Below are 72,089 nucleotides of genomic sequence, written 5' to 3' on the forward strand. Positions count from 1 at the left end.
CATTTCAGTGTAGAAATTCAGATGCAGATTCAGTTTTATTGTTGCATCTTGTCATATTCACAGACAAAAATAGCTAAATTCTTGGGTCTTGCCCCCTCGACCGACAGCATGTCAATAAAATACACAATAGAATACGAAAAAACACACAATAAAAACCAGCATAATAGTGATTTAAGAAAAGGTTACAGTGCTGAGAGTGGTGATATAAAAAGTGCAACAGTAGAATAAAATGTACGTAAAGTACTTAAAAATACTTTTTTATATTAATAATATTAAATACATAAAAACACACAGTAAAATCATTATTGTTAGATAGTGTTTATAAGTCTGATGGCTTGATGGTAGTATGAGTCCTTGAGCCTGCTGGACCTGGCTCTGAGGCTACGGTAACGCCTCCCGGAAGGCACCAGTTGAAACAAGCTGTTGTTGGGATGGTTGGGGTCTTTTTTTTTTTTATCCACTTTTTCTCCTCTTTTTCTATTTTTCTCCCATCCCAATTCCATTGTGCCAATTTTCCCCTCCCCTGTCTTGAACATTGCTCGCATATGCCCCCCACTGGACGGTTGTAGGGAGGATAGAAGCCTTGCATCACGTGTCCCCTCCGATACACGAGGAGGCAGCCTGTCACATCTTTTCACCTGCCAGCGCGGACTCTCATTGGCGAGGTGTAACGTGTGGGAGGCTCACTCTACCCCCGCCATTTCCTGTCTCTGCTGTGCAGGTGTCCCCAACTGACCTGTAGAGTCACGGACTGGGACCATAATTCCTACCGGGAATTTGACTCAGGCAGGCCAGGCCCATGCCCATACAAACTCCTGGTGGTCCCGATGGTCAGTCCGCTAGTGGTCGCTGTCCACAACGTCTAGATTACCACCCATCGACTTCCACCCGCTAACTCTGCCAATTGAGTTAGTATGACGACTGGCTCAAGCCGGAGGCAACGCCAACAGCCGGAGTCGAACCCGGTGTCTCTTGCGTTGGTGATGAGTGCAATGTACGCTGCGCCACCCAGCCGCTGGATGGCTGGGGTCTTTTATAATCCTCCGGGCCTTGCTGATGCACCGGCTGTTGTAAATGTCCTGTATACAGGGGAGCTCACAGCCGCAGATTTTCTGAGCTGTCTTAACCCTCGAGGCACCTTAGTCGCAGAACTGATCAAATGGTTTAGGGTTAGGGTTTTCTTCACGTGTGTTTGTGGATAGCGTTGGCTAGATTTTATGTATATGCCAAAAAAGTAGCTCAGTATCACATCTTGGACTCACATTACAATAATCCATGTTTTTTTTCTTTTTTTTTAAACAATCACTATTAAGCGCTTGAACAACAAGTGTCACACCTTTCACCCTAGTCGCAGAACTGGACAGGTTAGGGTTAGGGGGTTGGGTTAGAGTTAGGGTTAGGGTAACCCTAGGGTAATCCTAACCCCCTAACCATAATCCCCTAACCCTAACCCCAACCCTAACCCTAATTTAAGAAATGGTTAAAATCCAGAAAATTCATAAATATTCTATATGTATGGTGAGGACTGAAGTTAATAATGATATTCATGAAAGAAAATTGGAACAATACATGAAAAAGATATGTTTGACTGAGATCGCTGTTTTTTAAAGGTTGACTCAAGGGTTAACAAATCTGTATTGCTCTGCGGCTGTGAGCAGTGCAGTTCCCGTACCAGGCTGTGATGCAGCCGGTAAGGACACTCTCGTGGTGCCCCTGTAGAATGCACGCAGGATGCTAAGCCCCATGCCAAACTTTTTTAGTCTTCTTCTCAGGTGGAAGAGGCGTTGTTGGGCCTTCTTCACCACCTGATCTGCATGGGTGTCCCATTTCAGGTCCTCTGTAATGTTGACTCCGAGGAACCTGCACTGGCCCACTCTCTCCACAGCAGCACCTCCAATTGTGATGGGGGTGTGGTGTGGGAAACATGTAATAACTTACTCAGTCGAATGGATCCGGTTAATACGATCAATACATACAAAATAGTCAGAGATATGGCTGAAAAGCTCCCGTCCAGGCTACTAGCTACGAGACCCCGAAGTAAGAGAGAGAATGAGGGAGAGAGGGGCTCCTTTATAGTCAGGAGGGGGGAGGGCACACCATAAACTGTAGATTTGGGGGAAGGGAGGGGTTGAACATTTGGGGGGAAGGGTGAAAAGACCTCAACTGAGGGAGAGGACAGTCTATTAATCCTCCACAGTGGCCAACTCCGTCTTCCTCCCCCCCCTGAAGTCCACCACCAGCTCTTGTTTTTGCAATGTTGAGCGAGAGGTTGTTATCCTCGCTCCACCGTGCCAGGTTGTTGACCTCCCTCCTGTACACTGACTCGTCCCCATCTGTGATCAAGCCCACCACAGTTGTATCGTCGGCAACCTTGACCACCAGGTTAGAGTGGTGTATAGACACGCAGTCGTGTGTATACAGGGAGTACAGGAGGGGGCTCAGGACACAGCCCTGGGGAGCTCCAGTGCTCAGGGTCAGAGGAGCAGAGGTGATGGAGCCCATCCTCACTACCTGTCGCCGCTCAGACAGGAAGTCCAGGATGAGGGTGCACAGCTCAGGGGTGAAGCCTAGGTTGGTGAGTTTGATGACCAGTTTGGAGGGGATTATTGTATTAAATGCCGAACTGTAGTCGACAAACAGCAATCTGGCGGCATATGTATTTTTATTTTCTAGGTGAGTGAGGGTGCTATGGAGTACTGTGGATATGGCATCATCATGCTGGTCTAGTGTGGGGGGTATGATGGCACACATTTTGTTTTTTATATGCCTCTCGAAGCACTTGCTCACTATGGGGGTGAGGGCAATAGGGCGCCAGTCATTTAGGCATGTTACCTTGCCTTTTTTTGGAGACAGGCACAATCGTGGAGGACTTAAAGCAGGAGGGGAATAAACAGAGGGAGAATGAGAGGTTCAATATGTGTGAACACACCCACCAACTGTGCTGCGCATGTTCTGATCACCAGGCCAGGGATCCCATCCGGACCAGCTGCCTTCCTGATGTTGACCTGGCTGAACATCATGCACACTTCATGCTCAGTGATGGTCAGATCACTGGATATGATGGAGTTGGCGGGGCTGTAGGGAGGAGGTTAGTTCTGGAGGGTTGAGGTTGGTGGACTCAAACCGGGCATAGAAATTATTCAGCTCGTCTGACAGGGAGGCTGAGACATTGGCTGCACAGCTAGGTCTAGCCTTGAAGTCCGATATGGCGCCGTAAAAGCGCAAGCAAATAAGTCTTGTTTGTATTCAAAGCGCCTCATCTCAGCAGGACATGTCAGGATAAGACTGAGCATTAAGAAATCTAATCTGTGAGAAATCCATTCAGAAGCTTCCTGCTTGGTGTGTGTGTGTGTGTGTGTGTGTGTGTGTGTGTGTGTGTGTGTGTGTGTCTGCGTGCGTGCGTGTGCGTGCATGTGTGTGCGTGCGTGCATGCATGCGCGCGTGTGTGTGTGTGCATGCGTGCATGTGTGTATATGTGCATGCATGTCCATTGTATTGAACTCTTAAAATGAGAGACTCTTTTTAGCACAGAAACCAAAGATATGTCACTTTTTGCAGGATCACACTGTAAATAGTAAATGGACTGCATTTGTATCAAGTCAAGTCAAGTCAAGTGTTCCTTTATTAATCCCCTTGTGGAAATGCAGGTGTCATAGCAGTATGGGGGGGGGGGGGGGCAGGACAAAAGATAATAATAGAAATGGTAGTAATAATAATAGAGTAGAACATAATAATAATAATAATGATAATAATAATAGTAAAATGGCAGTATCTCCTATCGATAATAATAATAATAATAGGATACACTATACAAAGTAGTAGAACATGCTATAGCGTAATACCATATAATTATCTACAGTATTAGCATATCATACTGTGAAAGCCTATCACACCATCTGACATTCATGTTGTGTACTCAATACTCAGTTACTTTCCACCCCAGTTTAGCTGACAGGAAATGGAAAGTGTGTGTGTGGGTGGGTGGGTGGGTGGGTGGGTGGGTGGGGGGCAGGTGGAACAGGTGGCGTCGTAGAGCAGACAGAAGGAGCTGTAATCAGCCCACGTGTTCAAACCTCAGGAGGAAGTGTGATCTGCAGGCTAGGAGTGTTGACAAATCTGAATCTGAACAACTGATGTTTTTTCTAGTTTCATAGAAAGAAAACCTGACTTACTCGTTTCCCAGGTATGTGAACAATCACAATGCCTAATTTTTTTTCTTTTTGGAGTAGAGTCTGCATTGCTATTAATGGGTATATTCTAAATTGTAGACCCCTAGCCCTATTTAATACCAATGCTATTGTTGATTGGTAGTAATTTCACACAATCCATACTGTGCTTCATACTGGATACCCGCAGCTCTGGCTAGTTTGCCACAAACCTATGTACAATAGGGCCACCTGTCACACGCTGTCACTGCCTGGCTTCTCTCTCTCTCTCTCTCTCTCTCTCTCTCTCTCTCTCTCTCTCTCTCTCTCTCTCTCTCTCTCTCTTTCTCTCTTTCTCTCTCTCTCTCTCTCTCTCTCTCTCTCTCTCCCTCCCTCTCTCTCTCCCTCTCTCTCTCCCTCTCTCTCTCTCTCTCTCTCTCTCTCTCTCTCTCTCTCTCTCTCTCTCTCTCTCTCTCTCTCTCTCTCTCTCTCTCTCTCTCTCTCTCTCTCTCTCTCTCTCTCTCTCTCTCTCTCTCTCTCCTCTCTCTCTCTCTCTCTTACCAGGTATGGAGTTCAGGTGTGCTGGAGTCATGGGAGCAGCTGATTGACGTCTGTGGGCCGATTACGTCAACTATATACTTTCCTCAGTCAGTCGTTGTTTATTGTGCGCTCGTGGGTGATCTATTCCGTGTTCTTTAACCCGTGCCTAACCCTGTGTTCTCCTCCTTTCCTGCAGTCTGATAACCTGGCTCTTCACCCTGATCTCGTGCTTGGATACCGTGTTCTGACCTCCACCTGTCTGACCATTCTCCTTGCCTTTTCCCGGAACGTATGAGGACCTGAAACCGTGTTTAGGTGCACTTATGAGCATGTTTAAGTGCTTTTACAGTGAGCATCCAGTATGAAGCTCAGCATGGACTATGCTGAGAAAGGACTCTACCCTCAACATCATTGATAAGTAGGAAAAAGGGCTAAGTATCCAAAATTCTGAACTATGAATAATCAGGTCCTCGTTTGCCAGCCTCCTGTTGTCACCATGACAGCACTGCATTTGCCCACCAGCTAGGCTACCATGGTAGAGACAGTGCTTAAAGGGTAAGTTCAGAATTGTTGACATCCAAACCCATTTCCTACTCCCTGATGCTGTGTTTGATCGATAAAAGTCCTCTCTCAGCTCAATCGATGTTGTCCTTCTTACTGGGCCACCAGCTCCAGTGAGTTATCACAAAACTAACTAACTAACTAACTAACCAGTAACTAACCATATTGGCTATACAACTGGTAATAATATGGGTGTTTATATCTTAATTTTGAAATGAAAACTAACTATTGCCTATTTTCTTTCTAAGTGCCAGGAAGAACAGCTGTGTTAGAGTGATATGAAAATGGCCTTGTTGCAGTTACGTGACCATTCAAAAATGATTCCTCCTCTTCGCCAAATAAACTAAAAGGTTCCTCCTCTTCAAAATCCAATATGTTAATCCAAATAGTTACTGTCTTTCTTGGCACCCGCTCTCTTTATTTCATATAGATGGTTCTCCTTGCAGGCACTTGGGAAGAAAATAATCCCAGCACAAAATAAAGGATTCGATGATTCAAAATGATGATATAAACACACAGATTAGCTCCAATAGCCTTCTGTATACTTTTGGTGCACTTTGGTATGGCCAGACCGCGGCCCCACTACTTCACATTACAAACTAGTAGTAGTCCAGTATGAAGGACAGCATGGATTGAGCTGAGAGGGACACCATCAGAAATAAGGGCTGGGTGTCAGAAATTCGGAATTTACAATTGAATCTGTTACCAGGCTACTTTTGCACAGGAAGTCCAAGTGGGGATTTCCAGGGCCAGGGTCAAGATATCATGATTCTGTTATTTGTAAGTAGCCTTTTAGTGCGCTATAGGTTTATATTGTTGTGTAGTGTGTGCAATTGTAGATTGTGTAGATTGTAGATGATGGTCCAGTGTCGCAGCTGAGGAAGCAATCGCGAACACACACACACACACACACACACACCAACCAACCAACCAACCAACCAACCAACCTAATAACCTATGAAATCATCTGCAGAAAATGATCTTGTGAATTTAGTTTTTGGAAAAACATACAAATTTGTAACGTTTGGGCTTTTGCTCTCACTTGGGAGCAAAAGCCCTGGCGTCACCCTGGAGTATTTCACCATTTCCTCTCTTCTAAATTGTCCTGATTGCTCTACGCCTGCTGTGTGTAGTTTACTCTCCTTCATAATGTTCCTCTGGTATGCTATTCGTTGTCAGTTCTTCTCTGATCACAGACGTGAGTACTCTACCTGAAAGCATTTGTTATCACTCATGTCGGGAGCATAATTGTGATACCAAGGTTGGTGTCGTGCTTTGTCCATTTAGTATTCATTTATTCATTAAAGTATTTATCGTGTGGATGTTTGCCCTGCAAACATTTCTCAGTTTGAGTTAGAACTGCTTCCTCGTTGTTGGAGACTATTGTCTCCTCTTTCCTTTCCCTATTTCAAAGTATTTGTTTTGTCATGTTATGCTTCATGTTCACAATAAAGAGACTGTTTAATTGTGAAAGAACAACTATCGCATTCCGCCTCCTCTGTTCAACTCTGCAATTGGGTCCAACACACCTACCCCATCGTAACACAAATGAGTGGATTCCCCCCACCCCCCAAGAGAATAAGTGATTTAGCATACCATGAATGCATACATGTTCAGTATGTGAGAATCAAATCACTAAGGTTATCTCTGTAGTGGAAGTCATGCATGTGTGACAGAGCGTGAACATGCAGTAACAATACTTCTGTTTGGGAAAACCACAAGTGATCACGAGTAGGAGTGATTATGAAATCTGTCAGGCCACTGGTGTTGTGGTGACAACAATACACTCCCATTGTTTCTGGGTGATGTGTGTGCAGTATGGAAGCTGGGGAGGACCACAGCCATGCTTTATTGGGACTGACAGTATGTTGGTAACATATATCCTCATCTGGCTGTTTTTTTGGTGTCTTGAGGGAAATTTGTGCAATATATATTTTTGTTTGAATATTTCACACAAAGTCTGGGTTTTTGAAATGGGGCCTTACTTGACTTGGTATTAAACTGGAATAATTATTTGATTATAATCTCCTAGAAACTCACGTTTTAATGATACAAATTTTTTATAGAATAAAATAAAAAAGAGAATAATAATATCAGATTTATATAGCGCTTTTCCGAATGCTCAAAGACAATTTACAAAACAAACAATACAATTTGAGTAGAGAGAAAATAAAGAGAGAGAGAGGAAGGAGTTCATGGGTTGAAAGCAAGGGTAAAAATGTGGGTTTTGAGGGCTTTTTTTAATTTTTTAATTTAATGATAAGAGTGTCTGCATGACGGATATGGTTGGGAAGGGTGTTCCAGAGGGTGGAGGCAGCTGCAGCGAAGGCCCTGTCGCCCCAGGTCTGGAGCTTAGTTCTGATGGGTTGGAGGAGGTTAGCATCTGTGGACCTGAGGCAGCGGGTAGGAGTGTGGTGGAGAAGGAGGTCAGAGAGGTAGGAGGGGGCCAGGTTGTTGAGGGCTTTGAAGGTGATGAGTATAATTTTGAACTGAATCCTGTACATGATGGGGAGGCAGTGGAGATCGTGGAGGATGGGGGTAGCTACAGCTGTATAGCCTACCGTGTCTGTGTGATTTATACTGTAGCTGCGTAAGGCACTCCAATAATTCGTTTTGTTGTGGTTGTGGAATAATAGATCAAGAACATATCTTCTCTGATCACTAAGAACAGTGGAGAACTATAAACATAAATAAATCAAGGCCTTGCATGTTGATCTTGTGGTGGGACAGCAGAGGCATGGGTTCTGTTACAGCATGCTGTTCCCAATGGCTTACTGCCAGGGAGCTGTCTCTCTCTCTGTCTCCACTCCCCACCCGCCCCTCTCTCTCTTTCTCCACTCCCCCCCTCTCTCTTTCTCCACTCCCCCCCCCTCTCTCTCACACACACACACACACACATGCACACATGCACACACGCACACACACACACACACACACACACACACACACACACACACACACACACACACACACACACACACACACACACACACACACACACACACACACACACACACACACACACACACACACACACACACACACACACACACACACACACATGAATTCCTGAGGTTGCTTCTCAGGATATGGATAGAGAAAATTATTTGCGCTTTTAAATCTCAGAAACCAGATCATTAATTTATTGCACAATAATAATTTAAATAAAATTTTAAATGTTTAGTAATGTAGTAATAATTATGTAACTGTGCTAGTTCTGTGTCACACATGTGTGTTTTGGCCCACGTTGTTGACTTTCCTGCTTCCTGTTAAGACCGCCTTTCATACTTGCATCCTGTCACTGATGTAGACATGCAAAAACAACACTGAATAGAAGACGAGCTTGAAGTTAAAATTGCATATAGAAAATAATAGAATAGAATGAAGCAGAATAAAGCTAAATTGACAGGTATGTTGTGTTTGGATTACTGTAAACTACATAGGGCTATGCCACGTGTGAATATAGGCTAATCAGAGTTTGAATATGGTGCATTAGTTATAAGCTGCCATATAAAACCTACAGTCACACTTTGGCTTTTCCATGTCTCTCCTCTGGTTGCACAGATAGGCTTATCGTCCCCATAACACAATGGCTATAATGATATAATGAAGAGATAATGACATCCAGACATTAGTTATGTGTTGACGGTTGATAGAGGCCTGAATGGCCTGAAGATAAGTTTTGACAGTTGGTAGGCAGGCAAGTTCACAGCCAATATTGTAAGAATGAGTTGTGAACTAATATGTGAATGGAGTAAAGTAGTTTATTGATCTTGTAGTAAATGAGCTGATTATGTTCTCAAAGGAAGAAGAATAGGTCACGGGAAAATAGCTTCAACTCAGGGTATATTTCAAAATGACTTGCTTTTCACTTTCTGATTGACTCAGAGGCTGTCATATGACTCATATCCAGCTTCCTGTGGAGAAAGGCTATCATTAGCATGTAGGGTTCATATTACATCCCAGATCTCATATGGCATATATTCCACCACCTTGCCATGCTGCAGCCTTCCTTCAAGAGAAATGGTTAATGGCCAGGATCTATTGGTTATTATAAAATGATAGTGGCCTAGGCCTCGTCTCTCTTTCAAATGTCTGGACCTACTGAAAACCCTGTTACTTGACTTTATTATGGTTAATCCACACCTATGATAGTCACAATGATGCAGAGGGGTGGACTTGAGAAACATGATTTGGACTCGAGTCACAAATTTGATGACTTCAGACTCGACTCGACAAAATCATAAAAGACTTGCAACTCGACTTTGATTTTAACACTCAGACTTGTCCAAATACTTCCTAAAGGTGAATGAATGAATGAATGAAAACTTTATTTAACAGATTGCAGAATGGGTACAATACAGTACGGCTCAATACATACAATTGTTAAGGGGATGCAGACCTGAGAAAGACGTTTGTCTTGTTTCCATCAGGGTCCCCCATTTTCAATTCATATAGACATTTATGACATACACAACATACATGACATTTATGGTATAGGGACATATAGGTATTTAGTACTGATACATTTGTGACATAAACGGTATTCAAATATACAGTACTGTTACCCATAGATCCTGACAGAGTATATATGATGGGGAGGGGACTGTACATTAGGAGGGGGTGGGTGGGTGGGAGAGAAATATACATACGGCGGGGAGGGATTATATACATGCGGTGGGGAGGAGACTGTCTATTAGGAGGTGGTGGGGGTTTTGGGCATTTACGGTGGCCAGTTTCGAATTGCAGCCTCCCGTAGGTGCTCTTTAAGAGCGGTTTTGAATGTGGGTAGTGATTCACATTCCTTTACAGCTTTGGGTAGGGCGTTCCACATTGTTGTGGCATAATTGCGAAACGTGTTTAGTCCCTTGTTTGAGCCGAATCTGGGTTTTACATGATTTGTTGAGCTTCCTCTGGTGTAGTGGTTGTGGTATTCACTGACCTTTGGGAAGTATTTTGACATGTACATGGGTACCCCGGTCGTATAGTGTATCTTGTAGACCAGGCCCATTGCAAGTTGCTGTACTCTGTCGTCTACTCTAAGCCATCCTAGGTTGTCAAAGTGGGCAGGGGTGAGGTGGGTTCTGGGGTTCAGGTCAAGTAGTAGTCTGACCAGTTTGTTTTGTGATGTTTGTAATTTTGTTTTAAGCGCCTTTGAGGTGCTTTGGTACCATGAGGTGCACGCATAGTCGTAGTACCCTTGAATGAGTGCTCCTGCCAGAGTCTTCAGGGTATTCTTGTTTACCAGAGAGGAGATCCGGTACAAGAATCTAGTTTGTTGGTTGACTTTTTTTATTACATTGGATGCCATTTTGTCACAGGAAAGATTTGCCTCTAGGATGGAACCCAGGTAGGTAATTTCGTCTTTCCTTGTGACAATATTGTCACCCACTGTAACTGAGAAGCCGTCGGTCTTGCTGAGTTTGTTATTTGAACCGAAGAGAATGGACTCTGTTTTGCCCATGTGTAATGATAGTTTGTTATCAGCGAGCCATATGCAGATTTTGCCTAGTTCCGTGCTGAGGGTTTTTTCAACCTGCAACTTGTTCTTGTCAGAGACCAGTGTGGTCAGTGAAGTCCACGACCACAACACCAGAGGGAGTTCCACAAATCACATTCAACCCAGATTCGGCTCAAACAAGGGACTAAACACGTTTCACAACTATGCCACAATAATGTGGAACGCCCTACCCACAGCTGTAAAGGAATGTGAATCCCTACCCTCCTTCAAAACCGCTCTCAAAGAGCACCTACGGGTGGCTGCAATTAGAAACTGGTCCCGGTAAATGTTAAACCCCCCCACACTCCTCTAATGTACATTTTCTTCGCCTTCTGATTTCTATTTTTACGATGTTCTCTCTTTCTTATATTTGTATGTCTCTAAATGTCTTGATGAATTGAAAAAGGATGCCATAAAAAGTGAGAATCAACTTAATTTCCTTGATCACAGTATACCTCTCACTTGTTTTCGTCATTTTGACAAACCCTGGTCCTTTTTTCCCCACCTATTGGAAAAATTGGCTGTGTTTTCCTAATTTTGTTCGTTAAACTGCATGTGGGGTGAGGGGTAAAATTAAATTTTTATGTTAACATACAAGGACGATTATATGTTTTGTTAATAGCCTAATATTAAGAGCCACAGTGCTAACACTAAATGGCCAAATGTCATTGACCTGAAATGCAATGCTAACGGTTCCAGTCTAATTTTGGCTAGCGAGGCTAATTTTGGCTAGCGAGTCAATCAAGTTACGCGAGCAGAGAAAGAAGTTGTGTGTCATTGCAGAATCATCTAAATGTTATATACTACTAACTATAGATGGGTTTCTTGTCCAAGTCAGACTCAGTGTGTGTGTGCATCAAGGAAGCAAAAATGAACGTAAATCCTGGTCAGGACAATGGGACAGACATGGTTTCTCCATAGAGTCCCGCTGTACTTTTTTAGCACAGCAGCTTGCACAGGTAGGGGGAAACTCAGTCATGTGATTCAGCGGGTATTGCTGATTGGCTCGAACACGATATGTTTACAAACAAGACATTTGTCTATCTGTTGGCTTTAACATTTTTAAATGGCATTACATTTAGTAAATAATGCATTATGACTTGTTTAGGACTCAAAACCCAAAGTTCCAGACTTGTAACTTGCTTGAGACATGCCTGTCTTGACTTGGGACTTGAGTGTAAAAGACTTGGGACTTGCAAAACAGAGTCCATTCTCTTCGGTTCAAATAAAAAACTCAGCAAGACCGACGGCTTCTCTGTCACAGTGGGTGACAATATTGTCACAAGGAAAGATGAAATTACATACCTAGGTTCCATCCTAGAGGCAAATCTTTCCTGTGACAAAATGGCATCCAATGTAATCAAAAAAGTCAACCAACGAACTAGATTCTTGTATACCCTGAAGACTCTGGCAGGAGCACTCATTCAAGGGTACTACGACTATGCTTGCACCTCATGGTACCAAAGCACCTCAAAGGCGCTAAAAACAAAATTAGAAACATCACAAAACAAACTGGTCAGACTACTGCTTGACCTTACTCCTAAAACCCACCTCACCCCTGCCCACTTTACATTTACATTTACATTTAGTCATTTAGCTGACACTTTTATCCAAAGCGACTTACAAGTTCTGTACAACAAGCCATCAGGAAGGGCACAACTCTATCAGCTGAGTAACAATGTTTATCAAAGTGTTGAGTGCTACAGTGTAGGTTAGTTTATTAGGACAAGTGCATGACAGTATGGTTAGTTAGGGTTAGATTTTAATTTAAATTTTTTTAATTCAGATAATGGTTGAAGAAGTGCGTCTTTAGTCGACGGCGAAAGATTGGACGTGTTTCGGCTGTCCTAACTGGGGTGGGTAGTTCATTCCACCATTGTGGGGCAAGAACTGAGAATAGGCGACTTCTCTTTGAGGACCCTCCCGGAGCTTGGATAGGAGTAGGTCTGAGGCGGCCAGAAGATGCAGAGCGTAGGGGTCTTGAGGGTGTGTAGTTAGAGACCATTGACCGGAGGTAGGCGGGAGCGGTTCCCTTTGCCGCACGGTATGCTAGGTCGAGGGCCTTGAAGCGGATTCGTGCAGCAATGGGGAGCCAGTGCAGGTCCCTAAGAAGTGGGGTGACATGGGCCGACTTTGGTAGGTTTGAGATCAGGCGGGCCGCTGCGTTCTGAATGAGTTGAAGAGGCTTAGTGGCAGTGGCCGGGAGGCCAGCGAGCAGTGCGTTGCAGTAGTCGAGGCGGGAGATGACTGTTGATTGGATGAGGAGTTGGGTGGCTTCTTTTGTCAGGAAGGGGCGGATCCTTCTGACGTTGCTCAGGAGGAATCGGCAGGTTCTGGTTGTCGCTGCGATGTGAGCAGAGAAGTTCAACTGATCGTTGAGGACAACACCAAGGTTCTTGGCGGTCGGGGACGCGGTCACAGCTGCATTCTCGACTGTGATGGAAAGGTCGGTCAGGGGGGAGGATTTGGCCGGCAGGTGGAGCAATTCTGTTTTGCTTAGGTTCAGTTTGAGGTGGTTGGTCGTCATCCAGGCGGAGATGTCGGACAGACAGGCCGAGATCCGCTCAGAGACGTGGATATCTGAGGGAGGGAAGGAGAGGAAGAGTTGAGTATCGTCGGCATAACAATGGTAGGAGAAGCCATGAGACGTGATAATGTTACCCAGTGATTTAGTGTAGAGGGAGAAGAGAAGAGATCCTAAAACTGAGCCCTGGGGGACACCCGTCCGCAGGGGGCGGGTGGCCGACAGGGTCCCTTTCCATGACACTTGGTAGGAGCGGTCATTGAGGTATGATGACAGCCATGTCAGCGCAGAGCCAGCCACTCCCATTCCTGCGAGGGCCGCGAGGAGGATCTGGTGGTTGACTGTGTCGAAGGCTGCAGATAGATCTAGGAGAATCAGGACAGAGGAGAGGCCTTTCGCTTTTGCTAAGTGAAGTGCCTCTGTGACCGCAATGAGGGCTGTCTCTGTGGAGTGACCAGTCCTGAAGCCTGACTGATTAGGGTCTAGGAGGTCATTCTGTAAGAGATAAGCAGTAAGTTGGTTGGATACAGCACGTTCAAGTGTTTTAGAAAGGAAGGAGAGAAGAGAGACAGGACGGTAGTTGCCTATGACGGTAGGGTTCAGGGATGGTTTTTTTATGAGGGGCGTGACTCTGGCTTGTTTTAGGGAGGTGGGGACCACCCCCGAGTTGAGTGAGGAGTTGATGGTTGCAGTTAGGAATGGGAGGATGTCTGGTGCTATGGTCTGGAGGAGTGGGGAGGGTAGCCGGTCCAGCTGGCATGTAGTCGGACGGTTCGACGTTACCAGTGTCAGGGTCTCGGCTTCTGTAATGGGAGAGAAAGATGACAGAGTGAAGGATGAGGTTCTCGATTCAGCATTTGGAATGGGTGGGGGTTGGGAGAAGGAGCTGCGGATGTTCTCCACTTTTTCCTCAAAGAAGATCGCAAAGTCTTCGGCAGAGAAAGATGAGGGAGGGGGGGGTGGGGGGGGAGTGAGGAGGGAGGACATGGTAGCATGCAGTTTGCGAAGATTCTTGGCAGATTGATTGATTGATTGAAAACTTTATTAACAGATTGTAGAATGGGTACAATACAGTACAGCTCAATACACACAATTGTTAAGGGGATGCAGACCAGAGAAAGACTTTCGTCTTGTTTACATCAGGGTCCCCCATTTTCAATTCATCAGGACATATATGACATACATGACATACAGATAGTCAGTACTGCTACATCTATACATTTATGACATACCAGATTTGCAAATACAGTACTGTTTGTGATACAGAAGGAGTCAAGAAAAGGGAGTATATACATTTGACGTAGAAACTGTACATTGGAGGAGGTTGTGTGGGGGGGGTTGGGTACATTGGGATATTGACAACCATACTGGGTAATTTACATTGGAGGTGGTGGGGGGGGGGGGGGGGGGCCGGGGGGCACACTGTATAAACAAGTAATACTGTACATTGAGGGGGGGGGGGGGAGGAGACACTGTACAAACAAACAAAATTGTACATTGAACTATTGACAAAACCATACTAGGTAAATGACTGTACATTGGAGGGGGTTGGGTTAGGATATTTACAGGGGCCAGTGTTGAATTGCAGTCTCCCGTAGGTGTCCCTTGAGAGAGGTTTTGAAAGTGGGTAGTGATCCACATTCCTTTACAGCTTTGGGTAGGGCGTTCCACATTGATGTGGCATAATTGCGAAACGTGTTTAGTCCCTTATTTGAGCCGAATCTGGGTTTAACATGATTTGTGGAGCTCCCTCTGGTGTTGTGATCGTGGTATTCACTGACCTTTGGGAAGTATTTTGACATGTACATGGGTACCTTGGTCGTGTAGTGTATCTTGTAGACCAGGCCCATTGCAAGTTGTTGTACTCTGTCGTCTACTCTAAGCCATCCTAGGTTGTCAAAGTGGGCAGGGGTGAGGTGGGTTCTAGGAGTAAGGTCAAGCAGTAGTCTGACCAGTTTGTTTTGAGATGTTTGTAATTTTGTTTTTAGCGCCTTTGAGGTGCTTTGGTACCATGAGGTGCAAGCATAGTCGTAGTACCCCTGAATGAGTGCTCCTGCCAGAGTCTTCAGGGTGTTCTTGTTTACCAGAGAGGAGATCCGGTACAAGAATCGAGTTCGTTGGTTGACTTTTTTTATTACATTGGATGCCATTTTGTCACAGGAGAGATTAGCCTCTAGGATGGAACCCAGGTAGGTAATTTCATCTTTCCTTGTGACAATATTGTCACCCACTGTAACTGAGAAGCCGTCGGTCTTGCTGAGTTTGTTATTTGAACCGAAGAGAATGGACTCTGTTTTGCCCATGTGTAATGATAGTTTGTTATCAGCGAGCCATATGCAGATTCTGCCTAGTTCCGAGCTGAGGGTTTTTTCAACCTGTAACTTGTTCTTGTCAGAGACCAGCAGGGCTGAGTTGTCCGCAAACAGGAACAAGTTGCAGTCACAAGCTGACGACATGTCATTTGCATAAATTAGGAACAGTAGCGGTCCTAGTATGCTTCCTTGTGGAACACCACAGCTCACTGTGAGGGGGGGGGATAGGGTACCGTTTACCTCCACCATCTGTTCCCTCCCCTCAAGGTAGGATTGCATCCAGCTCACTGATAGACTATCAAAACCAATTGCTTTTAGCTTGTCAATCAGAATGGAGTGATTGACCGTGTCAAAGGCCTTTTGTAGGTCCAGCATGACCATGCCGCAGTATTTGCCTGCGTCCACCTCTTGTTTGATGTGGTCATTCAAATAGAGAAGGCATGTGTCAGTGGAGTGGGATGTTCTGAAGCCAGATTGGAATTCGTAGATTAGATTTTTTTCCGCTAGGTACTTTTCGACCTGTTCGTAGACTATTTTTTCCATGACTTTCGAGATGGAGGTGAGAATAGAAACAGGGCGGTAGTTGCCTGGGTCTAATTTGCTGCCCTTTTTGTGCAGAGGGGCCACCCTCGCAATTTTGAAGTCCTTGGGGACGTGTCCCTGTTTTATGGAGAGGTTTATTATGTGTGTGATGATTGGGGTGATGGCGGCTGCTGAGTCTCTGAGGAATTTGGAGGGGATGTTGTCATGGCCAGTGGCCTTGTTAGGTTGGAGGGCGCTCAGTTTATTGAGTACCTCATCTGTTGTTACCATTTCCAGCTTGAAGTCGTCCTTGCGGACCCCTAGGTTTTTGTAGTAAGCTACTATGTGTTCTACCCCATAAAGCCCTGAGTGGGAGGGTAGTTTGTTTACCAGTGTTGTGGCTATGTTTGTGAAGAAAATGTTTAAGTAATTGGCTACATCCAGCTTGTCTGTGATGAGCGTGTTGTCCGTTTTTATGTTTATGTTTGAGAATCTGGTTTTAAGTTTTTTACTGCATCCTAGTTGATTATTGAGTAATTTCCAAAGTTCACGTGGTTTGTTTTTGTTTTCCTCAGTTTTGTCATTGATGAAATTCTTTTTTGCAGTTTTGATCATGGAGTTTACGTCGTTTCTTAGTCTGTTTCTTTCTAGTTTGAGTTCAGTCACGTGGGCTTGGAGTTCACTGCTCGTGCTTTTAGTAAGCTTTGACTGACTTTTACGAAACTCAGAGCATTTTTTGTCTCTGGTTTTCATAGCGGCCAGTATTTCGGAGTGCATCCACGGCTCAGCGCGATTTTTTACCCTGGTGGTTCTTAGGGGGGCCATGTCGTTTAGTATTGCTGAGAATTTGGTTTTGAAACCAAGCCATGTTTCTTCAACCAGTGTACCATTGAGTTCATCTGACCAGTCCAGACTCTCCAGTTCAAGGTTGAAGGCCTCGCTAGAGTAGGTTTTGAGGTCTCTAGATGTGTTTTGTGGCAGCCAGCCTTTTGTTTGAGTTTTTTTCGGGTACAGAATATCATATAATGATCACTTAACCCGCATGCTATAACCCCTTTATTTGAGATCTTGGACTTGTCGGAGGTCAGAATGAGGTCAATGGTAGTCTGAGTTGATTCACATACACGTGTGGGTTGGGTGATTAGCTGGCTGAGGCCATGCAGATCACAAAACCTACTGAAGGCCTTGAAGACGGGTGCATCTTTTCGTTGCATATCCGTGTTCCAGTCTCCAATAAGAATTTTGTCTACATCCTCAACTCCAGCCAAACACCCATCCAGTGTATCATAAAAGCCACTATGATCTGGCGGCCTGTAGACTGTGCCAACCAGTAGGGATTTCGCCCTTTCGAATAGGATTTCCACCCATACAGTTTCAATTGATTTATGATTCAAGTCATTTCTGTTGATGAATTTGGTGTCCTTGTGTATGTACATACAGACACCACCTCCATGTTTGTTCCTATCATTCCTGATTATTGAGTAGTTCTCAATCTCTATCTCTGGATCTTTTACAGAATCGTCGAGCTTAGTTTCTGAGAAGCACAGTATGTTTGCCTTACCATTTATGAATATTTGTTTGATTTCATCCAATTTGTTTTTTAAGCTGTTAATGTTAATGTGAAAAATGTTCAGTCCATTGGCGTTGGTTATTTCATTGATGTTGGCAGGTTCGAAGTATTGTTCGTTTGTGATCTGTTCCTCTGTGTTGTTGTGGGTGGGAAGGGGGGAGGGGGGAGTCGGGTCCCGCGCCGTGCTGGAACAACAAAGAAGGGGGGAGGGGGGGGTCGGGTCCCGCGCCGTGCTGGAACAACAAAGGACTCGTTCCTGGTTGTTTTCGTTGTTAGCTCTGCTAGCTAGCCGGCTATCGGGCGTCGAGATGTTTACATCCCGCGTCGAGTTGGTCGTCATGGTTTCGACCCTCGGTTCACCTCCTCTCGTCACTGCCTCACGTGTGCTCGTCTGCTGTGGCGTCATTGGGGGAGCTTCGCCGCCCGCGCTGTGGATGTAGCCACAGGTTGCGTTGTTGATGCTGTTGGTCGCGATGGGAACCTCCATCGCTTCTTGCGTTGCCAGACCAAGTCTTCTAGCCTGAGTTCTGGTCAAAACCGGGCCTGGGTTTATATGAATGTCTCCCGAAAGTAGCAGAACCAGGATGATCATGGTCCTACGGTCCAATCTGCCAGTCGGGGGTAAGTTTTTCCGTACAGGGCTCGCTGTTAGTAGCGTGTGTATAGCCGCTGTTCCGACGTCTATGTGTTTCTTTTCCGAGCCATTGAGAAGGTAGAAGTCACTGTGGGTCTCGTTAAATCCGTTTTCACTTCTCTCCACTTCTGTTTGATGTTGGTTCATTGATGAATTGAGGTATAAGTCCGTAATCCATATTAGCAGGAGTAGAAAATGTCCACAAAACCTTGTTGATTTGGTTGTTTGGCGAGAGCTCTCAGTAATGCGACTGCTCATGACTGCGCCGGATGACATAGCGATGACAGAGGATGACAGAGGCCTTGATCCTATGGTGAAAGAAAGAAGCTTTGGCATTAGTAATGGTTTTGGAGAATGTTAACAAGAGGTTGTGATATGTGTCGATGTCAGCAGTGAGGCGTGACTTTCTATACTTCCTTTCAGCTGCTCTCAGGACCTGACTTTGACAACCTAGGATGGCTTTTAGAGTAGACGACAGAGTACAGCAACTTGCAATGGGCCTGGTCTACAAGATACACGACTACACGACTAAGGTACCCATGTACATGTCAAAATACTTCCCAAAGGTCAGTGAATACCACGACCACAACACCAGAGGGAACTCCACAAATCATGTTAAACCCAGATTCGGCACAAACAAGGGACTAAACACGTTTCGCAATTATGCCACATCAATGTGGAACGCCCTACCCACAGCTGTAAAGGAATGTGAATCACTACCCACTTTCAAAACCACTCTCAAAGAGCTCTACGGGAGACTGCAATTCGAAACTGGCTCCTGTAAATGTCCTAACCAAACCCCTTCCAATGTACAGTAAATGTCCTAACCCAACCACCTCCAATGTACAGTTCCCCCCCCCACCTACCAACCCCCCCCCCCTCCTCCAATGTACAGTTTCTTCGTCAAATGTATATACTCTCTTTTTTAGACTATTTTTGTATCACAAACAGTACTGTATTTGTAAATCTGGTAAATGTATAGATGTAGCTGTACTGTCTATCTGTATGTCATGTTATGTCATATGTTATGATGAATTGAAAATGGGGGACCCTGAGATGTAAACAAGACGAAAGTCTTTCTCTGGTCTGCATCCCCTTAACAATTGTGTGTATTGAGCCGTACTGTATTGTACCCATTCTGCAATCTGTTAATACAATTTTCAATCAATCAAAGACTTGATCATTGCAATGATGACAGCGTGTTCACGTCTACTTCAGAAGATTACACCTTTAAATGCCCCCCCCCCCCTCCCCGCCCCGCGTGCAGTCGCGCGTCAAACCTCATTGGCTGTCGGTGGTTATTATCAGCAACTGGAGCTACAGGGCGAGAGATAAGAGGGCAGCATGTTTACAGCAAATGTTGTTGACGTTAGCCACCTTATTAATTAATCGAAACTATTCGTTATTATTATTTTATTTTGTTATCGTGTTAGCGTCGTCCGCAACAACGCACCTATGATGTTTTTCTGTCGTGGAGCGAGACTGTCGGCAGCGGCGGCTTTAGATCAAGCTTTCAAATCATCCTCCTCGGGCTTATTATTATTACAACAAGTGCAAGTCAAAGGAAACGGACTCGGGGACGTTACGTGGACACTACGTAATAACAATGCACTCAAATGTTCCCGTGCTTTTTGTGTAACCACCGGTCCCATCATGGGGAAACGAGAAGAAGACTTTGTCACCGTGGAAAACTGGGACTCATCCCTTGGATACTTTGGTCGGGCAGCAGCCACTATTGCTTTGAATCGGTCCCGAACTCAACAAAGTGTCAGCGGCGGCAACACGTCTCGTCCGCCAGTGTTTGAAGGAAGCAGCCAGAGCAGAAGGCGGCACACTGTAGGAACATGTGGAAGTGTTGTTGTGTTGACTGGCGGTCAGGTCTGCAGCCCACGTTGGCTCCTAACAGCCATGCAAACAAGAGCCTCCTCCACCACTGCAGCCGCCGCGCGGAAACACGAGACAGGAGCTGGGGAGACGAGCACCGACAACAAAGGGGTAAACGAAACTCTATAATGGTATTTACCTAACCCCATTAACTATGTTTAACCAGTAATCACACAGGCCACTACCCCATGTCAAGAGAGGGCTTCAAGTATTCAACTGGTGTCGTTCGAGCCATCTGTTGTGTGGCGAATGAAAGGCCATGAAATATGCAAAAGATAGGAGCGCGAAGCTTCTACTTGTACAGTAACTAGTTATGCAAGAGGAGTCGTGACGCGCCTACTGCTCACGTGGTTTGTATACAGCGGTAATACATGTGTTGGAAGTTATTATTACTATGCAAAGTAATAGGCTACCTGCATTGAATTGAAAATGGGGGACCTTGATGTAAACAAGACGAAAGTCTTTCTCTGGTCTGCATCCCCTTAACAATTGTATGTATTGAGCTGTACTGTACTGTACTGTACTGTACCCATTCTTCAATCTGTTAATAAAGTTGTCAATCAATCAATCAAACCTTTTATAGTTAACTGCTTTCTAAACTAGCTTGAAAATATTCCATGATGTGCCCTATTTTTCGCGTGAGTCCCTGTCCTGCTCGGCTGTCAAAGGCGCTGAGTCACAGTTTTTATTCATTCACAGACACACCCCACTCTTGTTAGTTGGACATCATGATGTCTCTATATTATGCTAATATTGGCTTTGTCTTTCAACAGGGGATTCTAAGCATGGGTAATTAATTAGTTGGCTGTCATAGCATGATGGGCCTTTGATTTATTACACTGAGTCTGGGAGCAAAACGGGTCAGTGATTGGTCCCTACATGACAAGAGAAGCCAAGTCAAGTCAAGTCAAGTCAAGAGTTTTATTTGTCACGGCATACAAGTATACAATGAAATGCGGGTGGTCTTGCCCGCGACGATGTGCAATACAGTGGTACAACCTATAATAGAATCCAATAAAAAACAACATTGTGCAATAAACAGGTAACAGGTAACATGGTGTGACATCTCGGTATCTGTACATAGTTATTTACAGAGCATATACAGAATTTCTATCAGCATGTGACCTGTCCCACCAGAGGCGAGAACATATTAGACCATGTATACTCGCAATTTAAGAATGGGTACAAGTCACAGGCTCTTAGTCCATTCGGTAAAAGCGACCACGCCGCCATATTTCTTTTGCCAAAGTACAAACAAAGTCTCAAGCGAACGCCGGTGGTCTCGCGAGAGGTTAAGCGTTGGGCCGTGACGTCAGAGGAGTCACTCCAAGCTGCACTTGGATGCACAGACTGGAGTGTATTCCGTGATAACACAGCCAATATTAACGAATACACCGAAACGGTGATTGACTATGTCTGTACTCTGGTAGAAGAAACAATCCCCTCCACCAAAATTTAAATCTACCCAAATCAAAAGCCCTGGGTAGACAAATCCGTCCGTGAGGCTCTGAAAGTGCGCACATCAGCATACAACACCGGGCTGGTGACAGGCAACATGGAAGAACACAAGATGGCAAGATACAACGTCAGGAGAGCAGTAATAGAGGCAAAACGGCGTTACAGGGATAAAGTTGAACTTCAGTTTGAACAGGCTGACTCTAGAGGCATGTGGCAGGGCCTCAGAACAATGACAGACTACAAAGGCACCCCCCTCAAACTGAACAGTGACATCTCCTTAGCAAATGATCTCAATTCCTTCTATGCGAGGTTTGAGGCTGTGAATAACAACACCAGCCTACAAACCACGGCAATGGGGGGGGGGGGGGGGGGGTCTGCTGATGGAGACTCAGTGTTCAGGGTAACAGAGCATGAGGTGAGACGGATCTTTAAAAAAGTGAATATCAGGAAGGCAGCAGGACCGGACGGCATCCCCGGCCGCGTCCTAAAAGTCTGTGCCGACCAACTGGCCCCGGTATTCACTGACATCTTCAACCTGTCCTTGGAACAGGCTGTCATCCCCACCTGTCTGAAGAAGTCCACCATCATCCCTGTACCCAAAAAATCTACGCCCGCTTGCCTCAACGACTACCGCCCTGTAGCCCTCACCTCCATAGCCATGAAGTGCTTTGAGAAGCTAGTGAAGGGCTACATCTGTTCCTCCCTCCCCATCAACCTGGACCCTCTGCAATTTGCATATCGCCCCAACAGGTCCACGGAGGACGCCATAGCCCATGTGCTGCACACAGCAGCATCACACCTGGACAAGAGGCAGGGGAACTATGTGAGAATGCTGTTCATCGACTACAGCTCAGCATTCAATACCATAGTCCCCTCCAAACTCATAGCCAAGCTCAGGGACCTGGGCTTGAACTATGACCTCTGCCAGTGGGTCTTGGACTTCCTGACGGGCAGACCCCAGGTGGTAAGAGCCGGCAACTGCACCTCCTCATCCATCACGCTCAACATAGGGGCCCCCCAGGGCTGTGTTCTGAGCCCCCTCCTCTACTCCCTGTACACACATGACTGCGTAGCACAGCGGAACAACAACACCATCATCAAATTTGCTGATGACACAGTAGTGGTGGGCCTGATCTCTGCCAACGACGAAAGGGCCTACCTGGAAGAGGTAGAGAACCTGTCACAGTGGTGTCAGGAGAACTGCCTCTCCCTGAACGTCAGCAAAACAAAAGAGATGATTGTGGACTTCAGGAGGTCGGGGGTCAAGGACTAAAGCCCCCTCAGCATCGACGGGGCACCGGTTGAGAGAGTGAACAGTTTCAAGTACCTCGGAGCCCACATATCCGAGGACTTGACATGGACCACACACATTGACAGTGTTGTGAAGAAGGCACGACAACGCCTCTACTTCCTCAGGCGCCTAAGGAAGTTCCAAGTCAGTCAGAAGATCCTTAGGAACTTCTACTCATGTACAATAGAGAGCATCCTGACCGGCAACATCACCTCCTGGTTTGGGAATAGCACTGCACAAGACCGTAGCAGACTACAAAGAGTGACACGTTCAGCCGAACGCACAATTGGAGGGGGGCTTCCCACCCTCCAGAACATTTACAACAAGCGGTGCAAGGGGAAGGCTAAGAGAATTATTAAGGACTCGAGCCACCCGAACAACTGCCTCTTTGAACTGCTGCGGTCAGGCAAGCGATACCGGAGTCTTAAGGCGAGCACAGAAAGACTCAGAAGAAGCTTCTATCCCCAGGCCATCAGGCTGCTAAACGAACAATAATCACTATGCAACAACCATCAAATGCACACAGCACACACACCCACACGCACACACTCACTCAAACAAACAACACACTGCAGCACCCACTCTCCACACTTTAGATCACACAAACACACTTACACTTTATATTTATTGATAAAGGATTTGCACTACAACTCGTACACCTACTGTGAATTGTACCTAAATTGCACCTCGTCCCATTTCTCCATTTCTGCCTTGCACTATATAGTATTGTATATTAGTACACTGCACAGTATTGTATATTGTATGGTAACTACGTCTATTCTGCATCGAACATTGTACATATGTCTAAACTGAACACTGTGACCTCATTTTTTTTACTTCTAATTTTACTATGTTATTTTATTTCATACTTATCTTGTCTTGCACAGTCTCTGGAGCGCAACAGTAAGAAGCATTTTGTATAAAAGTATTCTGTACTTCTGTATGACAACTATTAAAGAAACTTGAAACTTGAAACTATAGGACATGCTAGGTAGCTTTAGTAGTGCAATACACTGTTCCTGTTGTTATACTAGTTTAAAGTGGCCTTTCCTCTTGGCCATAAGTGTGCGTGTGTGCGGCATGAGTGTGTGCCCGCTCTTGTTAAAGTGTTAAAGTGGCTGCTAGTGTGTGAGCGTGCACAGCGTGCGTGTCGTGTGTGTGCTCATGTGTGCTTGTGTGTGGATAGTTCAGTGTTCTGTGTTCAGCATTAATGCATTAATGCATTAATGAACCTGGGATACCTGACCATGGTTAAAGACGAGATTGCTCCTTCACACTAGTAAACGGTGTAATAACTCTTAAGATGAGATATAAGAATATAATTATAATAACATGTTTGCCTACGTTTCTAGTTTCAAGACCAGACATTTTGCTGTCAGAATTTTGGCTGCTGCCTGGAAGTCTCTGCATCCCACAAGAGACCAGAGTTATACCGGCCTTTACCCTTTCCCTCCCTTTCTGTGTGCGAGTGGCTGTGTTCACTCTGTGTGTGTGTGTTAGCTGTTATCGCACACAGCAGCCCTACTGTTCCCCTCCTGTCCTTCCTCCATGACACAATTCCCTCACTCACATGACCCTCCTCCCACGGCTGCTGTCTGTCTAAAAGGCCTGACCTGGTCCGTCTCTGGAAAGCAAAGTCCCGCTGCTGCTCATCTCCACAGACTTCGAGTGAATAGAAGGGGTATTCCTATTCAGCTCAGCATTCTCAAATGGCAACTCGGCTGGTAAACTTTAGATGGCCGCTGTAGATAATGTTGTCAGGAAAGTGGACAAATTGATGAATTTGAAAAACGTGTAGAAATTCCAGCGCTGGTGAGAACGCTTTCAAAGGCAACATTATTTAATTGTCCTGTTCGCTGTAGGGACTTCTATCAATTCATGTCCCGAGGCCTGCTCTCCCACTAAAGGCCTTTAATTGTCCTTTGTTGGTGGGCCAGTGAATATGCATCAAGCTACAGTCTCATCCTGAGTGCTGGAGCCAAACTGGAGGGACAAACAAGACCAAAAGAAGAGCTTGGGGTTTTGTCTAGTTCTAAACCTTGTGCTCAGGCACAAATCAACAGTGTTTTCTGTTAAATTTAGGTTATATAAGGTTATTAGGTGGTGGTGGCAAGACACAGTGGAGCAGCGTTAGCCCATACGTTACTGTATAGTTTCAGACATGATCGGGCCTACGTTAGCCCCTTTCGTGACTGTGATGCACGCCTTGCTTTGAATACACAGTCACTTGCTCTTCATTACTAATCCAGGGAATGTTTACCATGAAGCACTGGTTTTGGACGAACGGTTCATATACAAATATCACAGAGACATTTCAAAGGTACTTACAGTTGCACTGGGGTTTCACACAAAAAAGCGGGATGGTGAAAGCTCGGCGTTGCTAATAAACATTTTAAATATTTTTTATAAACGTGTAAAGATCAGAGAGCAGCGTTGCATGAAAATGGATTCGTCTCTTCTTCCGCATTGTGACATGCCGGAGCGCTGTGATTGGCTTCTTCTCTTCTTCTGCATTGTGACATGCCTGGTGCGGCGGTGCGCCCAGCAATCACAGCGCTCCGAAAGGGGCTAGGGCCTACGTATGGGCTAATGCTGCTCCACTGTGATTCTAGGCTATTTGTGGTGAGCAGGCCTGATATTGTGGTGGTCCACCGCAAATAATAATAATAATAATAATAATAATGTGGGATACACCATGGATGCATCAGTACTGGGCAGAAAACACTTGTAAGACTATAACCATTTGATCAGTTATGTTAAAGTTATCTGTTAGTTTATCAGGATACATTTTTTTATTCATAATTTCTTTGGCTGGGCTGATATTGTGGCGGGCCAGGTAAACACGACTGAAGCTGCAGTCAGAGAGTAGATCCACACCAGAATGATGGGGGGTTATGTCGGCTATTTCTGGCAGTATTCTAATTCTGTGATCAACACACATTGTATTGAATAGTATTGGCTGTGAGCTCCACCCATGCTACTGGTGTAAACTGATACCAAAATCTCTTAAAACTGCCTGCACGGTGGGTCTCTATCTGGCTGGCACACCGAGTGGCACTGTACCACAAACATAATAAAACGTTCAGTTTTACTTTGCATGTTGCCTTAACACTTTCAGTGCCCAGCAGGGGGCGCACGATTTAGTGCTTGAATGCCCACCATCCACTTCAATGTTAGCGTTAATATCGCCTACTCTATGTTTTAAATTATGGCTATGTGTCTAATCTGCCCGTCGCTTATCAATGACTCATTTTCCAGTCAACATTGTCGAAGCGGATTGTTTTTTTATCGGTTCATTTCCGATAAAAAAAGCCCTCGTTTTCAAGGAAAATAAAAAGATTTCGTGATAAACGCCCTGTACTGGAATATTCTAGAACGTTGTCTTTTTCGGCCTATTTATGAAGTTTTCAAATAAACGCTAGATTATCGATAGTATATGTGTACGTATGCACGATTCTCTTAGTTCCTGATCGCTCGCACAGCCAAACAGCCATATCACACATAGGGGAAAAGCTTATATCTCTGTGAAAACGGGTCAGATTATCCTAACACTGGTAAAATAGATTCCTTACCTGAGATCAGATGGTATCCAAAAAGATTATTCCAATTCCTGATCGCCATTCCAAAAATCGATCCTTTTATTGATCCAATGCTACGTACTGTAAACACATATTCCACGCTGTTCTGAGGCTCCACAATGACTGGGATCATCTCCGGTTACATGCGTGAGAAGTCAAATGTGGATTCCGGAGTTTTTTTTTCTCATCCATTTTCATTGAGTCCATTCCAAAAGAGGGTGCATTACCATCTGGGAGACGATAGGGGGCGCTTTTTTCACATCTGAGCTCCTGATGGGGCTGGTTTCCCAACGGTAGACTCGGTTGATGAAATATGAATTCAGATCGCTAATAAAAAAAGTCACGCTAATTGTCGTGCTGGGCATTCAGGGGGCGGACTGCTAACACGTGTTATGTCGTCCATGGCATCCAAAGTGTTAATGCCTGCCTGATTGTTGTAGGAATTTAGAGCATCAGATTACTACATTCCACAGAGTTAACTCTCACTTAGTATTTATTATTGTAAAGATCATGTTTTGTAGCAGTTGCCATTTCAAGACAAACTGAGAGGCTGAACAGTGTAGCAGCTATAATACCACACCAGAGTTATTGCTTCTCTCACTTGAAACAAAACACAGGAATAAACTTCTCTCACTGTGTGAATAATCTTTGCACAACTGTTGGTCTAGTTCAGGGGTTCCCAACGTTTTCAGGCCGCAACCCCCGAAATAACGGTGTCAGAGAGCCGCGACCCCCACTATTATAGGAGGTAAAAAAAAGTAATTTTCTTTTCTTTTTTTATCATAACACCACATATTCATTTTATAATTCTAACCCTTTAATCGCCGTTGACGCTGAAACACGTCATTCCCCGCCATGCTCATTCTGCCGTTGACGCTGGACAGCGTCTTTGATATCAATATTTCAAAAATCTGTGATCGAAATCATATTTCTCCCCCGGAGACATATGTACTGGTGAGCCCCTGTCAACTCTCTAACGGTTCAAGAGCGCCATCTGGTGGCCGATCGGCCTGATCGCCCAGGGAAGAAACAGGAAGTGGAAGCTGGTGCTCATTTCAATTTGGTCCGATCACTCGCTATAGGTCCCGGGACTCTAGCTCGACACAATGGATAGCGATCCGTTGCCAATAACTCGATAAACAACATGATTTGGACGTATATACTATTATACAACCTGGAAATGGATCGGGTATTTCTACATCCCATAATAGAAAAAATTCTGTTCCACGCTCATCTCCCAACGGCGAGAGGAAGCTACGGTGAGTTTCAGCGTTATTTTTTAATGTCTTCTATACTAACTGCTAGGGATGCACTGAATGGGAAATTCTTGGCCGAAACCGATACCGAAAATAGGAAACAGTTGGCCGAAAACCGAATGCCGAAAGGCCGAAAATGATTCATAGAATAGAATAATTTTTTTACCAATGTTGTTCAGCTACCTGATTATGGAAAAATATATGATTATGGCAAAACTTAACTTAAATAATCACTGTTATGGGTCTTTTTGTATCACAAACAGTACTGTATTTGCAAATCTGGTATGTCATAAATGTATAGATGTAGCAGTACTGTCTATCTGTATGTCATATATGTCCTGATGAATTGAAAATGGGGGACCCTGATGTAAACAAGACGAAAGTCTTTCTCTGGTCTGCATTCCCTTAACAATTGTGTGTATTGAGCTGTACTGTATTGTACCCATTCTGCAATCTGTTAATAAAGTTTTCAATCAATCAATCAGAGAGAGAGAGATCTGTGCTCTACTGAGCGCACCTTTCTAGTCACCAGATGAATGCGCTCTCTTGACTTTGGCACAGTAGACGCGCAACAGCGTCAATGTGAGAAACACAATCCCTCTCGCTCTGAATAATATGCATATTAGATCACTCGGTGATTAACCGCGACGGGCATAGTAAATAAGGATATAAACTATAAAGCATGTTAAAGACGCATTTATTGGACTCGTTGTGGGCAGAGTTTACAGCGCGCCTCCCGAGTCCCAAGAGGAGTTATCACACAGGCTGCAGAACGCAGGACTGAAGAGCTCATGTTTGCACATGTAATGACTGAATCCGCATTTTGATGACATCATCACAACAACACGCGTTAGGTTACAGCTGGTGGTTTCTGTTTCGGTGATATATTTTCGGTGAAAAAACTCTTTCGGCCGAAAGGCCATTCTTGGCCATTTTCGGCCGAAAACTTTCGGTGGCCGAAATTTCGGTGCATCCCTACTAACTGCTCGAATGATCATATCACCCACACTAGATGAATGATATAACGTTGCCCACGGAATTATAAACGACCCCCCGCCCATCCGGTCAACATCAGATCATACGTAGTAACTTCTAGAAGTACGCGCAGTTGAAATTTTTTATCTTGCGCCGATTGCTATCAAACTGTATACAATCATCAATATAATGCATTTAGGGCTATAAATCACGAGAAAGCTGCAGAAAACGATAAAAACATACTTATACTTTAGACCGTATTTTAGTATGAATATGTGAATGAAAAAGTATAACGTTGCTACACCCTGAACAATAGATATAGGACTTTGAATGGGCCATGGTAATGTCAATTTAGCAATACAATTTAAAAAGTTATAGCCCTGCAAAGAAGGGGAACTTCTCCATGTTAAATAGGGCTGGCAAGGGATGGTAAATTATGAATTTAACCCCGGCGATCAAAGTGTTAAATGCCAGTGTGTGTGATGGCATATATTTGCAATATATCAAATGCAAAGTCGATTTTTCTGGGGCGGATTATTACAGGCTAGCATGTGTCAATGATTAGCAACAACACTGATTTTGATGGATTTTTAGTTTTTTGTAAGGGTCCCGCCTCCACCAATCACATGCGGCTCCCTTTGTGTGTGTGTGAGCAAAAGAGAGAGAGAGAGATAGTTCTCCAACTTGTGTGAGTGAATGAATGAAAACTTTATTTAACAGATTGCAGAATGGGTACAATACAGTACGGCTCAATACATACAATTGTTAAGGGGATGCAGACCTGAGAAAGACGTTTGTCTTGTTTCCATCAGGGTCCCCCATTTTCAATTCATATAGACATTTATGACATACACAACATACATGACATTTATGGCATAGGGACATATAGGTATTTAGTACTGATACATTTGTGACATAAGCGTTATTCAAATATACAGTACTGTTACCCCTAGATCCTGACAGAGTATATACATATGATGGGGAGGGGACTGTACATTAGGAGGGGGTGGGAGGGAAATATACATACGGCGGGGAGGGAATATATACATGCGGTGGGGAGGAGACTGTCTATTAGGAGGTGGTGGGGGTTTTGGGCATTTACGGTGGCCAGTTTCGAATTGCAGCCTCCCGTAGGTGCTCTTTAAGAGCGGTTTTGAATGTGGGCAGGGATTCACATTCCTTTACAGCTTTGGGTAGGGCGTTCCACATTGTTGTGGCATAATTGCGAAACGTGTTTAGTCCCTTGTTTGAGCCGAATCTGGGTTTAACATGATTTGTTGAGCTTCCTCTGGTGTAGTGGTTGTGGTATTCACTGACCTTTGGGAAGTATTTTGACATGTACATGGGATGATGGGCACCCCGGTCGTATAGTGTATCTTGTAGACCAGGCCCATTGCAAGTTGCTGTACTCTGTCGTCTACTCTAAGCCATCCTAGGTTGTCAAAGTGGGCAGGGGTGAGGTGGGTTCTGGGGTTCAGGTCAAGTAGTAGTCTGACCAGTTTGTTTTGTGATTTTTGTAATTTTGTTTTAAGCGCCTTTGAGGTGCTTTGGTACCATGAGGTGCACGCATAGTCATAGTACCCTTGAATGAGTGCTCCTGCCAGAGTCTTCAGGGTATTCTTGTTTACCAGAGAGGAGATCCGGTACAAGAATCTAGTTCGTTGGTTGACTTTTTTTATTACATTGGATGCCATTTTGTCACAGGAAAGATTTGTGAAAGAGTTGCAGTGATCTCCTGGTTGTTCATCTAACTATTGCGCCGCTTCAACTAGAAACACTGGCCTGGCCTGCTTCTAAGTTCAGTGGCCTGACTGCATAAAAAAAAAATATATATATATATATATATATATTGGAAATATTTTTATTCTTTTTATCATCTGGCGACCCCCACTTTGGGAACCACTGGTCTAGTTTAAGTGTCTATCTTTCAACACATACCATAACACTGCCCAGGAGTACATTTTAGCTTATTCTACCAGGTGCCGCTTTCTACCAACCTGTTACACAGCACAGAGCCAACTTGCTAACGTTAACTTGGGCAACTGCGCTCGGCACACACACACACACACACACCTACACACCCAGACACACACACACACACGCACACAATATGGCATATCTAACGTTACTGCTCCAGAACAGAACCAGAACGTACCTCTCCTCGCTAACCGTGACCACTCCGTCTTTCGGGATCAAAACGGCAGCATTTACGGCATCCGAATGCCTTTCGATTGGGTTTCGCTACAATATCCATGTTTTTAGCAGATTCAAAGCGAAAACTTTCCGTAGCAGCAAAACAAGTTCTGGGGTTCGATCAGAATGTTAACTGCTGGAACCATATTCTCCATCAAGTTAGGACCTTCAATATATAGCTAGCAGGACATAACTAATTTTATCTGTATAATTCCTTTTAATTTTAATTTTTTCTTGGTCTTTGTTGACATTTTTGTTCAATAAATTTTCTTCTCAGGCCTATGACGGGGTGGGTTGGGGGGGGGGGGGGTTACTATTATTAGTATTATTATTAATAATATTTTATTTATTTTTTGTCAACGGTGGTTGGTGCAGGGGTTAGGGGGTAGGTAGGAGTTTTATTTTAAATGAGGCAAGGGGCAAGCCAATGCATGTAATTGGCAAATAATTTAAATGTATGTTTTATGTGCATTGTATGTGCATTGTATGTCCTGCCTTTTCTTCCAAAAAATGAAATAAAAATATATAAAAAAAAAAAAAAAATGTTAACTGCGCAACTGCGAGTGGAAACTTTCGAACACATGGCGTGAAGAAAATAGGCTATACACAACTATAATAATAATCATTGTTATTATATAAAAATTTTTAAAACAGCCGGTGATGCGGTAATCAGCTTGACTCTGCGGTGGGCGTGACGTGATGGCGATACCACGATAATGCGGTAACCGTGGCAGCCCTACCTGCTAGGAGTATTTTGGCAAAGCCCTCTTTTCATCAAATAGCCAATTTCAATACTTGGGTAACACTGACCCAATTTCAACACTTAGGTAACCCACTGTATAAACACTGACTCCATCAAATGTAATGTAGATGAAAAAATAGCAATACCTTGTCTTAAAAGGACTGATACCTAATTTAACCGTAATTAACACAACACAATGATTCAATGTCCCAGATGACATCACTGGTGGCCATATTCAAACTAATTTTAATAACTGTCAAACTAAATCATTGTGTGCAAAACAGTTTTTGGATGTGAGTTTATTTGCAAAATAAATCAGCGTTGTTTTTGGATAAGTGCCCCTTTTAATTACAAGCCCTGGATACGCAGTGTTACAAAGTGCTTAAAAATACATTAATAAGCCCTGGATACACAGTGTTACAAAGTGCTTAAAATACATTAATAAGCCCTGGATACACTGTTACAAAGTGCTTAAAATACATTAATAAGCCCTGGATACGCAGTGTTACAAAGTGCTTAAAAATACATTAATACGCCCTGGATACACAGTGTTACAAAGTGCTTAAAATACATTAATAAGCCCTGGATACACTGTTACAAAGTGCTTAAAAATACATTAATAAGCCCTGGATACACAGTGTTACAAAGTGCTTAAAAATACATTAATACGCCCTGGATACACAGTGTTACAAAGTGCTTAAAATACATTAATAAGCCCTGGATACGCAGTGTTACAAAGTGCTTAAAAATACAGTAATACGCCCTGGATACACAGTGTTACAAAGTGCTTAAAATACATTAATAAGCCCTGGATACACTGTTACAAAGTGCTTAAAAATACATTAATAAGCCCTGGATACACAGTGTTACAAAGTGCTTAAAAATACATTAATACGCCCTGGATACACAGTGTTACAAAGTGCTTAAAATACATTAATAAGCCCTGGATACACTGTTACAAAGTGCTTAAAATACATTAATAAGCCCTGGATACGCAGTGTTACAAAGTGCTTAAAAATACAGTAATACGCCCTGGATACACAGTGTTACAAAGTGCTTAAAATACATTAATAAGCCCTGGATACACTGTTACAAAGTGCTTAAAAATACATTAATAAGCCCTGGATACACAGTGTTACAAAGTGCTTAAAATACATTAATACGCCCTGGGTACACTGTGTTACAAAGTGCTAAAAACAAAAACAAACCGATGTAAAACAAAGTAATGACATTAAAATGGTCATGCCCATACATGAGCGAGGCTTTATAGGAGCACATCACCCAAAAATGTGTATATCAGTTCCTCACCCTGTGATGCCTTGAATTCATGGATTCAAACTTAATCTCCAGCTACTTCAATTCATCAAGTATGGCTATAGTTCTTTTTGGATTCTATTTTCACCGTGGAGGCATGCACCGGGGAAAATAAATCCATGAATGCAAGGCATCACAGGGTTGATACACAAATTATCATTTTTGGGTGAAGTGCTCCTTTAACTAGTTTAGACGCCCTGTTGCCAGTTAGATGTGTTCAAGCCACTGGTTAATGCGTGCAATGCATTCTGGTACATGTAGGCACTGCTGGCATGGTTTTGCGAGTAGACTGAACGGAGATGTAGAATTATTGTTTCAAATGACTACATTGCCCATAGTACCAGTTAGATGTCTACAACTCAAGTTAAGATGTTGAATGGCTTTGCGATGCAGCTAAAAAAGGGTCTGTGTTACTGCACTTTCCACATTCCCTCATGGGAATCCTGCCTCCAGATTATGTGTGATGAGTCACATGACTAAACCATCTGTGTTCCCTCCATGGCAGCTCTGTTGTTGTTGTCTGCCATGGCGTTCTATTGTATACTATAGTGTGTTTGTCTGTCTAATCCATTTACTACTACCACGCGCTGGAGCGCCCCGCCTGCTGCCTTGAGTCAAACCGCTGGAACAAGTCTGACGCCTTGTTTATCTGGGAGCGCTGTGTGTCCCGAGGTCAACCCACACAGTGTGGCTGAGAGAGCGAGCGCATGTGCACACGTGCATTTCCATAGAACTATATAATGTGCATGTGTGTGACCGTGGTGTGTACTCTCTGGATTATGCAAATAACGGCACTGGCAGTGTGTTTTAATCAGCTGACTTGACGAGGACTGAAGAGTGCAAATACACAGAGGCCTATGCTTTGTCCTACTTGGTTGAGGAGGGTGCCCTCGAGGTCCAGATGATTACTGTAGAGTGTAGAGTTTTAATATTAAGCTCAGTTTCTATGTATGGTGGGGTATGATAACAGGGTTGAGAAACTGCCTTTTGTCAATTCTCGTAGAAGTCTCCTATCTCCCAAAGTAAACTTTTCATGAACGTAGGGGAAAAAAGGCTCCCCCCCCCCCCCCCAACAATTCATTCATATCCATTCATGTTTGCCTTTTTCCAATGTATTGTCAATGGTTTAGCTTGGAGCATTTATTTTAATAAATAGAACATTGTTTACAATACAAATATTTTAATCTTTACTTGTTCTTACCACCATCCCTCCTGGCATGGAGCGGTTTGAACGAGCCCTCTCATCTCATTCTTCCTACTCATTCAGTCACCTATCTGTGTTCTCTCTCTCTCTGTCTCTGTCTCTGTCTCTGTCTCTCTGTCTCTGTCTCTTCCAGGAGGAGCAGAGTTTGAAGGAGCCTCCTTTCTCCGCCCGGAAGCCGGAGCAAGAGGAGGGGAAGCCCAATAAGACCCAGCAGCTGAAGAAAGTGTTCAAGGAGTACGGAGCTGTAGGAGTCGGCTTCCACGTCACCATCTCCCTCATGTCCCTGGGGATGTTCTACCTGCTAGTCTCCAGGTAACACAAAACACCAGCACTGGGTGGTGGTGGTGGTGTAAGTGGGGGGCATACTAATTATAATATAATAAAATAGTTCTTCTTTCATGTAGAATAGAATAGACTTTTAATTGTCATTGCACAGTATACAACGAAATGTCAGGGGAGCTCCCACAGACCGTAGTACAATATATACATACATGAAACACATAACACTGTACATAACAGAATATTTTAAATAATAAAGTGCATGATGAGCGGTAACATAGTGGTTTATCAAGTCCAGGTAAGTGCATGGTCCACGTGAGGGGACAGTCAATGAGCGTTTAACAGTCTGACTGCTTGGGGGGAAAAAGCTGTTCATAAGTCTTGAACTCTTTGCATGTATGGACCGGTATCTCCTCCCTGAGGGAAGGAGCTGAAAGAGGTGATGTGCTGGGTGAGACTGGTCCTTGATAATACACTTGGAGCGGTGTAACATCAGAGGTCCAACTCTGTATCTTGTAGCCATGCCCTTATCTCTTGTCCCACGTCAAAGAGGCTGGCTAAAAGAGTTATATTTGGTGTTACACCCAATAGTAGTAATTTATATATTTTATACCCAGTTCAATCACCTGTACATTGTATATTACTGTTGCACTGTTACATTTGCACTCTGGTTGGATGCCAAACTTCTTTCCATTGTACAGTACTGTACTTGTATAATGACAATAACATTTTGACAATGAATCTAATCTAATCTACACACAGGGCTTGAAATGAACACCCGCCAAATGCGGGTAGAATTTGACAGTGGTGTGTAATTCCGTCACTCTTACTGGCCACTTTGGCGGGTGACCTGAGAAAATTAAAATAAATTATTGTAGTTTTACAAAAGGCATCTGAAATAGTGATGCAACATAATACTACAGCTCCCACAAACACTGGGTGCACACTCCCATTGGCCCGTCCTCCTCGTGTCAAAGCAGTTTTTTTTGTATTTTCTTTTTGATCTTTTTCCTCCGATTTTCTCCCATCCCAATGTTAGTCGTTAGTCGCCAATTCCCAATCCCCTTCCTGGTCGCTGCACACTTACCCCCCACAGTCGGTCTGGGAGAGTGGAGGCTATCACGTGCTTCCTCCGACACACGTCTAGCCAATCAACCGCTTCTTTTCACCTGGCAGCGCGGACTCTCACTGAGAGGGTGTAACGTGTGGAAGGATCACACTACCCCCCTTAGATCCTATCCGCGCTGAGCAGGCGCCCCGACCGAACTGTAGGAGTCGCTGTTTACAACAACCCGGACCCACCCCGCCAGCTTTCCCACCCTCTAATACAGCCAATTGTATTAGTGTGAACGGCCAGCCAAGCTGGTGACAACGCCGGAGCTGTGAGCTGGATTCAAACAGGCGAATCCAGCGTCTCCGGTGTTGGTGACAAACGCAATCTCCGCTACGCCACCTGACCGCCCGTCAAAGCAGGGTTTTAATATTTATAACTTGAGAGGATGAAGGTGACACCATGCCTCTTGTCATCTTGAAATTTCCAGGCAAAGACTACTAATGATAGTTTCCACCAGCAGACTAAAAGTCGGCAGATGTGCTGAATTAAGCTACTGTATTATCATTGCTTAACTGAAAATGATCTCATAAATTTGATCAGGACTAAAACGAATCATTCTGCCCTACAATGGCAATGAACAGTAGGCTTCCTAAAATATTATGGTATAGTTTACCCTAGATTATTATGTATATTATCATCCCTCTCCCCCTCTCGCTTTCATTCTCTCACTATCACACTAAGTTCCACATGAATATTTCTCATCGAGCCTGGTTAGCCACAAGCCAAGTGACTTTCTCAATGTTAGAACCGCTTATGGTAGATATATGTACTTGGTAGGCGAGTGCTTAGTCCACTGCGCTACCCAGCCGCCCAACTGTATCAAAGGCTTTTGACAGATTTATAAAGAGAGCAGCACTGTGTTTCCTATTATCTCTTTTTTGAAAAAAATATATTTTTCCAGTGGGCAATGGCCACTGGAACAATTATTTGGTTCATAACAGGTACAAAAGAAACAGTCTACAGAAAATGAGAAAAAAAGAAACCACATAAAACAAAACAAAAACAAAAATACAACATAACAGTCAGGCTAGCGGCTGTACCTGGGGAGGATCTCGTTTTATCTCTGTCCTTATTACATTTAGCAGAAGTCAGATCGTGTGTGTTTGACATATTCTGTCCATTTCGTCCAGATCCGGTAAAACTTCTGCTGAATTTTCATTGAAAATTACATCTTTTCTATTATGTATATATCATGAGTTACATCTATCCATTAGTCTACTGTGGGTGCCTCTGGTTTTAACCATCTTCTTGTGATAGCTTTCTTGCTTGCTATCAGAAGCATCATTATCAGTTTCTTATCATTGAAGTCCCATTTTTCGTAGGATATGTTAATTCCTAGGTATAAGGTGTCGAATTCAAAGGGGATGTCAATCTAAAAAATGGCTTCTAAGTTCCTGTGTATCTCTTGCCAGTATAGTACCAGAGTTTGGCATTCCCAGAATATATGTGAATGATTAGCTTCGTTTAGACCACAGGCTCTCCAGCAGCCTTCCCCGGTCCCCTTATGTCTTTTCTGCAATGGGGTGATAAAAAACCTTACCTGGGCCCCGTTCCCCGTACCTGGCTAACTGAGTTAGCCGGATAATTTCCAGCATAGCTTGACTTAAGCCGGACCTTTCTGTTCCCCGAAGTCGGATTTTCTAAATCACCATGGTAACAGATCAGAAAGTTTGAACCTGGTCCGGAGCAGGGTTAAGTTCAGTTAGCTGGATGAACCATAGCCACGCCCACGCAAAGAAATGCCAGCTCGCTTCCTGAAATATTTCTCACAGTCTAGATCCCATTATACCATTCTGAATTATGTTTTTGTGCTTCGTTTTCCGAGAGGGGGCTTTTGAAATGTATAATAATAGAACTAAATGCTGATAATAAATCATATTCAGCCTATAGATTTACTTTGTCCTAAATAAAATAATGCACATCATATACGGCGCTCGGAGTCGCGATACACGCTGCATGTGGTTATTTTAATAACGGCGCATTGCAAATGTGAATCCCGCTGGGATATTTTTAATGAATGAAACCGGCCGTTTGGCTCTGATTAGTTTCATATATTCTCCGCTGTAGATTTGCTTAACGGAGCGCCCGGATTGTGTTTCATTCAAGCATAAAATTGAAGTGTCTATGCGTGGATTGTGGTTTTTGTGGATTATGAATTACGAGGAATCTGAGGATTGTTGAATTGTATCATCACTCACACGTTATTGTGATATTGTAACTGGGATTAAAATGTCTGAGAATGAGATGCGCTGTTTGACGGATTTGAGCAATTGAATGAGCCGTTGACGTCACATTAATGCATTTGAGAATAAAGAGATAAAACTTCATTCAAAAGAAAAATATTCTAAACACGGGACTCTTGTATTGATGGATACACAATGGATATATCCCGTCTGGCACAGTGGTGCAACTGCTAGTGCTCACTCCTGTCAAGCGGACGACCCGAGTTCGAAACCCCGCGTTTCCAATATAATCTTTTTGGAATATAATATTAATGAATATACGCAAAAGTAGCCTAGTTTTAAGTTAAAATATTATAAATCTACATGCATTGAGGATGTCATTCTTTATATAGCTCTCAAAGTGCACCAAATTGAAGTATTTACATTGCAAAAAGAAGAAAATAAATTAGAAAAGACGGGGATTCCAACGCGGGTCGTCCGCGTGAAAGGCATAAGTACAAACCATGAGACCACGGTGCCAGATAAATAAAACATCCACCATACATCTATCAATGGATAAGAGAGCCGTATCCTTATTCTGAAATAGTTGAACTAATTATTTTCGCTAGCAAGATCTCATTTGATTATTCAATCCATAAACCTACTGCCAGCAGGCACATTTAAAGAAATATAATCTGATTGATTGGGGTAATGAGGGATTTAAAATTAGCCTATAGATTATGCATTTAACTTGTCGGCGAGGCTATTGAGCCGTACTGTATTGTACCCATTCTGCAATCTGTTAATAAAGTTTTAAATCAATCAATCAATCAATGGCGTTAGAAAATCAGGATTTCTGCGATCGACATCTGCTGTCTTTTCAGCTGAAGCGGCCGCGCGCAATTATCCTGAGTCTCAAGTCTGGTTCGAGTTAACGAGACTGAATCAGCGTTCGAGGAACAGGAAAATCCCGGATTCAAACATCGGGTTAATTGAATCTGGATAATGGGACTCTTGATCGACTTAGTTGAACCAGGTACGGGGAATAGGGCCTAGGTTCTTTCATCCAATTTCCCTCCAGTTGTTGTAGCCTGTTGTTTCCCATTGTTGTGTACATAATCGATCCCAGACCTCTCCTGAGATTGACATATTACATAATTTTTCCCATTTCTCCTTTATATACATTGTGTTAGTTGATTTCAATTTAGCCTGGCAGAGTCCTCCGTATATTCGGGAGACGATCCTATTACATTTTGATGATCTGCCTGCTGATGTAAACACTTCCATGATTACTGATTCTCCCGTTTAAATTTCTCCCACAAAATGTTGGTTGAAATAATGTCGTACCTGAAGGTATCTAAAGAAATCTTTTTGCTCCAGTCCGTGTATTCTCTGTAGAGATTCAAAGCTCTGGAACATCCCCTTGTGGACAAAAGAAAAATAGTTTGTTAGGCCCTTATCTATCCATCCTTTAAATCTGCCATCTGTTTTGTTGGGGGGGAAATCGGAATCATATGTGGCTAGGCACAGACCTTGGGTCCTTTAGAGGCGTCTTAAATATTTGTTTTACATGATATGAAAGTACAGGTTCATACCTTCAAAATAAGCCATCACCTGTACAAATCGGGTGGATACCTTTTCAATCTATGTCTTATGAAACATGCTGATAACACAATACGTATTCAGAGATACAGGCCTTAACCTCTTAAGCCCGGAGCCCTATTTTCTGAAAATCCGGCTAAAATACATACCTAAGTAAATGGAAGATTGCTCCACGTCTACAAGGACCATTTGCATGTTATTGGTATCTAGGGACATCTATGGACCTCAGTGAATGTATTCCCAGTGTCAGAAATATTGCGTCTATTACTAGTAGGGATGCACCGATATGAAAATTCACGGCCGATACCGATTGTTCAAATAACACAATCGACCGATACCGATATCCTCCACACCACCGTTTGCCTGGTATGCTAACTGAAGGGGGTCCAGGGAGTCACTCACCAGGGGCTTGAGGTGCTGCAGGACCAGCCTTTCAAAGGTCTTCATGACGTGTGACGACAGCATCTGGCCTGTAGTCATTGAGGTTGCTTGGGGGGACACCGGTGCTGGGGGGGGGACTTGTGGGGAACATGTGGTCAAACCTGTTTATAAACAAGTTCAGCCCCCCCCCCCCCACACACACACACACACACATACCTCTCTGGGACTGTTGGCCTGTAGCCTACCTTCCAGTCTGTCCTTGTAGCTGTCCTTGGCTGCCCTAAGTTCCTTCCTGAGCTCCTTTTGGACAGCCATGGCCCCCGCAGTGTCCCTTGCCATGAAATCCCTCTTTCCTATTCAGCAGGGTTTTAATGTCTCCATTAATCCAGGGCTTATTGTTTGGAAAGCAGTGTACCTTTTTGGTGGGTACAATGCTCTCCTCACAGAACCTGATGTAATACATAATACAATGTCCTCACTGTGAACCATCTCAAACAGATCCCAGTCCACCAATGTCCTCACTGTGAACCCTCTCAAACAGATCCCAGTCCATCAATGTCCTCACTGTGAACCCTCTCAAACAGATCCCAGTCCATCAATGTCCTCACTGTGAACCCTCTCAAACTGATCCCAGTCCATCAATGTCCTCACTGTGAACCCTCTCAAACAGATCCCAGTCCGTTTGTTATTAAGCACTCCCTCCGCTCCTCTTCAATGTCACCAGACCACTGCTGGACATACCTGGTGGTGGCTGGCTGCCTCCTGATAACAGGCCTGGATGTTGGTACAAGCTTGATTAGGTTGTGGGGGCAGTGGAGCTGTATGCCTCTTTAACGTTTTCATACAGCAGGTCCAGGGTCCTTTTCTCTCTTGTATTACAGCTCACATACTGGGTGAAGTTAGTCAGAGTTTTGGATAGCTTAACATGGTTGAAGTCATCATTGATCATGATGAATACACTGGGGTGCTTAGTCTATAACAGGAGTTCTCTAACCTTTTTATACCACAACCCCACTTTATTTTGGAATTCTTTTGGCGACCCCACACTTAATGTATTGCGTAATTTCAATGTGGAAATAAGGAATATCAAAATAAAAGCACACGTTGAACATGCATATTTATTAGAAAATGAAATTATAGCACAATGTTATCAATGAATATTATCAACAAAAGCAACATAATTGTTTCTGTATACACATTTATAAAACGGGGCATATTTAGCCAAAACCCCTGATTCTGCAGATCGATGATAATTTGAGGACATATCAACCCACCTAGGCCTGCCGCGATAAGCAATAAATCGATTAATTGCTGCGATAATTAAAATGAATGCAATGATTTTGACGGGCGCGATTAATTGCTATTTGCGCGTTTGTTTTAATGAGGCGGAACCAGTGCCGCTTGTCAGTCACTGTCCGTGTTGGGAGGCGGGTCGCTGACGTTACTAGAGTACAGCACGGGAGCCCCGTGGGGCAACGCCACAGCTTAACTACATTTCTCAATAGTGTGGCTCCTTTTAACCAAGTAGCATTATTTGTAGTGTAACGTTAGCTATTTTTAGACCCAAGTAGTTACTCGCTACTGCCCGGAGAAACTGGACTGCTAAATAAAGATGAAAGATAGAGCTTTGATTCTCATTCCATGCTAACAACATTAGCTAACAAACGAAATACAACGTATAGCATAGCTACAAGTACAACACAGAATAACGTTAATACAATTACATGCATCATTGTTTACAATGAACGGGTGGGGCTGGTCAAAGGACTGGACACGGGGACAAGTTAAACATGAATTAATTTATTATAACACTCCGGTATTTTCGAGTCGTGCTGCAGTGCCTACGCACCACAGCTATTCTATTATATACTGCTTTGACGCTTCCTCCTCATCGTTGATTGCCTGTAGTAGCTGCATCTAACGTTAGTAGCTAACGTTAAAACTAACCTAAAGTTAGTTGTTCACCAACAATCTCAACATTTGTTATTAGCTCAAAAACAACCGGACGAGACATGTTGTCGGCTCATATGTTCTGCTTAGGATAATCGCAACAATACTTCCGGTCCGGTCGGTGGGCTTCAAAATAAAAGTCTAAAACCGGAAAAGACGGAGCGGTGGGCTTCAAAATAAAAGTTTTGGGAAATAAATTTCTCAAAAAAAATTCTCTAACCGGTCGCAATAATATCGCTTATCGCGATATTTTCGGGGGCAATTAATCGCCCAGCAAAATGTGTTATCGTGGCAGGCCTAAACCCACCGATCAGTTCATTCAAAACACGCTACATGAACTATCAGCCACTGCCCCGCTGTCCAAACACTCCTGCTTTCCAAGTGACAACTTACGCATCGATGCACTTTGTGAAGGCATTTCATCTTCTGCTTCAGTATTTTCATTTTCCTTGCATCTTCTTGCAAGTGACAACTGTTGTCGTCTTTTCTGTGATGCTTTTACACGCACTTTCCGCTTTTTGACAGGCCCCGCTGAGAAAAGCTATGTCAGGAATGTCTGAGCACGTGATGCATCTGAACCAATCACGTTGTCATAAATCTGCACCAGCCAATGATATTGGGCAGAGAGCGACCGTGCTGAATTTAGGACAAATCTACAGGCGCAGCATGACAAAGTGTAGTAAAATAAACATCTAAATGTGTATTTTGAATGTTTCCTTTCCACTAGTCTGAAGGAAGACACGTTATGGAAGCAAAATGGCACAAAATCCAAAAATTTACCAGTGCATCAAAAAACTATGTTTTCACCTGCTGTGTCTCGCCTTAAAGCTCTTGTTAGCAAGGATATCGTAACACAAAACACACTGTGGTCTCGGGTCATCTTCTTGGCGAGTCCAAGTAAATCCATATGCAAGGTACTTAGGATCATAACTTCTTTTACTCTGTTTCGTTTTAGTAGTGCTGGTGTCACTACTACTAGATTCTGCCTTTCTTTTGCCAGCATTTGGAAAACACGGCCAACGGGCACCGCTTCTTACAACAAACACATCCATTGCGAGTGTCCAGGTTACACACAAAAGACCAGATGTGGCCTCCATGATTATACATGCGCAGGATGTAGTGAGATGTGTATTGGAATACTGTGTGATGAACGGTCAAGACATGGCAAATACAGACAGCTGCCAGGTGGAAAACTCGATCTTGGGCTTGTCGGTTTTTCTCTCGATTTTTTTAAAATGTTTCTTTTTTTATGCCAATGCGTGACCCCACTGTCACCTACATGTGACCCCACTTTGGGTTGCGACCCATAGTTTGAGAACCGCTGGTCTATAACCCTGCAACCATGTAGTGAATGGCGCCGCTCGCCTGCACCACCGCTTGGCGGAATATAAACGGTAACAATCGTGTGTGAATTCTTGTGGCATATAGTCTGGCCTCAAACTCACAGCCAGCAGTTCTAAAAAAATAAACAAAGCATAAGGTGTGTTTTGATTTGCTCACTGTCATGTACAAAGGTCTGATGACCTAATACAAAATACCTGGACCGGGCTGTACATGAAACCAGCCCGTCCAGTGAGTGCTTTAAGCACAGGTCCCGGTAGGTAAGAAATAAACAAATGCGTTTTCCAAAGGTAAATTATATTTATTAAATAAAGAGGGGAATAAAACCCACAACAAATAGACACACAGGGAAAAGGTAGGGGAGAACAAACAGGAATAGATAAGACAAACAGTCAAACACTAAACACCAAACCACATGCCACGTGGTTGGCAATCTGGGAACCACCCAGCACTAAGATAATTAGGGCTATTACAAATAACCACAAGTGTCATAAGACACAATCAAGCTTACCTGGTTATACAAAGAAACACCACTCTAACCATGTAGCTCACAGTGTAGGATGAACACCACTTTAACCCCAATGTTTAGAGTGTAGGATGAATCACCACTCTAACCATATAGCTCACAGTGTAGGATGAATAAAAAATTGCCAACAATATACATACCCCACACAGAGTGGCAAATGGCAAAACAGGGCCAACAGTATATATACCCCACACAGGGTTTGGTCCACGCAGGCAGCACATAATTAATAGTCCACACACAGTGGCAATTGGCATAAAAAGGCCAATACAATAATCCACTCAATAGTGGCAAACAGAGGCAACCTCACTCCACTTGGTCACTGGCAAATGACACAGTGAGGCGCCCAGGAGTGTGTCACATGCCAGGCTTTATCCACCCATCCCTTGAGGCGATTGCCGTCAGCTGCCACTCATCAGGCAATCAGCACTCTTCAGAGGAGGGACGGGCGGCACCTGGCAAAGGGAAAAAGAAAAGGGAATTAGTACAATAGTACCAAGACACACACCACATATACAAAACATAACATTACCTATACTAACCTGATGTTCACATGGTGTCACAAATACAGTAATAATGATAATGACCAACCCACGTACGTCACACTCACCTTAACTCATTGACCGCCACTCATTAGCCTCATCCTGTAGTAGCTACCGCCAGCGATGTAAACGGTGGGGAGTCGCTCACCTTGTTTGCAGGGCTATAACTATTAAAATATTATAGCTATATGCAATACTATGGCCCATTTGACATCGAGTATCTATCATTCAAGATGTGAAAAAGGAATATTTTTTCCATCCATACATTCTCGTTTTATACCGTGGTGAATATAAGTATAGTTTGAGTGGTCTAGGGTAATTCCTGGGAGGCTAGTTATAGGCTGCAACACATATTATACTTAATCCATTGGCATTTCGTATACACGCTACAATAAACAATTAAAATGCATATGATCGGTATATTATGCTCCATCATGCATGCATGAAGGGGGGGGGTCGTTTCTGATTAATTGATTGTCAATAACGGCATTTGTTAGTACAACAGCATACGCTGATCAGGGCGATGGCTATGAAAACAATGGACAACCAAGCTGAAATTGATGTTAAATTGCTCTTACCTGTGGCCAATGAGACTCCAAAAAGAATATTCCAATTATTTGATTGCCATCTGCTAGATCGTATGTCCATTTGGCCCACGCCATAACCCCCAACAGCATAATGAATCTGGTGTCCCGAAGGCGATTCAATGCGATCGGGTGAATATCTTGATCCACGTTACAAGAAAATGTGTATGACTTCCGGATGACTTTCAATGACGCACAGCCACAACAATTGGCGGGCTATAACGAGTATACTCGTTGTTGGCAGCCATTGAGTTAACAGTTTGAGTGCCATGAGGTTTGAGCGTTCATGTGGTAAGAAGGCCAGCGCTTTAAGCTAAAAACTATATTGAATATTATAGCTATGGATCTAATAAACACGTCGATTGTCAGTGAGTTTCTTCCGGTCAACATGCAAAAAACAGATACTTTTTTCATACATACATTTCCGTTTTATACCGTGGTGAATATGAGTATAGTTTTAGAGTGGTCCTGTCGATAACCCCAGCAAACGGCGCTTCAATGTATTTTCTTAGAAATCGTGCCATTTTTCGCTTGATTTATGAATCGTTCTTAAATAAACGCTAGATTATCGGTATTATATCCCATCATACACGCACGGAAGTGGGGGAGGAAAAGTCACCCCTCCGTGCTTTGGCCGCAGCCAACGGCAGGCACACACACAGACACGTTGTGTTCGCTGCGAAAAAAAAACATCTGATTAACCCAAGATCGGTAACATAGAGTCCTTACCTCACATCTGATGTACTGTAAAAAGAATAATCCAATTCCTGATCGCCATTCCAAATATTGATCGCGATCGTCTTTCCAGCGTTTCTCAAGCCAAAACACATGGATCCACAGTGCACAGTGTCCCCAGTCAATGTGTAATAACCACTCCCCTTGCCCAAGAAGGAAAACCTGGACTGGACTTCTTAGACCAATGCACAGCCCAACACAAAGGGATTTCAATGATGTGCAATACCGGCCGCAAGGCGTTAGGCGGCGGTATTGGCCTTTTGCGAGCTCAGACCCATTCCCAATGATAACATCAGGCTGGATGGATGAAAAATGAATGGATATAGCGAATAAAATAAATAACGATTAAAACCCGACTTTTCTCGTGATTGGTGCTCAACCATTGTCGAGATAACCCGACTTTTGTCGTGATTGGCGCAGAATGAGTTAATGTAGCGACGAGTCAAAAGGTCAAGGGCTGCTTAGGCATTCATGGTGTCATGTATCACTGGATGTACTAGGGATGGGCATTTTTAAGAAGAATCCAGATCGATTGATCGCATGCTATACTCGAGTGATCGTGTATTACTCGAAAAGGGGGAAAAAACAAAAAAATATATATATATATATTTTTGAATATCATTATTTTAATTAAAGGGGCTATGTAGTCAAGTCAAGTCAAGAGTTTTAATTGTCACGGCATACAAGTATACAATGAAATGCGGGTGGTCTTGCCCGCGACGATGTGCAATACAGTGGTACAACATATAATAGAATCCAATAAAAAAACAACATTGTGCAATAAACAGGTAACAGGTAACATGGTGTGACATCTCGGTATATGTACATAGTATTTACAGAGCATATAGGACATGCTAGGTAGCTTTAGTAGTGCAATACACTGTTCCTGTTGTTATACTAATTTAAAGTGGCCTTTCCTCTTGGCCATAAGTGTGCGTGTGTGCGGCGTGAGTGTGTGCCCGCTCGTGTTAAAGTGGCTGCTAGTGTGTGAGCGTGCACAGCGTGCGTGTCGTGTGTGTGAGCGTGTGTGTTTGTGTGTGGATAGTTCAGTGTTCTGTGGCACTCAATGTTCATTGTTCAAGGCTCTGATGGCCTGGGGGAAGAAGCTGAGCCTAAGCCTCTCCGTCCTAGTAGCTGGGGTTCGCAGGCGTCTGCCTGACCTCAGCAGCTGGAACAGGCTGTTATTGGGGTGGTGGGGGTCTTTCATTATTCTGCAGGCTCTGGATTTGCACCTCTTGTTGTATAGAACCTGCAGGGGAGGTAGCGCAATACCCGTGGTACGCTCGGCTGAGCGCACCACTCTCTGTAGGGCCTTCTTGTCCTGTGCCGTGCTGTTTCCATACCAGGCAGTGATGTTTCCGGTCAAGATGCTCTCTACAGCTCCTGAGTAGAAGGACTGGAGTATCTTCCCCGATACTCTGAACTTCCTTAACTGTCTCAGGTGGTAGAGGCGCTGCTTCGCTTTCTTTACTACTGTGTCTATGTGTGTTGACCATGTCAGATCCTCTGAGATGTGGACCCCCAGGTACTTAAAGCTGCTCACCCTGTCCATGGTAGCCCCGTTAATCATCAGTGGTGTGTGTGTCTCCTGCTGTCCTCTCCTATAATCCACGATCAGCTCCTTGGTTTTACCAATGTTCAGGAGCAGGCTGTTGTCCTGGCACCAGCATTCCAGTACCTCAACCTCCTCCCGGTAGGCCTTCTCGTCGTTGTCCGAGATCAGCCCCACCACCACCGTGTCGTCTGCGAACTTCACTATGGAGTTGGAGCTGGTATTCCTAGCACTATTTGGGCAACTTTACACAATTCCTGTTAGTCTATTGAAGACATCTGTAAGGTTTTTTTTAAAAAAAATGCATTGTTTTATATTTCTAATCAAGTACTCAAAACCATCATTTTCCAGCTTCAAGATTTCAGGCTGTTATGGCCTGGCTCCGCCCATAAGCACTTTGAGTGACAGTCAGCCCACACAGTCTGCGAGTGGTAGACAGAGAGAGAGAGAGAGAGAGAGGGGGGGGTGGGAGAGAGAGAGAGAGAGAGAGAGAGAGAGAGAGAGAGCTTCTTCCAGAGTGAAACCCGACACCTCTGCACACACTCCGGAGGGAAAGAGAGAGAGAGACAGAGAGAGAGAGAGAGGGAGGGGTGGGGGAGCCGCGCGGCAGCTTGTGGGCCTCCCTTCCTCCCCTCTCCCATGTGCTCCCTCTCTCTCCATCTCTCTCTCCCTCTCTCTCTCCCTCTCTCCCTCCAGAGCGCACGCAGAGGCGTCGGGCCCCACTCCGCCTCGCAGCATGAGGAAGTGGCTTCCACTCGCTGTCTAGTCTAGGTAGAATGGGGGTGGGCATTAGCTCCAACCACAGAGCCAATCACATCACTGTGCGCTACCCAGCGTCCGAATCAGGCCATTTTCAAATCAAAATGGCCTGATTTACTGGAGGAGGAAAGGGGCTGAGCTGAATCAGAGCAATCCGCCAATATGGTATTTAGACACAAACACATTGATACGAACTCCTATTACTATAATACAATGCTAGAGACTGAAAAATGACATTTATAGTACATGTCACCTTTAATTTTTTACTTAATTTTGTTCATTCACGTATATGTTTAAGGAAACCAACAAACAGTTATAATCTTACACATACATGTGAAACAAATATGTAAAAAAAATTATAATAAAAAAGTATTAATAATTTAAGAGATTTTTCTCATAGCTACGAGTACTCACGCCCATCCCTAGGATGTACAGTAGTTACTGTACATAATATATTATCCCCAGCTCCCCACATGCAGCAGCAATGTAGCTGACGGTATATTTGGGAGCAACAGTGGCTCAGCATGTCAGTGTCCTTGAGCAAGACATTTAATAATAATAATAATAATAATAATAATAATAATAATAATAATAAAAACGTTACTTATTTGTATAGCACCTTTCATACAAGAATTGCAGCCCAAAGTGCTTCACAGCATATACCTAAAATAAGCATAGAATAGACAGAATTAAAGCAATGCAGAGAATAAGTGTTTCTTCCTGCTTGATACCCACACTGTCTAAAACCTGACAGTGTTTCTTCCTGCTTGATACCCACACAGTTTAAAATCTGAAAGTCTTTCTTCCTCTTTGATATATCGACACACTCACAGTTTAAGTGTTAGAACAAGTGTTCCATTACTTTAAGTCAACTTATGAGCCTTCTACCAGTCTGTCTGTTGGCAGCCTAACAGGGTGTGAATACCAGGGTAGTATGTAAACATTGCCTTAATGTTAGATTATGTTCATGAATACTTGAAATTGTTGGGCGGAGGGGGTTGTACAGTGCTTGATATATGTTCTCTCACGAACAGTCCCTCATTCTGACATGGTCAACACACATAGACACAGTCGTAAAAAAAAGGCGAAGCAGCGCCTCTACCACCTGAGACAGTTAAGGAAGTTCAGAGTATCGGGGAAGATACTCCAGTCCTTCTACTCCGGAGCTGTAGAGAGCATCTTGACTGGAAACATCACTGCCTGGTATGGAAACAGCACGGCATAGCCGAGCGTACCACGGGTATTGCACTACCTCCCCTGCAGGTTCTATACAACAAGAGGTGCAAATCCAGAGCCTGCAGAATAATGAAAGACCCTCACCACCCCAATAACAGCCTGTTCCAGCTGCTGAAGTCAGGCAGACGCCTGCGAACCCCAGCTACTAGGACAGAGAGCCTTCGGCTCAGCTTCTTCCCCCAGGCCATCAGAGCCTTGAACAATGAACACTGAGTGCCACAGAACACTGAACTCTCCACACACAAGCACACACGAGCACACACACGACACGCACGCTGTACACGCTCGCACACTAGCAGCCACTTTAACATGAGCAAGCACACACTCATGCTGCACACGCCCACACTTATGGCCACAAAGGAAAGGTCACTTTAAAAATAGTATAGCAACAGTAACAGTGTATTGCACTAACAAAGGACCTAGCATGTCCTACATGCTCTGTAAATAACTGTACAAATACCGAGATGTCCCACTATGTTACCTGTTTATTGCACAATGGATTCTACTATATGTTGTACTACTGTATTGCACATCGTTGCGGGCAAGACCACCCACATTTCATTGTATACTTGTATGCCGTGACAAATAAAACTCTTGACTTGACTTGATTTTGTTGGTCTAGCTTTCTTACAATTTCATCGACTTTTACTTGAGAGGCCAAGAAACAAAGTTCCAAGGCCAGGAAGTACAAGCACATTCAGGGTATGAGTGTCCCGGTTGATACCATCCATCGTGGTACGAGAGGTCTTATTACTACTCCCTCTCTGTGGCCATCTGGCTTTGTGCCAGGGGTGTGAATACCAGAGGGACTAGGAAGAGATTATCAGGCGGCCTTGGAGATTTCCCCATATAGCACTTAGTGATCCTTGGACTGCACACTGCCTCCCCAGCTCACACAAATATAGAGCATTATCGCTCTGCTGCCTCAGAGCCCAGGCTGGTGGCTTGCATTACAATGCTGGGAACTAGGGGAACAGTTGTCAGGGGCCAGGACACACACAGCCTGGTCTATCAGGTGATGACAGTTTGGCTCACGCTACAAAGCTGTTAATGAATTACACACATCTCTTGCACGTTAACACATTCCTGCAGCTTCTATGAATGAATGCTAAAGGAGGCTCTTTGAACCCAGGCCCTATTTAAACATTGTCTGACATCATGTTGACTAGTACAGGCCAGTTATAAGGAGTGTCATATGCCAGTTACAACTTGGATAGCACAAGGCCTATGGAACTCATTATAATGTTTGATACCATATACTGTACGGTTTATAACAATTTCCTCACTAGGGATGCACCAAAATTACGGTCATTGAAAATAGCAATTAATAACACATTCGGCCGAAAGAGTGAAAAGGCCAAATATTTTCACAGAATGTGTGGTCTTTTAGTTTTTGTTATTGTAGCAAAAGTATAGACATATGTGATGCTGTTTCCAAAGAATTGGATGATCTCTATGGCTGTGTCGTTGCTCTCCTGTGGCTGTTGATGACACGTTCAAACCCCAACTGTATCTCGTTAATTTCTTATGAGAGAGCAAACGTCGCCAAGCTCCTCCTACTCAGCCTACTTCAATTCATGCAATGGTACAAATTGGCAAATAATTGTTTCAGTATTCGGCCAAGAATATTCATTTCGGCGCATCCCTACATAGAACATATGAAGACGACACATCTGATTATACTCTGAGATTCCTATTTTGGGAAAGGAGGCTAAAATAACTGCCCCATTGAACTGGATTGGAGCCAAGCAAGTACAGTACACAACACAGTGCTTGGCCTCTCAATACTGAAGCCATCTGTGAAATGACAGACTGTACTAGTCGACATCATGCCAGACGATGTTTAAAAATGAACCCTTTGAATCCACAAACTTATTTACTCATTGTCTGATTAATACAATCAAAGAGAAGTGTCATGTAGAGAAGTTAAACCTACTGTAAACACTGCTCAAAATAAACGAGCAATAAACATAAAAGAAACGGTTCAAAGTAAAAGTTATATAAAACGGAGTTTAAATGACAATACTCCCTCTAGTGGAGATTATGGTTGAATTGCAATTTTCTGCTGTCGACTAAACACACCTTCAATCAACATCTGAAATAATAATAAAAGAAAACAAACTGTCTTTTACTATTATTACTACTAGTACTAGTACTATGCCTATACTACTACATGCAGTGCTAATTTGTCTATACTACTGTGCACTCAGAGTGTAGCACTGCTAGACAAACAATACCACTTACCCTTAGCCACTAGAGGTGTACCCCTCCTGTTGACCTGTTGTACACAATTTGTAAGTGGCTTTGGATAAAAGCATCAGCTGAATGACTAAATGTGTTGTTGTTTTGTCTCCTCAGTGGGGTGGACATGGCGGCGGTGCTGTGCAAAGTGGGCTTCAGCGAGGCGGTCGTTCAGTCCAAGATGGCGGCGGGGACCAGCACATTCGTCTTGGCCTACGCCGTTCACAAGCTATTCGCTCCAGTTCGCATGAGCGTCACCCTAGTGTCTGTGCCTCTCATCGTCCGCTACTTCAGGACGACTGGTCTCTTCAAACCACCCACACCTGCACCCTGACTGCCCCGGTCCCAACCCCCCGTCCACCTTGCTAAGCTACAGACTTTTGATGGTCATTCTTAAACATGTCCATACATAGTATACCCATATTTATTTGCCTTAAAAAATCTCTCTATATATAAACGGCCTGGTCTTTTCTCAGGAGTAGTTGCCATTGTGAATTCAGGTGAAATATTTCTGACATTGCTCAGACGTTGGTACAAGCTGTACCTGAATCCAAGCTTCTGCTTTTTCTTCTCGCCGTTGTGAATTCAGGTGAAACATGTCTGACCTTGCTTCCACTAAGGTAATATTCGTAACAAAATCCAAGCATTTTTTGTTTACTTGTGTTACTATAAGAGCAAAAACATGAACACAATTTCCTATAACTGGTTTCTAAATCTGTACGTATTTGGAACTCTTCCCTGTGTCTTTTCATGCATTCCGAGGGGGGGGGGGGGGGGGAGGGGGAGACACACACACGCACACAGAAAAGGCCTAATAATAATAATATTTATTTACAATCAAGAAGTTTGATCAGGGATTTAGAGTTTGTGGTGTTAAACTCTTATCAGGAGGTGGAGTTGGTTTGTTGCTGATGGTGCTTTTACTTTCGGCTGTGAAGGTTCCCTGTGGGGGACATTTCTCCTCCGCCAGTCCTTTATTAGCTGACTAGGCCGTGTCCTGCTACTATATGAATCAGCAGAATAATTCAGGGTTTTCTCTCCCTATTCTCTCTCTCTCTCGCTCTCTCTCAGGCTTTCTACCTCTTCTCTTCCCCTACTTCTCATCATCTCTCTTCCGATCCCTCCCTCTCCCACTTCTCTCCTCCCTCCTTCCCTCGTGAACTTTCTCTTGTTCCATTTTCCTTTCTTCTCTCTGACTAGTCTCTTTTCTCCCCTCTCCACTTATTTCTCTCCAAAACCTTTTAGTTTTTCTTGACTCTCAGTTCCTTCTCCTCCCTCTCTATATATTTGTTTATCTGTCCCAATGTTCCTCTCCCCCTCACCAACAGCAAATCGATCATTGCTTATGCCTAATTCTTTGGATAAAGTTTATTCAAATTAATGATAAAGACTGACATGTTGATGGCATCCCCCTCGCAACGTTGTTGTCATACTGGTGTGAAGTATTTTTGCATTGATTGAAGTTGTATTTTGCATTGATTGCAGTTGTATTTAATTATTAAAAAAAGAAGAGAAAAAAGGGTATTCGGTCCTTTTGTCTGGTGTGTTCTCGTTATGGCAATAACGGAAGGTATTGCACAAAATCAAAGACAAAAAAAAGTTTGGACTGTTTTTAAGACGTGTTTATTTTTTTGTAAACGTTAAACTTTTTAACTAAATTGTCTGCTTCATGTTTTATTTAGTTTGGTGTCATGGTGTGTGTTAATTATTTCCCTTACCTCTGATGTATATCGTCTGTCTCTTCTATTTGATTCTATTACATTTCTTTGTCCTCTTTCCCTGTTGACCTTCGGGAGGCCCTTTTGTCCTCTTGCCAGGCCGTCATTGTAAATAAGGATTTGTTAATTGACCTGCCTGGTTAAATAATAATAAAAAACACTAAGAAGTGACTGAAAGTGGGAGAAAAGAAGATGACGACATGATCACGGTGAGTCTTGTAGTAATATCAGTAGTATGCGGAATGTGGCTACTCACCTAACACGCAATTACAAAATATTATACATAATCTTTCAATGTTCTAGTTCACCTATTTGTAATAATAACTTTATTTGTATAGCACTTTATACAGAAGTTGCAGTTCAAAGTGCTTCACAACAGTAAAAAATACAGGCATAAGTGAGCATAAAAAAGAGGTAGCAAGGTAAGGTAAATCAGTGTTTCACATTAGGATCTAGCATCCCAATAGGCATCTGTTTACAGTTTCATTCAGTAATACAAATAATAAAAATGAATAGACAAGAGTAAAAAAGTGCGTGTTGATTCAGTTTAAAAATAGGCAAAAAATAATCAAATATAACAGACATAAAATAGTTCTAACATACAACAGCAGTGCATCAGTTTTGAATTACAACAGAGCAGCGCTCTTAAAATTACAGTGCGTAGGAGGTAGTGAGATAAAATTAGCATAGAACCGACACATGAATTTGATGGGAAGTGTATAAAAGTAGGCTATTGTACTCTGGAAGAATCATATTAATGGAATAAGTAAATAATTGGTGTGATGATAACATGAAGATCAAAATCCTTCCTTTGGAAATTTGCAGGATGTTCGAAAGGGGGGAATGTTATGTACAGTAGTACTTTCTCCTAATGTGTCTGAATAAAGAGATAAGACAACAGGTCTGTTTTTCTTGGATGTCAGGTTTTCCAGAAACGTCTTGTAATGAGGGTTACCCTCCCCCCCTGCTTTTCACTTCATTATATCTGACTGAGAATTATATCTGAATCTGATAAAAGTGAAAGTCCTCCATTCAGAGATCTACTCAAGTAAAAGTGTTCACATGTTCACATTACATTTTAAGTTGTATTTGTATTGTTGTATTTCAGTGCTTGGGTGTATCATTATTGATGAATTAAAGCTGCAATAGACAACTTCGGTGAAATGCTAATTTCTTGCCTACTGCAGCTTTAACCTCTAAAGTTTATGCTGAAGCGCTTCTGATTACTTCCTCCTGAATGTGGCAGGTTTGAACTTTGAAAGTGCTGATCACATGTATTCTCTGCAAAACCCTCTAAGTGAGAGTTCAGATACATTTATCACACTCTTTCTCTGCAAAACCCCTTAATAAGTGAGGGTTCAGATACATTTAGTGGAGCGCCGACAAGTAGGATATGCGCTTTGAAACGTAGGCAGGGCAGGTTAAAGTAGATAAAGTTCTCCAAATAGGTAACACTCACATAAAAAGGAGTACAGGTACCTCAAGACTGTATTTTAAGTGCAGTCGAGTAAAAGTGCTTATTCCCACTCCATGTCGTCCTGAGAGAAAACCACAAGAGCATCTCGAAATGCCACCATGTTGGGAAAACAGTTCCCCTGTCTGTCCACACAGGGGAGCTCCTGAACCACACATACTGTCGCCCACCCTGTTGCTGGTGACGGCTGTGAAACTTATCAGAACAAATCATCTTGGGACTGGGAGCCTCCCCTCTCGACCAGCAACAGCAGGCCCAGAAGAAAAAAATAAATCAAAAGGTTGAATATGGTAAGCAAGGAGGACTGGATGTGATATTTAAACCAAGGAATAGATTATTTGTGTCTTGTTTAAGATACCATAGCAGTGTGTTTAATCCTCGGGGCTAGACCACCTCACATTGACCTGTTGTGCCTTTTGTAAGAATGCCTCTTATTCTATCTGCTTTTCCCTTCTCTCTTCCTCTCTATCTCTCACACACAGTATCTCTCTCACTCCTTCCCCCTATCTCTGTCACACACTCCCCCCCCTCTCTCTCTTCACATGAAGATTTGATGGGCCAGGCAGTACAACATGTGTCTCAGAAGGCCAAGCTGCTGTGGACCAAGTCTGATCTTCTGTGTTTCTCTGTGGGATAAATAATTCAACCTGCAGCCAGAAGGAGCATAAGATATGATGTTACTATGAGTTATCAGTCCCTGGTTAAGGCATATGGGTACTGGCAGCAGCATTGTGATACACACACACACACATACACGGACATATTGGTTACATACACACTCACTTTCTCTCTCTCACTTTCACACACATAGACACACACACCTGCCTGCACACAGAAGCCTGGGCCTCATTAGTGGTGATGAGGACAGGAATCTCTCCATCCCTCCATGTCCCCTCTGGCCAGGGACACATTGTTGACAGCACTCCCAGTCACTCGGAAGGAAGGTGTGTGTGTGTGTGTGTGTGTGTGTGTGTGTGTGTGTGTGTGTGTGTGTGTGCGTGTGTGTGTGTGTGTGTGTGAGATAGTTTGTGTGTGTGAGTGTGTGTGTGTGTGCGTGTGTGTGTGAGTGTGTATGTCTGAGTGTGTGTGTGTGTGTTTCCTCTCACTCTTTCACACCTACAGACAAGAGGATAGCAGAGGAGAAGAGAAGATAGTTGAACTTATTGACTCCCTGCTTCACATGCTCACCCACACAGATGTATGAATGAATGAATGAAAACTTTATTTAACAGATTGCAGAATGGGTACAATACAGTACGGCTCAATACATACAATTGTTAAGGGGATGCAGACCTGAGAAAGACGTTTGTCTTGTTTCCATCAGGGTCCCCCATTTTCAATTCATATAGACATATATGACATACATGACATACAGATAGTCAGTACTGCTACATCTATACATTTATGACATACCAGATTTGCAAATACAGTACTGTTTGTGATACAGAAGGAGTCAAGAAAAGGGAGTATATACATTTGACGTAGAAACTGTACATTGGAGGTTGGGTGGGGGGGGTTGGGTACATTGGGATATTGACAACCATACTGGGTAATTTACATTGGAGGTGGTTGGGGGGGGGGGGGGGGGCGGGGGGCACACTGTATAAACAAGTAACACTGTACATTGAGGGGGGGGGGGGGAGGAGACACTGTACAAACAAACACAATTGTACATTGAACTATTGACAAAACCATACTAGGTAAATGACTGTACATTGGAGGGGGTTGGAATGATTGGGTTAGGATATTTACAGGGGCCAGTGTTGAATTGCAGTCTCCCGTAGGTGTCCCTTGAGAGAGGTTTTGAAAGTGGGTAGTGATCCACATTCCTTTACAGCTTTGGGTAGGGCGTTCCACATTGATGTGGCATAATTGCGAAACGTGTTTAGTCCCTTATTTGAGCCGAATCTGGGTTTGACATGATTTGTGGAGCTCCCTCTGGTGTTGTGATCGTGGTATTCACTGACCTTTGGGAAGTATTTTGACATGTACATGGGTACCTTGGTCGTGTAGTGTATCTTGTAGACCAGGCCCATTGCAAGTTGTTGTACTCTGTCGTCTACTCTAAGCCATCCTAGGTTGTCGAAGTGGGCAGGGGTGAGGTGGGTTCTAGGAGTAAGGTCAAGCAGTAGTCTGACCAGTTTGTTTTGAGATGTTTGTAATTTTGTTTTTAGCGCCTTTGAGGTGCTTTGGTACCATGAGGTGCAAGCATAGTCGTAGTACCCCTGAATGAGTGCTCCTGCCAGAGTCTTCAGGGTGTTCTTGTTTACCAGAGAGGAGATCCGGTACAAGAATCGAGTTCGTTGGTTGACTTTTTTTATTACATTGGATGCCATTTTGTCACAGGAGAGATTAGCCTCTAGGATGGACCCCAGGTAGGTAATTTCATCTTTCCTTGTGACAATATTGTCACCCACTGTAACTGAGAAGCCGTCGGTCTTGCTGAGTTTGTTATTTGAACCGAAGAGAATGGACTCTGTTTTGCCCATGTGTAATGATAGTTTGTTATCAGCGAGCCATATGCAGATTCTGCCTAGTTCCGAGCTGAGGGTTTTTTCAACCTGTAACTTGTTCTTGTCAGAGACCAGCAGGGCTGAGTCGTCCGCAAACAGGAACAAGTTGCAGTCACAAGCTGACGACATGTCATTTGCATAAATTAGGAACAGTAGCGGTCCTAGTATGCTTCCTTGTGGAACACCACAGCTCACTGTGAGGGGGGGGGATAGGGTACCGTTTACCTCCACCATCTGTTCCCTCCCCTCAAGGTAGGATTGCATCCAGCTCACTGATAGACTATCAAAACCAATTGCTTTTAGCTTGTCAATCAGAATGGAGTGATTGACCGTGTCAAAGGCCTTTTGTAGGTCCAGCATGACCATGCCGCAGTATTTGCCTGCGTCCACCTCTTGTTTGATGTGGTCATTCAAATAGAGAAGGCATGTGTCAGTGGAGTGGGATGTTCTGAAGCCAGATTGGAATTCGTAGATTAGATTTTTTTCCGCTAGGTACTTTTCGACCTGTTCGTAGACTATTTTTTCCATGACTTTCGAGATGGAGGTGAGAATAGAAACAGGGCGGTAGTTGCCTGGGTCTAATTTGCTGCCCTTTTTGTGCAGAGGGGTCACCCTCGCAATTTTGAAGTCCTTGGGGACGTGTCCCTGTTTTATGGAGAGGTTTATTATGTGTGTGATGATTGGTGTGATGGCGGCTGCTGAGTCTCTGAGGAATTTGGAGGGGATGTTGTCATGGCCAGTGGCCTTGTTAGGTTGGAGGGCGCTCAGTTTATTGAGTACCTCATCTGTTGTTACCATTTCCAGCTTGAAGTCGTCCTTGCGGACCCCTAGGTTTTTGTAGAAAGCTACTATGTGATCTACCCCATAAAGCCCTGAGTGGGAGGGTAGTTTGTTTACCAGTGTTGTGGCTATGTTTGTGAAGAAAATGTTTAAGTAATTGGCTACATCCAGCTTGTCTGTGATGAGCGTGTTGTCAGTTTTTATGTTTATGTTTGAGAATCTGGTTTTAAGTTTTTTACTGCATCCTAGTTGATTATTGAGTAATTTCCAAAGTTCACGTGGTTTGTTTTTGTTTTCCTCAGTTTTGTCATTGATGAAATTCTTTTTTGCAGTTTTGATCATGGAGTTTACGTCGTTTCTTAGTCTGTTTCTTTCTAGTTTGAGTTCAGTCACGTGGGCTTGGAGTTCACTGCTCGTGCTTTTAGTAAGCTTTGACTGACTTTTACGAAACTCAGAGCATTTTTTGTCTCTGGTTTTCATAGCGGCCAGTATTTCGGAGTGCATCCACGGCTCAGCGCGATTTTTTACCCTGGTGGTTCTTAGGGGGGCCATGTCGTTTAGTATTGCTGAGAATTTGGTTTTGAAACCAAGCCATGTTTCGTCAACCAGTGTACCATTGAGTACATTGCAGTTAACAAGCAGGGCGGCAGTCACTGAAATGTTAAGTGAGCTTGTGACTAGAAGGTCATGGTTAAATTCCCTGGAGCAGCGGGTCCATCTGGTTGAGTGCTGTTGAAGTGCCATTGAGCAAGGCACTGTACCTCCCCACAGGACCTGTTGATCAGATGATCAGTTTATGTGAATATGTGTTATAGGGACACTGCTGGAAAATACCAAGTGGGCAGAGTCAGTCAATCTTCCCCGGATAAGTAAAGGTTAAAACAGTGCATCTGATGTGTTAAATCTAGCATCTATCACCTATTGTATGTGTAGAAGGGTGGATTATCCCTACTTTATGAGAGTGGATATGAACTGTCACCAGGTAGTGGGAGCACAGCAGATCTGGGTCCGGCTGAGTCCCCGACTGTAGTGTAGGGGTACTAGAATTGGGATTTAGCAGAGGGAGCGGATGGGGCCTAGGGTTTACTAACCTAGGGGTTCTGTACTGGTCCTTCTTGCCCTCCAGGGCGACTACAGTAATTCCCCAAACACCCACACTTCCCCTAATACGTCTCACACCCGGTGGCAGTAGTGATAGATGATATAATTTCTCCCCAAAGCAGTACCTTTCCTTGTTGACGAGCGGAGACCTGTCCAGAACACCTGCTCCAATTATACATAGGCCGGATAGGAAAGGGTTAAGCAGTAATACACATTCACAGTAATTGACACACACACAGTGATCCCATTTCTACGCCTCTCCTTTTATATAAATTAGGCATGCATTCAATACACGGCACAATGCATGGCACTTGGATCTTACACTCCATGGTAATGAAACAGGTCCCCGTAAGGGTTAATATTATTTTCATTCACCCGTAGGGAGAGAGAGGGTAATGGCGAGCTCCGCGAGCTATTCAATGGGAAAAATTATCAATATACATTAGTTTTAGTTTTCTTTTAGTTTCTTTAATAGTTGTCATACAGAAGTACAGAATACTTTCATACAAAATGCTTCTTACTGTTACGCTCCAGAGACTGTGCTAGACAAGATAAGTATGAAATAAAATAGTATAGCATGTAAATTAGAAGTAAAAAAAGAGGTCACAGTGTTCAGTATAGACATATGTACAATGTTCGATGCAGAATAGAAGTAACTGAGTTACCATATAATATACAATATACTATGCAGTGTACTAATATACAATACTTTATAGTGCAAAGCAGAAATGGGATGAGGTACAATTTAGGTACAATTTACAGTAAGGTGTACGAGTTGTAGTGCAAATCCTTTATCAATAAATATAAAGTGTGTTTAGGTGATCTAAAGTGTGGAGAGTGGGTGCTGCAGTGTGTTGTTTGTTTAAAGTGAGTGTGTGCGTGTGGATGTGTGTGCTGTGTGCATTTGATGGTTGTTGTATAGTGTTTATTGTTCGTTGAGCAGCCTGATGGCCTGGGGATAGAAGCTTCTTCTGAGTATTTCTGTGCTCGCCTTGAGACTCCAGTATCGCTTGCCTGACCGCAGCAGTTCAAAGAGGCAGTTGTTCGGGTGGCTGGAGTCCTTGATGATTCTCTTAGCCTTACCCCTGCACCGCTTGTTGTAAATGTTCTGGAGGGTGGGGAGCCCCCCTCCAATTGTGCGTTCGGCTGAACGTGTCACTCTTTGTAGTCTGCTTCGGTCTTGTGCAGTGCTATTCCCAAACCAGGAGGTGATGTTGCCAGTCAGGATGCTCTCTATTGTATATGAGTAGAAGTTCTTAAGGATCTTCTTTTTTTTTTTTCACAGTTTCTTTATTTTCCCTTTTCAACATGAAACAAGACAATACAATAACAATACTAATAAACAAGACATCACAGGACAATAACAGTAATAATAATAATAATAATAATAATAATAATAATAATAATAATAACGACAATGACAAGACCATCAGTTAAATCAGAATAATGAAAAATAAAATAGTCATGTATAAATTAAATATATAAATTAATAAGAATATATATATATATATACATATACATACACATACATATATATACATATATACATGCATATACCCACATGTATGTACCATAAGGCGAGATTACTTGAGCACCCGTCATCTCCAGTATCGACAACCAAGGTCCCTACCCCGTGAGGACCCCAAATCCGGCGCCCCAGCGAGCCAGAGCATCATGCCTCTTTAACACTCCGACTCACCAAGACCTCGAATCAGAGGCCCCCACCAGTCCGAGACCGCGTCTTGTTTGCTTTTCTCATATTTTTATATTCAGAGTTAATGATATTGTTTACACTGTTCATTTTTTCTCATACGTATTTTTAAATAAACAATAATAAATAATAACAACAATGACAACAACAACATCATTGTTATACAACAGACAGGCCTCTTACGCGTCTGTTGTACAACTTCTTCCACTAGGGAAACCCACCTCCAAAAAATACACAACCGGGGATAGACATCCCAAGACCCCCGGCCCCCACCCCTCCCCCAACCAAACAGCAAAACCACCAATCGACACGGCCAGCGACAGCATGCGGATATATTCACATACCGCCACTAGCCGTATCAATCAACAGCCCCTCTGCTCAATCGAGAAAACAGCGGAGACCAAAGGTCCCGGAACATCCACCCCCGGCCGCGCTCCTCCAAGGTCAATCTCTCCAATGGAAGAAGCTGGGATATCTGATCTTGAAACATCTCAAAAGTGGGCGAAGAGTCATTTTTCCAAAACAGGAGAATACATTTCTTGGCAAAGTATGTTATGACAATCAGCAGTCTATATTTTTTTGGATCCATCTGGATTTCTGGTAATTCATTAAGTAAATAGGCACATGGGGACAAGTCAAATTCCGTTTCTAATACAGATTTTGTAAATAAATGAATACAATTCCAGAATCGTTTTAGTTTATCACAGTGCCAAAACATGTGTAGAAATGTTCCTTCGTTAGTTTTACATCTAGGACAGTTTATTGAATTATCTCTAGACATTTTATGCATTTTTATTGGAGTTAAATACAATTTATGGATACATTTAAAATTTGCTTCTTTGATTTTGTTACTTGTAAATGGAAAGTGTATTCTATCACAAATATTTAGCCATGTATTTTCTGCAAATTTCATGGTTAGGTCTGTCTCCCAGATCCTCAACAAAGGCAAAAAAGATGAGTGACATTCTTTGGAGAAGATGTCATAAAATTCACTAATTTTACCTTTAATTGTGGTCGATGACATTAGTATTTCTTCTATTTCATGTAATTCTAGTCTTAGTTTATTTTCTCTTCTCAGTATGTGTATAATGTTTCTCATTTGTAAATATTTAAAGAAATCAGTATTTGGGATGGCATATTCTGTTCTTAAATCCATAAATGATTTTAACTGCATATTTGTATGAAACAGGTCTTTGAATTGACTTATCCCCAACTGAGCCCATTTGAGTATATTAATTGATCTTAGATGTTTATCTAGATCAGGATTGTGATAGATAGGAGAGTATATGGAGGTACAATTGGTGATACCCAGTTTTTTTTAGCAGTCCTTCCAAGCACATAGTGTGTTAAAAACAGTGAAGCAATTACCTATGTTTCTTATCTTTTTAAATTGTTTTATAAATATGAGAGAGTCCAATGGTAACGGGTCAACAAATTTAGCTTCTAACTGAAACCACTGTGAGTCCCGTCTTCCCAACGACCATGACAGTACATTTCTTAATTGGGCTGACCAAAAATAATGTTGGAGGTTGGGGAGACCGAGACCTCCCATGGATTCTGGTTTCATAAGTGTCAATAACTTTATCCTAGGCATTTTGTTGCACCAAATACATTTTGAGATGGGTCTATTCATAGATTTGAAAAATTCTGTAGATAAGTAACATGGTAACATTTGAAAAAGGAAATTTAGTCTTGGAAGGACGTTCATTCTTATTACATTTATTCTTCCCAGCAGAGATAATGGGAGCGTGGACCATTTACACAAATCAGTTTTTATCTTTTCTATAAGAGGACAATAGTTTTCCCTGTACAAGTTCTCTAGTTGCGGTGTAATGTTTATTCCCAAATATTTAAACCCTTCTGGAGACCAATTGAAAGGATATGTTTTATACATCGTTTCGGTTGGGGTCATATGCAGGAGACAAGCATTTGATTTATTAAAGTTTAACTTATATCCAGAGTATTTTCCAAATTGTTCTATTTCGTTATATAAGTGTGATAAGGACTGTTCTGGGTCTTTTATGTATAAAATGTCATCCGCGTATAAGGATATTTTATGTTCCTCCTTATTCATTTTCAGTCCTTTAATGTGAATATTGTCTCGTACACATGACGCCAGCAATTCAATCACCATCGCGAAGAGTGAACTCGACAGTGGGCATCCTTGTCTTGTCCCTCTCGTTAGTGTAAAAAAATCAGAGGAAGCTCCATTGGTAATGACAGCTGCTTTAGGATTTTTATAGATTGCTTTAATCCAAGCGATAAAGTTTGGTCCCATATTAAGCTTGTCAAGTATAGAAAAAAGAAAGTTCCATTCAACCCTATCGAAGGCCTTCTCTGCGTCCAGTGATAGGAGCAGAGAAGGGCTCCGACTGGTGTCCAAATGGTTTATTACATTTAAAAGTCTCCTTATATTGTCAGCAGAATATCTCCCTTTTATGAAACCTGATTGGTCTGGATTAATCAATTTAGGCAAGATATCTTCTAGTCTTTTTGCTAATAATTTGGTTATAATCTTGTAATCGTGATCTAAAAGACTAATAGGTCTATATGATGAACAATTTAAAGGATCTTTGCCACTTTTGTGCAATACTGTGATATGTGCTAGGTTCATTGATTGAGGGAGTATTCTATTGTGACAGAAATTATACATCATTGCCATAAAAATGGGATGAAGTTCAGTCCAAAATTCTTTATAAAATTCAGCAGAAAAACCATCTGGTCCTGGGCTTTTATTTATGGGCATTAACTTAATTGTGGCCAGAACCTCTTCTTTTGTAAATGATGAGTTAAGGTATTGCTGGTCTAATTCAGACAATTTTGACAATTTCTTATTTTGTAAGTACTGGTCCAGTTGTTCTTGTGAATGAGAACTTTGAGATTTGTAAAGTGTATTGTAGAATTCAAAGAAAGCTTGATTAATCTCTTTAGGTTGATATGTTATATTATCATTGAGATTAATTGCTTTAATCGTTCTTTCAGTTTGTTCTTTCTTTAATTGATGGGCCAGTAATTTACTTGGTTTATTGCCAAATTCGTAATGCTTTTGTCTAACGTAATTCATTTTTGTTGTAATTTCGTTTGAAATATTAAGGTTTAATTTGGCCCTGGCCACAATTAATTGTCTCCAATTGTCCTCTGTAGACGCTGTCTTATGAAGTGCTTCACATCTTATTACTTCTCTCTCAAGTTCTTGTGCTTGTGCTCTTTTTACTCGCTTTTTAAATGAACCATATGAAATTATTAGTCCTCTTAAAGTGGCTTTTGCAGCCTCCCAGATAATGTTAGGGTCAATGAGGGGGTCATTATTTTCCTTTATGTAGTTTGTAATCCATGTTCGCGTTTTTACTTTAAATTCTTCATCTTGGAGTAATGAATTATCAAATTTCCATTGTTTGGTGAACGAGTTGTTCCTATTAAACTGAATAGTCATGCATATTCTGGCATGATCTGATAAAATGATTGGGCTAATTTCACATTCCTTTATCATGTATATATATTTTGAGTAAATAAAGGCATAGTCTATTCTACTATATGAGTTATGTACATTTGAGAAGAAGCTGTAGTCTTTAATGCCTGGATGTAATTCACGCCAGACATCAATTAGGCCACTTTCTGCACATAACCCTTGAAGAACTTTTGAGGATTTGGAGCTATGGTTAGTTTGACTAGACTTATCCAATGCTGTCATTGTCAGATTAAAATCTCCCGCCATCACTCCAAAACCGTTACAGTTTTCATTGAACAGCAACACCATGTCAGACATAAATGTGGGTTCATCGGCATTGGGGGCATAAATGTTCAAAAAAGTAATGGATGTTCCCCAAATGCAGCCCGACACCAAGACAAACCGTCCGTTTGGGTCTGTAATTGTTTTTTCTACTGTAAATGGTATTGTTTTGTTAATCAAAATAGCCGTTCCCCTGCTATGACTTTTATATGATGAGAAATAGACCTGACCTACCCATTCTCTTTTTAACTTTGCGTGTTCAGTGTCTGACAAATATGTTTCTTGTAAAAAAGCCACATCTACTTTGTTTTCTTTTAGAAGGGATAACATTTTTTTCCTTTTAATAGGATTTCCCAAGCCTTTAATGTTCCACGAATTTATAATTATATCTGACATGGTAGTTGGTGCAATCTTTGAGGAGTATCTATGACTGTATACATTTGCCTCGAAAATATTGCCATTGCTTTTATTAATAAACATGACCAAAAAACAAAAACATAGAACACAAAACATACATATAATACACATACATAGAATAAAAAACATACATGAAATACATCAACCCACCCCAGCCATGGTTTTCTAAACCACGACATTTACCCCCTTACTCCTAGTAGGCCATAGAGAAACAATAATGGAAAAAACAAAATAACTGAAAAAGAATTAAATCTTTCTTATATTGGCCCCTGGAGCTCTTGTCTTCAGTGTAATAACTTCCTTTTATTTATTTGTATTTCTCTTTACACCCCCTCCCCTCTTCACTTCCCCCCATGTTGTTAAATATGAGTTGGTCACCTGATATTACTGAATGGTGAGGGGTGTTTCTTATTAGGCAGACTTTTTTTTTCTTTTTTTTTTCTTTTTATTATACTGCTGAGAGTTCTCCTCTCCACATACTTTTTACCATTCAGTCATTGTGACCTTCTAATGTTTGAGAGAAAAATATCAGTGCAAAACAGATGCATGTTAAATTCGTGCTATTCCTTGTACCCCCCTCCCTTCCTTTAGTTATGGTATCGTCCGTATGACGTCACACGTTGTTGCAGGAAGTACCGCTGCCAGACAGTAAATATACACGTTGAGGAGAAAAGAAAGAACAGCCGATCGCGACTGTATTGGCAAATCAATACCCCTTCCTCTGGGGTTTCAAAGTCAAGTGATTTGTCCGTATTATAACAGTCATAATGAGGGGGTGCAAACAAACAAAAAAAAACGTAAATGTCATCTTCTTACCTCCACCATGGGTAACGGTTTACGAGGCAAACCTCAGTCCAGCTCGTCGGCGAATGATTCTGCCTCTTTTGGATCGTCAAACAGGACAATTTTGTTTTTATGGAGGATTCGAAGCCGGTGAGGGTATGCAAATCCTCGAAACATGCCCTTTTCGATGAATATCTTGGTCATCCGGTCGAATTCTCTGCGTCTTCGACGTACCTCTGTGGGCAGGTCCTGGCGAATGGTGAGTTTGGCTTCTCCCTCTGTGATTGTAGATTTCTTTGCTGCTTGTAGGATCAGCTCTTTGTCCCCGATTCGTAAAAAGCGGATTAGGACTGGTCTGGGATATTTCCCAGCGTGTGGTTGTGATTGTGGTCGCGTTGGGCGAAACACTTGTTCCAGGTCGAGTGTTTTTTCCAATGAAAGCTTGAGCCAGTTGGGTAGCTTGTGCTGAATGTACTCAGGTAGAGTTTGGTCACCCTCCGATTTCTCTGGAAGCCCCAGCAAAACCAGATTTTTCCTCCTCCCTCTGTTTTCCAACTCATCCGTTTTCATCTCCATTGTTCTCAATGTCTTTTCGGCTCGGTGTAACTCTCGCTGGGTTGTTTGCAGGTTGTCCTCTAGTGCAGAAATCCTCTCTTCCGCCTCATCCAGGCGCTGCTTGTGTTTGTCGACTGCTTTGTTTGTTTTAGTCAGTCCTTCTTTAATCGCCGATACTTGGTTTGTCACCTTTTCCAGACGAGTATCGATACCGTCTAAACGGCCCAATATTGCAATGCGTTGAGATTTTAACTCTGACATAATTTCGACCAGAGTGGGGTCATTGTCTGTTTCAATTGTTTGGTCGTCGACATCTGGTTTGTTTCGCTGGCCTTTCCTTGTTGTTGTCATCTTGCAAATCACCACGTTTTATCAAAAGCCTTTACTTAATTTAAGTTGAAACAAAATTATCGAAATTGTCCTTGAGTGGAGGTAAGAATTGCAAATTTAATCACTGAGACAGTGTAGAGCTCTTAGTTCAGGCAGCCATCTTGTTTCCCAGCAGCCTCTCTTAAGGATCTTCTGACTGACTTGGAACTTCCTTAGGCGCCTGAGGAAGTAGAGGTGTTGTCGTGCCTTCTTCACAACACTGTCACTGTGTGTGGTCCATGTCAAGTCCTCGGATATGTGGGCTCCGAGGTACTTAAAACTGTTCATTAGTGCTGTCTGCACAACTTAATCACACAACACATGTAACCAGACAATTAAGTGGGCCCACAGTTGAAACAAAAAGCCTATCTAAGCCGGCATTACCCAAAACAACAAACGTTGGGGCGCCCCTAGTCACTGGTGCACGTGCCAGCTCAAAGTATATATTCTCTTCGCCCTTAGAGGGCATGCTCTCAAAAAGGAGAATGTTCGCCGATAATGTTCCAGAGCACTTGGAGCGCTAACAGTACCTGGTTTGAGTGTACCAACCGAGTGCTGGCCTGCTCCCGCAACGAATGTCTGTGACGCGAGGTGGCCGTCGAACGGTCCAGTGGTTGTCACCTGTGATAGTAAGGGGGCTGGCTGGGCTGACGTTAGGCAGGCGAATGGTTGGACTGGCGGTCGGCTAGGAGAATGCTGGAGGCGGGTGCGGTCCAGCGACGTCTGCTGCTGTGTCCTCTGCGGGGCTGGGAGACGGTGCAGCGACGCGTGAGCTAACTGGGCTAACAGGCCTATACTTGAAGCTAAGCTTTGGTCAGTGCGACCCCCTAGTCTTTCGCCTATACATTCCTAAACGCAGCGCGTGGAATATCCACAGCACAGTCCGGCAGTCGAACGTCTTCTTCTTGGTTCAAACGTACCCTAAGCACTATACTGAGAAGCTAAACTTTCGCATACGACGTTACTATTCCACCCTGTGACAGGAGTCGTAGTTCACGTGTCTTTATTATCAGGAGCTCTTAGTCCACACGTCCACTTGCTTCACTGGAAATGGAAAAAAGAGAGCGTCCCGTGTATCTAGCTCCTCCTTCATGTCAGTCTCTTCCTCACCTGTCCTTTGCCAGCCCAACGTCGCACCAGCTCCCCCTGGCGACAGTCCAGCGCCATGTCCCACTACTAAATGTCAATATTATGATATGGAGAATCAAGACGGGTCAGCGAGTTACACAACGTTATCATCATGAACACAGTAGAGTACAAGGAATTAGAGTTAGACACATTGAATTATTGTTAGACATATTCAGGTGTCTACATTTGTATATATTCAGACTGGGGTTCAAACACAATCTGTGGCTTTCTCAGCTGAAAGGGTCCACATATTGAGAGTGGTTGATGCCATGCAATCATACACAAATGTGTGCCCTAGCGTATAAACTCACACACGCTCACACACATGCACGCTCACACACATTCACGCTTACACACATGCACGCTATCTCTCTCTCTCATTCTCTCCTTTTCTTTCCCTCCGTTTTTCTCACATTTCCCTCTCTTTCTGCCTTTCTCTTACCCTGCCCCCCCCTCTCTCCTCCCTCCATCTCTCTGTGAGTTAAGTTTAGCAGATGCACCTGATGGCGGCATCATCCTGGAGCACCTGTCAGCTGTCGTCCTTCATCACGGCTCCACCGCTGCCACCGAGGCCAGGGGGAAGTAGAGCTGGAGACAGTCGCTACTATCAACAGCTGCATCTTATTATTTTAAACAGGGGTGCCAGTCAATTTCCACTGAGACGCCTTTATTTATTTTCTCATGCCGCCTCCTCCTCCCCCTTCTCCTCCTCCCAGTCCCTGATTCCTCTCAGGATTCAGAAAAGCTCAACATGTTGAATGCGGGCAATTATAATTGTGAAGAGAGAGAAGAGGAGGAGGGAAGCGAGGCAGGAGACAGAGAGGAAGAGGGGGGTTTAATATACTGACAGAGGGAGGGCAGGCAGGAGGCATGGAGTTGTCAAAGTGTTTTTGACAGTTGTGTAACTCAGGTGAATGGCTGGCATTGGGTCTCATTCACCAACACACTTAAAGACAAAAGATCAGACACATTTTTGTCCTAGCTCCACTTGAGGTCTTAACTAAGAGCAGCAGGATTTAGGAGCGCTGAAGAGCAGTCGTAAGTCGGGCAGACTGGTGTTCTTAAGGGCTTTATTTGGGAGGAATCATGGTGATTTCGTGCATGTCAACTCTACAGGCATCCTTGGAATTAATGAATCATAATAATAATAAACATGACAATATTTGTATGATTAAAAAAATTTGTTTCCCATTTACAGCCATGCCTCAAGAGGCATCGTGATGTCCGAAAATAAATAAAAACACTACACCAACACTGCAAACGACAGTGGATAAATAAATAAGAACTAAAGCTAATTGTGTGGATATATCTATAGTGGAATAGACTGTATTAATATTCCATATTTATACCGTCTTGTTGCGTGCTCCTGGCCACCTGTTCAGCGCACACACATACACACACACACACACGCATGCACGCACGCACGCACGCACGCACGCACGCACGCACGCACGCACGCACACACACACACACACACACACACACACACACACACACACACACTGCATAGCCTACGTGTGTAATGAATGAACAGTATAGGCTTATATTATTCTAATTACTTGTTTCATTAGGAGATAGTAGATACTGTATGCTCTGCCTATAGTACGCAGTGGTGGCTGGTGAAAATTATTCTAGGTGGGGCGGTGCCATATTCAATCAGTTTCAGTAACTACAGAACAGTATTGATATTGAGGCTGAGACTCACTTTTTGTGCTGCCGGTAGAACATCACGTACGAATTGGAAGAGCCGTTGCGTGTCGTGCTAACCCTTTGAGAAGCTTTGTGGTCCGGGCTTGAACTTTCCATAAATGTGTGTCCATATAAATCCATTTAGTTAGATCCAACACTGTCTAAATGTATCTTGTGATTATTATCAATAGTCCCTGCGACAATCATTGTTGTCGTCATCAGTCCGCGCACCCTCTAACACACCAATGACTCTGCTTGTGGCGTTAGAAAAAGCGCCCTTCAGGCATCATATTTGAAGATGCTGATTGGCAACATTTTGTATAGGTACATTTATGTTGCCCTGTGCATTTTTCAATGCGTTGCGCACTGACGCCCAGTCAGTGGGGCGATATTTCTAGCGCCCCAGAAGAGAGAGGGGATGAACAGGACACACAGACAATGTTTTTTTATTGTGCATTTTAAACACAACCATACAAAGAATTTGTAATTCTTATTTATTTAAAAAAATCGTATTCTATTTTTAGCGGTCGAAATCTACTATTATAGAAAAATCTAAAACCACTTTCCACCAGGGGGAGCGGCACCCTAGCGCCTTCTATGGACCAGCCGCCACTGGTAGTACGTACAGTAAATACAGTACACATCTTAAGGCCGCCACAGAGCGTACTGTGAGTGGACCGGACTCTGCGCGGCATGTCCGCAATCGTTTGAGGTTTCAGTCAAGCGTACCACGCTTACCAACTTCCTAAATTTCTCATGCCAGTTTACTACATTTAATGCAGGTCGATGTCAACCAACACGCCAAGGTGCGCGACTACTCTGTGGAGTCTGGTCCGCTCACAGTACGCCCGACTCTGTGGCGGCCTTAAGATGTGTACTGTATACTATACGTACTACTATAGGGCAGCACATACAGTATCTACTATCTCCTAATGAAACAAGTAATTAGAATAATATAAGCCTACTGTTCATTCATTACACACGTAGACTATATTCGTGTGCGTGTGTGCGCGCTGCGGCAGGTGGCCAGGAGTGTGCAACAAGACGGTATAAATATGGAATATTAATACAGTCTATTCCACTATAGGTATAGTGTGCTGTCTGATGACAATACATTTGAATCTAATCAAATTTTGATCTGTCGCAAATTGCTTCCTTGCTGCCTGTTGAATACGGGGCAATGCTGAATTTTCCGCACGGCCCTTGCATTATAATGAGCTAGAGGGGGGTGTCTGTATGCAAATTAAGTAAACGGGAACGTGCATTGACGTTTTTGAATGAGTGACGGAACCTTGGGTGAGCAGTGCATTTACAGTATGCACACATCTAGCTTGAATATTAGAGAGAGAGGGGGACAGTGCAGGTACGTATGTCATTGGGACAATAAGTGAAATGGGAAGAATGATAACGATTTACTTCATCTGTTAAGTTATTTTTAATTCTTTATTTGTCAAATACACAACAATATTTGATATTGCAGTGACTGTTCTACGTGTACCACAGAGGCCATGGATCAGCTTCTTACCGTCTTCTGTCTGTGGTCTGTCAACGTGGTTTAGAGTTCATTGGTGGGTTAAGTACTTCTATTCTATTCACATAATATGCTTTCTACATATATCTATTCTATTCACATACAGATATGCTTACCACTTGTATCTATTGCTATGTCCGCCCATCACAATCACGCAAACTCTCTAACGCCTGTCCCGTCTCCCTGTCTCCCTGTCTCCGGCTGTCTCGTAGTGATGACCGGAGTGTTGGACAACCCATGATGGCTCTGCGCCGCCCCCTTGCCTCAACTAGATCCGCCATCAGCTCTATTTTTATCTTTCAAAAATGTTCAGTTACTATCGCATGCATGTATCTGTGTTTCATTAAGCATAAGAGTGCATGCTTACCAACTGTTTTGCCTGTTTGATTGCAACACTACTATCACGACATCTAAGAAGGGAGATCCCCCCTTGAACGGCCCTTCTAAGGTTTCTCTCCTCCACATTGCCTGTGGTGCATTTTTCCCTATTGCTAGGTTTTAGTGAGTTTTTCCTTACCTTCGCATGGGGTATGTCTGGGAGTGTTGCATTTATGCAAAAAATCTTTTACTTTAAGGTGTTTTTGTATTCTTGATTTATTGTGATGTTTCTTCTTGACTTGTTTAAAGAAGACGTGTCTGGCCCATGGGGACATTAACGTGTGTTGTCGGGCCTTACAAATACATTTGATTTGATTTGATTTTAATACAGGGGGCATTGCAGGTAATGAAATTCTTGTGTTTCAAGCTCAGACTCAATAGTGCACAATTAAGAAACATCAATGAATACAAGAATGGTAACAATAGGTAGTAGTAGTAACATCAAATGAAATATAAAAGAGGTAAGATAGAATAGTAAATTATTTACAGAAGTGTCTTGTGTGTAGTGTATGTGCATGATAAGGTGCAGTGCAGGGTGTGTGTGTCCTTTCTCACTTGTGCTTTTAGTTGATCTTACAACCAGTGTTGTAGTCAACACAACCTCAAATCGAGACCAAGACTCATCCCAGTTGAGACCAAGACAAGACCAATGTCCATCCCAGTTGAGACCAAGACAGGACGAATGTCCATCCCAGTTGAGACCAAGACAGGACGAATGTCCATCCCAGTTGAGGACGAATGTCCATCCCAGATGAGACCAAGACAGGACAAATGTCCATCCCAGTTGAGGACAAATGTCCATCCCAGATGAGACCAAGACAGGACGAATTTCCATCCCAGATGAGACCAAGACAGGACAAATGTCCATCCCAGATGAGTTTGAGTCAAGAACAACAATAAAGCTGATTGAGACCTTTACACCTATACCTGTGTAAAGATAACAATATTGCTATTGTTATAAAAACAATAAATCTGGAATTGGATATTTTATACTAATAGATACTATAT

The 72,089-nt window shown here is 43.2% G+C and overlaps 1 protein-coding gene across 1 annotated transcript; it reads left to right on the forward strand.

The window, feature by feature from the left end:
• Positions 1-19,624: 19,624 nt before the first annotated feature.
• fam210b (family with sequence similarity 210 member B) lies at positions 19,625-52,817 on the forward strand. Its single transcript, XM_084316076.1, has 3 exons — positions 19,625-20,303; positions 34,337-34,515; positions 51,322-52,817. Exons 1-3 carry the CDS (start codon positions 19,764-19,766, stop codon positions 51,536-51,538), a joined length of 936 nt encoding a protein of 311 aa, XP_084172202.1. The 5' UTR covers positions 19,625-19,763; the 3' UTR covers positions 51,539-52,817.
• The last annotated feature ends 19,272 nt before the right edge of the window (positions 52,818-72,089 follow it).

The sequence above is a fragment of the Notolepis coatsorum genome (genome assembly GCF_963971535.1).
Source record: "Notolepis coatsorum genome assembly, chromosome: 6".
Taxonomy (NCBI): Eukaryota; Metazoa; Chordata; class Actinopteri; order Aulopiformes; family Paralepididae; genus Notolepis; species Notolepis coatsorum.

Excerpts from the sequence above, each read along its gene's own strand:
- fam210b (XM_084316076.1), top strand. The coding sequence starts at position 19,764 with ATGATGTTTTTCTGTCGTGGAGCGAGACTGTCGGCAGCGGCGGCTTTA. Across the intron at positions 20,304-34,336 it reads CGAGCACCGACAACAAAGGG|GAGGAGCAGAGTTTGAAGGA; the intron begins GTAAACGAAACT and ends TGTCTCTTCCAG. Across the intron at positions 34,516-51,321 it reads TTCTACCTGCTAGTCTCCAG|TGGGGTGGACATGGCGGCGG; the intron begins GTAACACAAAAC and ends TTGTCTCCTCAG.